At 30.5% G+C, this 66,892-nt stretch overlaps 1 protein-coding gene across 1 annotated transcript; it reads left to right on the top strand.

Annotated features, from left to right (window-relative positions):
- The first annotated feature begins 25,827 nt into the window (after nucleotides 1–25,827).
- LOC129984691 (transcription factor elt-1-like) lies at nucleotides 25,828–52,058 on the top strand. Its single transcript, XM_056094629.1, has 5 exons — nucleotides 25,828–25,987; nucleotides 40,674–41,054; nucleotides 45,443–45,537; nucleotides 49,911–50,001; nucleotides 51,724–52,058. The coding sequence occupies exons 2-5, from the start codon at nucleotides 40,705–40,707 to the stop codon at nucleotides 51,839–51,841; spliced, it is 654 nt and encodes a 217-aa protein (XP_055950604.1). The 5' UTR covers nucleotides 25,828–25,987; nucleotides 40,674–40,704; the 3' UTR covers nucleotides 51,842–52,058.
- Nucleotides 52,059–66,892: the final 14,834 nt, after the last annotated feature.

Below are 66,892 nucleotides of genomic sequence, written 5' to 3' on the forward strand. Positions count from 1 at the left end.
AATGATTTATGTAAAAAGTGAAAAATTAAGCCGGAAAGAGTTAATAGCATACTTAAAATAAATCCCAGGTCCTTTTTCCTCCGATTCAAATCCATCAACCGTGTGTTTTCGCAACCCACTAAGCAACAGATTGTTATTAGTAGTTTTATATCAACTTCAGAAACTCAGAGAAAGCTAGTTTTATTTGTCCGCTACAAATATAATATCATTTTTGAAATATTTTTCAGGGCAAGATGACATTATTACCCCTGAAGAAAGGAGAAAAAATAGAATTATCAGAGCCTTTTAGAGTCAAACTCTCGAAGGAAGAGAGGCACAGGATAGTGAGTCTTTTCTTTATCAATTTAATTCAATAACTCAATAGTGTACTATTTTTTCAAGAATTCCATTTTCGAGTAAATTTACTTTAGTTCTAGAGGTATTGTTTTTTCTTCTTCGTCTGTTTTTAGCAGTAGAATGTTATGGATACTTATTGTTGATAAATAATTGATTCCTTAGTCATGTTTTGACTTATTGCTTCATAAATGCTTGATAAATAATTGATTCCTACTCATGTTTTTTTAAATTGCTTAATAAATATTTGATAATTATTATTATTGATGGTTTTACTTGATAAACAATTGATTTCTTACTCACGTTTTTAGTTAATGCTTGATAAATATTTGATTATTGTTATTACTGAGAGTTTAACTTGATAAATAATTGCTTCCCTACTCATGTTTTTTTCAATTGCTTAATAAATATTTGATAATTATTATTATTGATGGTTTTACTTGATAAACAATTGATTTCTTACTCACGTTTTTAGTTAATGCTTGATAAATATTTGATTATTGTTATTACTGAGAGTTTAACTTGATAAATAATTGCTTCCCTACTCATGTTTTTTTCAATTGCTTAATAAATATTTGATAATTATTATTATTGATGGTTTTACTTGATAAACAATTGATTTCTTACTCACGTTTTTAGTTAATGCTTGATAAATATTTGATTATTGTTATTACTGAGAGTTTAACTTGATAAATAATTGATTCCTACTCATGTTTTTTTCAATTGCTTAATAAATATTTGATAATTATTATTATTGATGGTTTTACTTGATAAACAATTGATTTCTTACTCACGTTTTTAGTTAATGCTTAATAAATATTTGATTATTGTTATTACTGAGAGTTTAACTTGATAAATAATTGATTCCTACTCATGTTTTTTTCAATTGCTTAATAAATATTTGATAATTATTATTATTGATGGTTTTACTTGATAAACAATTGATTTCTTACTCACGTTTTTAGTTAATGCTTAATAAATATTTGATTATTGTTATTACTGAGAGTTTAACTTGATAAATAATTGATTCCTACTCATGTTTTTTTCAATTGCTTAATAAATATTTGATAATTATTATTATTAATGGTTTTACTTGATAAACAATTGATTTCTTACTCACGTTTTTAGTTAATGCTTAATAAATATTTGATTATTGTTATTACTGAGAGTTTAACTTGATAAATAATTGATTCCTACTCATGTTTTTTTCAATTGCTTAATAAATATTTGATAATTATTATTATTGATGGTTTTACTTGATAAACAATTGATTTCTTACTCACGTTTTTAGTTAATGCTTAATAAATATTTGATTATTGTTATTACTGAGAGTTTAACTTGATAAATAATTGATTCCTACTCATGTTTTTTTCAATTGCTTAATAAATATTTGATAATTATTATTATTGATGGTTTTACTTGATAAACAATTGATTTCTTACTCACGTTTTTAGTTAATGCTTAATAAATATTTGATTATTGTTATTACTGAGAGTTTAACTTGATAAATAATTGATTCCTACTCATGTTTTTTTCAATTGCTTAATAAATATTTGATAATTATTATTATTAATGGTTTTACTTGATAAACAATTGATTTCTTACTCACGTTTTTAGTTAATGCTTAATAAATATTTGATTATTGTTATTACTGAGAGTTTAACTTGATAAATAATTGATTCCTACTCATGTTTTTTTCAATTGCTTAATAAATATTTGATAATTATTATTATTGATGGTTTTACTTGATAAACAATTGATTTCTTACTCACGTTTTTAGTTAATGCTTGATAAATATTTGATTATTGTTATTACTGAGAGTTTAACTTGATAAATAATTGATTCCTACTCATGTTTTTTTCAATTGCTTAATAAATATTTGATAATTATTATTATTGATGGTTTTACTTGATAAACAATTGATTTCTTACTCACGTTTTTAGTTAATGCTTGATAAATATTTGATTATTGTTATTACTGAGAGTTTAACTTGATAAATAATTGATTCCTACTCATGTTTTTTTCAATTGCTTAATAAATATTTGATAATTATTATTATTGATGGTTTTACTTGATAAACAATTGATTTCTTACTCACGTTTTTAGTTAATGCTTGATAAATATTTGATTATTGTTATTACTGAGAGTTTAACTTGATAAATAATTGATTCCCTACTCATGTTTTTAGTTACTGCTTGATAAATACATGATTATTATTAATAATTTTACTTGATAAAGTTATTCTTTACTCATGTTTTTTACCTCCTGCATAATAAATACTTGATAAGTATTATCATCTATCATTTTGCTTGGTAAAAAATGATTTTCTATTCGTTTTTTTACTACTGCTATTTGCTGCCATTTGAGTTTTTTATCAACTTGCATCTGATTCATATTCATATCATCACAACGGAACAAATCTTTTTCAGAATATGCAACAGCTTTTTTCAGAATATAATCGTAATCTTAATTTATGTAATTTTGCAATCTCTATCTAAACCCATCGACAAATTAATAAAATTCTTCTGCACCTCATTCTGTAACATTTTTTTTCATAAAGAGGAAACTTCCAAACAATACCGATTTCTACCATTGCGCATGCGCATAAACAAAGAGCATTCCCTCTCCTGCACAGTTTGTAAAAGTAAGATACTGATGAAAAAAATAGATCAATTTCTGCCACTGCTTACACCATAATAGATGCAATCTTTATGTCCCATAGTTTATGTAAGTAGAAAGGTACTGTTTCTCGTAAAGCTCCTCTTTCGCTTTCAGAGACTAGAAGTGGGATAAAAATGGTTTTCCGCATAATATTTTTGAACGGGTCTTAAACAAACGGTTCTTCTGACACAGCATGTGACAGAGGAGGGTCAAGGATATTTTTGCACGGGTCTGAAACAGACGGTTCTTCTGACACAGCATATGACAGAGAAGGATCGGGGATATTTTTGCACGGGTCTGAAATAGACGGTTCTTCTGACACAACATGTGACAGAGGAGGATCGGGGATATTTTTGCACGGGTCTAAAACAGACGGTTCTTCTGACACAACATGTGACAGAGGAGGATCGGGGATATTTTTGCACGGGTCTGAAACAGACGGTTCTTCTGACACAACATGTGACAGAGGAGGATCAGGGATATTTTTTGTTTTCTCAGACAAAACAACTTCCAACGATAAAGTCCAAACTGGCAAGATTGCCTCTAAATTCACAAGTGAACTTGTCTCTATCAAAGAATCTTTGACCATGTACCTTGGGTAGGCAACGCAGATTCCTTCAGATGGGACCGTGGTCTTCTCAGATTGCAAATCCGCTTTAGAAACTATTCAGGGTGGAATGACAGGGCTTTCCCAGAATATTAATGCTCTTCTGTTCTCTGCCGTGGCAATGAAGAAGTCGTGCACCTTGCAATGGATCCCAGATCACGTGGGCATTGAGAGAAATGAGTAGACGACCTTCTTGCCAAGGAGGCCAGAGCAGTGGATCCCACCCCTCTATCTACTACTCCTCTGGATGCTAATACCGTGGCAAGACAGAGGCTCTGTACAAATCGAAAGAAATCCGCCCGACAAATCTAAATTATAAAAGAGACATCCCAACCACAATTGCAAGACTCAGAACAAGGTACCATAGGGGCATGAGGATCATTCCTGATGATTCCAGATACTATGAAGAATGCAGACACCGTCTAGACGTGGAGCTGGATCCTGAGCATACTTTTAGCTGTTATTCTATTATTTCAGCCCTCTTCAAGATAGACATTGACTGCACCAGGGATATTGTTTATTCTGATAAAGCTGAAGATGAGGCCAGGGCAGTTCTGCATGCTTTCGGCCCAATCTAATTATCCCCCCCCCCTCTCTCCCTTTTTTTTCTTATTTTTTATTGCACTTGTCACAAAACAACAACAACAACGGGTCTGAAACTTGAATTTAAATTTTTTAAAAACTAAAAATAATTATTGATAAAAAAATTCATTAAAAAAACATTGTGCTGTCATATTTTGCACAAATAAGAACGAAAGTAACATCTATACGTAAATATTTATTTTAAATTTAAAATTTAATAATTATTTGTTGTTCGATCGCGTTTGAGAAAGTCTTTATTCGCAAGAATGCAACAAAAAATAATGGCATACATTAATTTAAAATTTTTATTTTTAGTAAAAAGTAATTAAAAATAAGTAATTTCTTACTTAAAACTAGCCTGCATTAAATCAAATATTCCATTATTTTTATTGAAAAATAATTAAATTATTTAGAAAATTATTTATTAAAAAAATTTTTATGTTTTGACTAAAGTCATTAACTCTCTTGACTTAACGCTGAAAAATGTAATGAGTTAAATTCACACATTTTTCTCATATCTTTATCAAATCTTACAAAACTTCTCGGAACAATAACCTAATATGAAAAATATATTCTCTTTTATTGTAGGTTTTCGACACATTGCGTTTAATTGGAGAAATAATGACAGTCTCCATCATGATAGGATTTGACTGGATCTTTTATGAATTCCTTATGCTCATTCAAAGACACTCTAATGTTACCTACTCCCAAACAGGTTAGTCAATACCTTTGTGTGGGCCAAACCTCAGTTTAAATCAAAATCAAGAGTAGCCGAATAATCAAAATCCAAGTGCTCAATTTGTATCAATTAATACCTCTTCCCCTACCAAATTAGATGGTGTTTTACTTTCTTGTATACGTAGTATAGAGTAAGTATTAATATCATCAAAAACTTCAAGCTCTAGATTTTGACTAATCTTCAGGTTTTAGACCTCCCTAAGTCCGAAAAACACATTTCGGAGAAAATGTCCGTCCGTCCGTCCGTCTGTCTGTCTGTCTGTCTGTGACAAAGATAACTCAAAAACGATTTAAAGTAGAGGGACAAAATTTGGTATTCGATTTTCAGGACAAATTTGCAGATTTCTGTCAAATTTTGAACAAGATGCGTTCAGAGGAAGTCTGTCTGTCTGTCCGGCTTCACGAATAAAATTTAACACGATAATTACAAAACGAAGTGAGTTAGACAAATAAAATTTGGTACATGGATTTAACATTTAACTAAGGGTTTACCCTGTTTCGATCTAAGTTTTAAGATATATGTAAGGGCCGGGATAGCCTGGTTAGTAGAGCGTTGGATTCCCGTCTCTAGGATTGCGAGTTCGAACCCCGCCGGCCGAAGACACTTTGTGTGTGTGTGTGTGTGTGTGTGTGTGTGTGTGTGTGGCTGGCTCGCGTATAAATCTGTCTTGGTCACAAAGTCCTCCATGTCGAAAGTAATACCACTGGGGTTAATGGATCAGAGGTGATCATTCTCTGATTCAGGTCTAAATTACGATTTGTGGGCGAGTGAACGAAATGCAAGAATGAGGTCCGCCCCGTAAAAAAGGGTTGTGACATGTGTAGTTAAGTCGTACCCTTGGCCCTAGATGGCGCTACTAAAAAAACAAAAGACGCACCTTTGGCTTAAAATCACCGACTTTTAAAGTCAGTGGGCTTTTCTATGACAAGTGCCATTAGAAACAACAACAACAGATATATGTAAACACGATAACTCAAAAACACAATGACTTAAATATACGAAATGTGATTTTGTGGCTACAAGTGTAGCACTGTGTAACATTTTTGTTTGAATCAGTTGAGAAAAACGTTTCTAAAGCACAAATTTGATTTTCGGATACAATTAATCTCATACCAGGGAGTAAGCGCCAAAATAACAAGCCAAGGATTACAAGACAGATTCAGTAAAAATGCTAAATTCACTCTAAAAAGTATTTCATTGTTATTGTACGCCAATCCCAAGCAAGGCGTTCTCTGGGGTAATTCCTTTGTTAGGATGCATGCGAGAAAGTTATAAGGAGACATAAGTTCTGGTAAAAAATTTTAGAAAGACAGAAACTTAGATGCTTCAGTTCTTTATATCACACAAAATGATGTGTCTTGATTTGTTACTTAATTATTAATTAACCAAATTAATTAATGAATCAAATTAAATTGATGTAAAAAGCTAAATGAATCCCTTTTCTTATTCTAATTTCAAGCCTAAAAATATTTTAACATAATATGACTAGAAAAAAAAAGCCCTTTAAAGGGTTGTTACAATTAAAAGACAAAGAATAGAGTTATTTATTCAAATGCATGAGCAGAATTACGATAAAGAGTCAAGACTGCGAACATGATAGACGGCATGTGTAAAACTCATTTTTTTTTAATTGCATGATGATAAGTTCAAATTGATGTTAAAGCTCCTTCTCTCTTTTTACCAGGTGTTCACCACATCAAAATGACAATCTACGGAGATGGATTTATAGGCAATTTGGTGCGAAGTATTTTGAAAGGTTTCGATAAAAAACATACAACAGACGAAGTGACATCCACAGCTAGTAAGTGACTGGTTATAATGCTTCTGGTATACCAATCTTATAAACCGATAATCAAATTCTTTAACTGAAACTCTTCGCATGAAAGACAATGGATTCTTTTTTAAGTAATTCGTAAAAAAAAGAGTTGCATCGAAACATATTTATTTTTTACTAGCTGGTACCCTGTGCGTTGCTACAGCAGAAGAAATAGTTTTGGAAATATCGTTTCAAATTTAAAACAGCTAGGAATGAGAGGAAGAATTATGTTCATTTTCTTATCGGCAATGAATACATTCATTGAAATTGAATGTTATATAAAAAAGAAGTACAAATAATATTTATTCTATTTTTTTTTACAATAATATTCAAATATACTTTAGGGTAGACAATATTTTTTTTGTTTGTTTTTTGTTTTTCCGTTTTCAGCAAACACAAATAAATTTCTTCGCTGCCCGACTTGTAAGCATCCAGCATACAATTGGCCAAGGGAAAAACATGGATTTTCTAGGTTCAATCCGCACACTTGAAATGCTCCTTCTTGATGGTCATCGAGAATGCAAGTCGAAAGAGAAACTTCAGTCGTTTGAAATCAAAAGGCATGTATGTGGGAATAATGGGAATGCGTGGAATGAGTACATCTTCTCCAATCGACTTTCGGTTAAGAATAATTGCACGTATTGGTCTTTTGATTTTGATGTGCGTGATCAGGTAGCATATAAACATTGTCTTTCGATTCTTGCCGCATGTTAATCTTGTGGTTCTAAAGCACGTGAATTTGCAATTCGTAAACGCTCTGCTTTATTGCTTGCTTGTCGTTCCTCGTTAGTTTGAGAAGCTCGAATTGTCTTATTTCTACGTGCTGCGCTGGTAGATCTATTAAGTGACGAACGTTTGGGGACATAATTTTTGTCAAATCAATTAACACGATATACGCTTGTATAACCAAAATAACGTTTGTGGATTAAGTGAATAAATAGAAAAATTACTGCTCGCTTTGGAAATTTTCCATTATATATAACTTAGCTTGATCGGCATCGATTATAATAATTCTGTTTTGTATGTGTGAGATAAAGTCTGAGTAATATGTGCGGTTTGCTGCAGACAAAATATTGCACACTTTGAATGACAACATCCTATGTAGATGACTATTCATTAATGAGAAGGAAATAATTAACTCTTGCACCAAATATTTTCGATTTCATTTCAATCACATTGATTGGCATCAATCATAATCATTTTATTTTGTTTGATATATGTGCAATTAACTCCGAATGACATGTACCGTTTACCGTTTAATGTTTGTCTTTTGTCAATTTTAAAATATAGCCTTAACGCAAATTCAAGCAATAAGTTTGTAAAGTTTCATCGTAATCGGTTGAACGGGACGGTAGGTACGTACAAACAAAAATTCATTTTATATAGTAGATAAATAATGCCAATTTCAAAAATATTTTTTAAATATGGTTTTTTTATTGTCATACTAAAAATATAATATTCTTTTCATTAAAAATCTGAAGGGCAAAGCAAAATCGTAAAAATATTATACACTGATTTTAATCGCATTAATATTTTTTTAGGTTTTAATAATCGTTCGAAACTTTCTTTTTGATAAAATTCATTGGGGTTTTATTTCCTTATAATGTTACTTTCTGCGGTTCCGAATTTTGTGATTATTTTTACCAGCAGAATTTGGATGAAAAGGATTATTTTCTACTTTTTAATACATTAATATAAACGTAATTTTTTTAAAAAAATATATCAGTTTATTAAGAATTATTTTCTATTTTTTAGTTTTTAGCATAATATATAATCGATTATTTTAAATATTATGAAATTTCGCCATCAATATTTTTCATGTCCTGTACCAGATCTTATTGTTAGCTTTATTTTAGAATTACAATGAAATCGAATTTAAGAAATTAAAGTATAACTGATCTTTTAAAATATTGTAGTATAGCATTATTATCAAAAATAAACATCGATCAGAATTTCAGAGTTCTAGCACATGAGAAAGTAAGAAAAAAACTGAGTTCATAAAAGTCTTTTGTTGCAAACATGAAACTTGTAAACATAAAAGCGCATAAAAATATTACTGAACAATTTCGTGAGGAATTATTCATGAAAAAGTCTAAAAAAAATCATTAATTTAGAGTTGAAGAACCTATCTATTTCATTCTAGCAAGGAATACTAAATTCTTTACATTTCTGTTTAGTTAAAACATTATAATAATTTATTCATTCCATAAATGTAATAAAATTAAAATTTACTATTTATTTAAATATATTAACGTTGGGTGGAATTGTGTTCGTATTTACCCCGTAATTTTGAACCGTGGTCAAATAACAAGGACGACATCTAGATAATCCTTCTCTGAAGACTTCCACCCAGAACTAGCTCCTCCGGGTTTTAAGTAATTCCAATAATATGCTCCAACTCCGTTTTTAAACAGGGTTTTTTGATAGAACAGAGTTTCGGACTTGAAATCTACCAACCTGGAGTCCAAAATCTGAGATCTTACCTCAGATCATCATGGCCTAGATGAAATGTGGATGATTTTGTTAGAAACCAATTAAAGCACAAATCCCACTACCGATAACGTTCTTTTCATATTCGCATCGCAATTCATCTTGATCCCGATTCTTATTTCTTATACCTTTGTAGCGTTGTGTTAGGATAGAACCTGGGACCTTGGGGTTCGCAGCCGAGTAACATGACCACAATACAAAAGCAATTGCTCGTGTAACGTAATTGTCAACTGGCTTATAAGCCTTCACCACAGACTCTCCCTCCAGTGAATCGGAGGTGAAATGAACGATATGGTTTTTGAGTGGTGATGTATTAACTGTTGATTCTAATGCGCCTGTACCCATCCGAGTAGCGCCAAGCGTTATAGCGAGCGTGTGTGGGTGAGTGGTTGCTGATGCTGTTGCTGCGTCAAGTGAGTCTGACGACTTTGGTTTTCTGCGGGAAGATGGCGCCACAACAGCTGTACGAAGGTTGAAGATTCATCGTCCGAGGTCACCAATCTAACGGATTGATATAAGCGAGGATAGAATCTGGAACCTTGGGTTCGCAGCCGAGTAACATGGCCACAATACAAAAGCAATTGCTCGTGGAGCGTAGCTGTTAACTGGCTTATAAACTTTCACAACACCTTCATGTAGATAGTATCTAGCACCTAATATCTTTCTTCCAAAAAAATTATCTAATATATCTAAGAAAATTACCACTTTGTCAAATTTCATTAAATGTGCTCATTAGCTCTTAAAATATTGACATTGTTAATTCTTATGATTTTGACTCCAGAGAATATTAAAATTTCACTATTCCAGTTTGTCTGCCACAACCTACGAAATTAGAGCTTCGATCTATACTCATCATCTATGGCACGCTTCTACTCCTCTTTGCCCTGACATTATTCCAAGCTTACGTGATGAGAATGCGAAGAGCTATTTGCAGCTTCTTTTATCCAAAAGTAAGCAAAAGAATTCTATTTATGCAAATCGACAAAAACGAAAAAAATGAGCAGGAAGAACTGAGAATGATGTTTCAGCAGGTGGAACAAAAAAAATATCATGATTCTGTTTTTCAGCAAAACTTTAATTACTATACAAATACGAAAAATAATTTTATTAAAACCGGGTTTTATGTTCTAATTAAGATCTTTTTAATTTGAATGGGCTAATGGTTTAGGGTTTTACAAGGGGGTTATACCCCTGCTTGTCCGGGTCACCAACCTCCAGAAGTCACGTAATGACCCCAACTCGCTTCGTTCTTTCATCATGTAGTTATACATTTTTGCTAGTAATAAGAAATTATAAATACATTCATTATTAAAAGTAAATTTAAATTACTTCAAGTTTGTATGAAATGCTAATATTAATTTTTTATCCATTAGTATTACGTTGATGATGTACTGAAAATTAAATCATCAATTTTTAAAATTAAGATTTTCTGGTCGCAGAGAGATTTACATTTAAAAATGTTGGAAGACAAAAATATATAATTCTAAGATGTTTAAAAATCGAAATTGCTTTTATTTCCTTTTCCCAACTTTAAAAAAGATTAATTCATCAAAATTAATTATCATGGTTGGCATAATTTTAATAACATTGAAATAATCGCCAAAAGTAGCGAGTTTTAATAAAAAGGAATACAATCGCGCCAATCAATTTTGATAAATTACATCTTATCATAAAAATTATCACTATATTATTTTAAAGATAGCATCTTATTTTTTCACATTATTTTAAATAATAATGTGAGGATTAATAATGACATAGACATAATGAGGAATAATGACATAGAATTTTGCGAGTTGAACTATACTTCAAATTGGAGAAATTAATTGGCGATACTGCAATGCAAAAGTATTTCTCTATATTATACTTAATACTCCACATTCTTGTTTTTTCAAATTCTAAACAGCAGCAGTGACACTGTCAGTTTTCTTGACAAGAATCCACATATTTTTACCCCTCTGCCTTTCATTCTTTATAATTCATATAATTTTGCACTTATTTTTGAACAATCTTTTGTGCTTTTTTTATGGGCTTTTGTTTTTTATTATTGCTTTGCCAACTATAACAAACGCAATTAAACTTTGAACCATTTTAATTTTAAACTGTATTTCTTTTAAACTTTGATAGAAATTAAAAACTTGTTTGCTACAGTATAGCCTTATATATCTCCTTCTGCGTCAAAAAACCACGAACCTTCACGCTGTCTTATATGAAAATTTGTAGCGTGAGAATTATCTTGCTTTCTTCATATATTATATAAGTGTGCATATTGCCTAAAATCATACTCACAGTAGTAGTTAATTTTCTCAATTTCACAAGTAGATGGCGCCTTAATGACTAGATAACATTTTTACTGCAATTTTTTCAAAATCTTTTTAAACAAGTAAAGAGTATAGGCTCTAAATAAAACAAATTTCTTATGTTTTTTTTGTTTTTTTTTAATTTTTTGTATTCGCAGTATAAAGCAAGTATAGTAACTGTCAAAAAAATTAAACTCGAGATTTTGACGAATCTCTACGTTTCTGTCCCTGAGTTCGAAAAACACATTTTTTGAAAATGTTCGTCTGTATGTGACAAAGATAACTCAAAAACACTTTAATCTAGATGGCTGAAATTTGATATAAGGTAAGATAACAAATTTGAAGATTTCTACCAAATTTTGAATAAAATCTGTACAGGGAAATTCCATCTGTCCAGCCTTTCGAATATAAATTAACATAATAACTATAAAGCGAAAAGATCTAGATACATAAGATTCGGTGCAAAGATTTAACATCTATAGTGTAGAGAAATGTCAAGTTTTGAGTCGAATCCAACTAAGGGTTGATTATCGGTTGGTCTGTACTTTGAGAAACAAGTAAACCCGATTATTCAAAAACGCATTGACTTTAATATATCAAATTTGGTATGGGATTTTAAGACTGCAAGTGCAGTTTTGTGTCAAATCTTTATTTTAATCTATTGAGAAAAGCGTGTCTAAAGCACAAATTTGATTTTCGGATATTATTAATGCATGCCAGGGATTAATAGCCAAATAACTCGCCAAGAGAGAGTGAAAGTGCTAAATTCATGCCAAAATTTAATATTTTATAATTATTGCAAGCCAATGTCGTGCAAGGTGTTCTCTGTCTTGACAAGTTTATTAAAAAATATGCGAGAAAGTTTTTGGAAGACTACTACCACTGGTTTCAAAGTACTTTTAATTCAAAGGTTGGATATGGTGGTCAAATAGCTCCAAACAAGCTACTTTTACTAAGAACTATTTAAAGGTTAATGAGATATACATGTCCCGTTAGTAGTTAAAGAATTAATAGGATTGAATTAATTTAAAAGGGTTAATTAGATCATTAATTTCTGAAATTATTATAATTTTTTTTGACATCGCAGTTAGAAATTAAAGTAAAAAATTGATTACAAAGCGCCATTTTTATAAACATGCAAAGAAAAGTTAATTGAAAGTGTGTAAACATAGAATAAAAATTGCTAAAATATTAATTTTTAAAAACCATGTACATTTCTCATTCAGCGAGAGAAGAAACGAATCCTTTTCCTCTACAACGACCGACTGAAGAAAAGAAAGTCGTATCTAAAATACATGAGGCACCGCATCCGAAGAATGGCAAGACAGCAAGCAATCGCAGTAAGTTGGAAAGGAACTCTCTTATCAAAACTGTAATCAATTGCAATCATTCGTATTAATTGATGAGGGAAAAAGCAGAGCAAATTATAAGAGTTATTAGTGCACATTCAAAACAAATATTTTGCAATTACCCAGCAGGATTGACCTCCGGGGGGGGGGCACCTTGAAAGGAGCATGAGATACTTATAATATGGTGGTTGTATCTCGCCACCCTGGAGGGTACACAAAAAGATGGGGGATCTGGCTCCTCCCATCGATGACGGGACGTACTTCCTACGGGAAGGGTTGTACCGTGGCCGGTGATGGCCTTTAAATCTCAACCACATTTACCGCCAGTGTTGCTGTTGCGGCGGTAAGATCATTCTGTATATTTTTTATCCGAGTGCCTTCGGGCGGGGCGGGGATTCAGTGATATGACTTACCCAGCAGGACTGAAAGCATATCATTAACTTTATATTGTATTTTATATATTATTTAGGATGTTCTGAAAAAAATCTTTATAAATAAGTATGAGGAATACTAGATAAATAGTTAAAAGTTAATTTTGAATCATTATAATTAAAATAATTAATTAAATGCCATTAACTGCTTGAATAAAATTTGTTAATTGAAAACTTCCCATTTCAACTCTTAATTTTTATCGAAAATTTATTTTATTCCCCAATTGATAAATCATTTGAAATTAAATAACCAACACGAGTTCATCAGAAGACTTTGAAATATGCGGCAATATTTATATTTGGTTCTATTGTGTAGTGAAGACAATCGAGAATGCGTTTTGACAAGATAAACCATTGGTGCATATTGGATTTTAATGCAAAGGCCCCACGTCAAATTTCATTTGCCTAGCTATCATGTGTTTCTAAGTTATCGAATTTATAATCAAAGAATAGACCGGATGACAAACAGGCAACCCTTTTATGGATTTGATCCAAGTGCAAATCTTATGCCGAATTTCTTCTATTTATAGTTTTGAATTAAAACGTTAGCATGCACACAAGCAGACATGAGATATCATGTGAAGGCATCATAGAATGCAGCTTTATGAACTGAACTCCGGTAATCTATGCCCAAATAAAACTATAATGACCATCATTTTCCCTTTCAGCAGTATCAATACAGAACAGTCATTTCCAGGACAATAGTTTCACATTTTCTAACAGGCAAATCACCTCAACAGCCTTAATGTTTTATTTTCGATCCCGCGAAATGTAAGGGTAATTTAAATTGCAGTTGTTGTTGTATGGATTACCACTATGATGAAAAAGTTCATCCTGCAAAATGGCAACTGAAATAGGGTCACTTAATAATTAAAAAATTCAGGGTTAAATACTTATTTGGGGACAATACCACTGCTTTTTTGTCCATGGAACTGACTTAATCTGATTTTTTTTGTTTGTTTCTTTAATTTTTAAATCAATTCATTTATATTTCAAATAACAATTGTAAACATAAAAAGAAAAAAAAATGTTGCCATTGCTGGTAAAGATTTCGGTGGAGGAGGAGGTCTGGGTGGCTCTTGCTGTGGTGGCTGGTCTGATGCTCAGGATGACTGGACTCCTATGGGTTTTTGAGATGAAGGGGTTTGGTGATGGTCTTAGCGGAGGGAAGTGATTATGTTGTGGGACCATATAAATCAATGCTCCGTACAGTGTATTGCGATATTTGAAATGATATGGATTCCCATCTCTTTAAGTTAGCCCCACCTTTTTTTTTGGGGGGGGGAGGAGGGGGAAATACTCATCTACTTATACATATTTGTTTAAAATAAGGAATAGCCAATCATATCAAAAATACATCAGTCAATTGAGAACACTTAAAAAATTTTTTGATTGAAACCAAATGATTAAAATGAATCATTCCATCGCCATTTTCTTTACATCACTATTTAGATGCAACATTTATAAAAGTTTATGCGCTACCCTACCTCCCACTATATATATATCCCTCCCTCAGGGAGCATCTTAAAACTGGAGACCGAAAATTTCCAATATGGTGGTTGGTTCTTGCCGTCTTGGTGGGTTCAGAAGTGGTGGGAGATTGGTGACTCCCTATTGATGACGGGACATGCATCCTATGGAAGCTTCGGAAGGGTTGTACCGTCGCCGGTGACAGTCTTTACGACTCAACCATAGTTCAGTGTTGTTCCCTATGTTTCTGTTATTTATTTTTATCCATTATTATTATTATTTTGCCTTCTGGCAAAGTAGGGTAGACTTTTGTGGTTACTCGACATTGAATTGAATTATAATTTTATGCTTCAATTTTGAAAAATAAACACATTATTTTTCTAAAATAGCGAGTTAAGCACTTGGAGGGTTAAAATATGATTAATCAGAACGATAGGGAGGGAAAAACATTCATATGAATATCAGTTTTCTGTGGTATGCATTTCAAAATATTCAGAAGCGTATCTCAAGAAAAATTTCTAAACATAAGCAACATCTCATGATGAGCTATTTACTCGTCATAAAAATACATTCAGATTGGCGAAGCGTAACTCAATCAGATATAATGCATATCAAATATGGTGAGGTAAAATATTCTAAATGGTCGTTGGATGGTAGTAGTCGTTGTGATGGTAAAGGATTTCATATACCACGTTTGTTATTTACAAGAAATTGTCCTGTGTTTATCTGGTAAATTACTTCCACTAAATGCCTTTTTTTGTAATATTAGTTTTTTCTTATTTGAAATCTACATTCTATGAATTCTGGAATTCTGGAAAAAGTTATTTTAACTTCATATTTATGAACTATTCTTTTTAATAATAATATTTTTATGCAGCTAGAAACGGGGGTCCTTTTCTCCTTGCGACACATGTACCCAAAGTACTTCGGATGGCTGGGGAAGATTGGATTAGGAAAAAGAAAATGCCTCATCTGCGGAGAAGTAGAATCCAAGAAAGTGTCCTTCATAATTTGCTCGGAAGACTGTCCTTTCTGCTATTGCCCAGAATGCTGGGCTGACATGAAGGTAAGAGACAAGCCCTTGAACAAGAATTTAGAGATGTATAATTCACGGTTTAGCATCAGTTAATAAAGTAGTGTTAATGCCATGAGAAAATATGAATAAATGCTGCAATTCTTTGAACAAGAATACTCTCTCTTAGATTTCGTTTTTTGTTTAGCTTCGTAGAATAAGTGAAAGGATAAAATTTATATTTTGCAGCTCTTTTTTAAAATATTGGGATGAAACTTTTACCATATCTGTCTTAATTTTAAGACTGTATACCAAATTTCCCATTATCTACATCGTTGCTTTTCATTTATCTTAATAATATAGGGTGTTCATTAATTATTGTCGGGGTTTCCGTACCTCATAACTTTCGAATAAAAAATATTACGCAAAAATCGATTACGTATTCGTAAATTACAACTCAAAGAATTTTATTAATGATATTAAAGTGTAAAGCTTGCACAATTTGCACCTAGTAGACATTCATCTGAAAGCGATTATGTATTCGTAAATTACAACTCAAAGAATTTTATTAATGATATTAAAAAGATTAATTAATTTGCATATGGCTGCCCTTCGTGGCTCGTAACACATCGAGACGAACTTCGATTTCCCTCCAAGTGTTCTCCAGCATTTGTGGGGTAACATTTTGGATCGCAGTAACAATTCTGCTCTACAGTTCATCAAAAGAGGGTACAGGGGTCTTGTACACAATGTTCTTGACAAACCCCCATGGAAAAAAGTCCAGCGGTGTTATATCTGGTGATCTCGGAGGCCATGGGATTGGTCCACTTCTTCGCATTGTTGCCACGTAAAATTCTTTGAGTTGTAATTTACGAATACATAATCGCCTTCAGATGAAGTGCAAGCTTTACACTTTAATATCATTAATAAAATTCTTTGAGTTGGAATTTACGAATACGTAATCGGTTTTTGCGTAATATTTTTTATTCGAAAGTTATGAGGTACGGAAACCCCGACAATAATTAATGAACACCCTGTATAGATACGAATTAAAAAACAAAGAAGGAATTCATTTACCTAATGAGAATTCTTATCCAAAATTAAACACAGATTTTGATACAAAGGTCATGTGCTAAGATTCCCCTATCTAGCTTGTTGCGGTTTCGATGCGTCATTTACGCTCTCCTGATCAGGCAAACCCATAGATAACTAATAACGTGATGGATTTAATTCAAAATTTAATACCGTTCTAAAATTCGTACACCATATTTCATCCCTCTAGATTATGTTTTCGAGTTGTTGTTTTCACAAACAGACATAGTTCCAAAAAATTTCCCGACTCAAAAAAAAAAATTGATGACAGAATTTTAATGTCAATTTTTTTATAACAGTAGTATTTTTTCTGGTTGTACTTTGTGTATGGGGAAATAAGCAACCGATATGTCATTACTTTGTTATAAATCAAAAAAAAAAAAAAATCTTCTTTGCAAAGTAGAAGAGAAAGGTCGATTCCTTTTCATCTAAGTTATTGTTTTCAAATTTCTTTAACTCCTTAGATAAAAAAAAAAGATATTTATTACATTTTGAAACAACTATAGGTAATAAATTTATTGAAATCGCACAATTCAGTATTTATTGCAAAATGAATAATATTAATTAAGGTAATAAATATAATAAAAATATATCTAGGTACAGCAGATTTGGTACATAGTTTTATTTGTTAAAAAGGCTTAACATTTTTAAGCAAATGCTAGAAGTGTGTATCAGTTAGTAAGAACTGAAATTTTATATCGACATTTTAAACAAATTTAAAGAAATTATCTATCGTTTGTACCGTTTATAATAGAAAATACGAATGTATCGTACCATTATAATCGTCAGTTTTATAATGAGGGGTGTTTTTTATTAGATGGCAAAATATGAATTAAATTTTTCAGCATTTAAGTGCATTTAAAATAGAAATCTGCAATCCAATAAACAAACACTTGACAAATTTCAAATGAATCCCTAAAAGTTGAGGAGATCCCGTAATGAATGGATTCGTGAGAGACTTTCCTCTTTTCTGTATAATCTCACGATGAAAATACAATTTTAAAGATTAATTTGATTTATTTTAAATGGAGAAATAAATGACCATACAGGAGAATCGGCAATATGCTGGCGCATGGTGTCAAGTTGTGCTTTTTTTAAATGATGTCACCAAATGTGTTGATCTTGTTTTCTTAATTTCTTATTCTATTAGCTAGTTTCACGAATTTTGATAGATTTGGCCAGAATTTTTTCCGCTTTGATGGGAAAGCTGGTACATGATTCTCCTGTTTTACTGGAGAAATAAAATAAACAAACTCACACTCTCGCTTCAAGGAAAAGATATAATAAAATATATTCAAAAGAGCTAAAAAAATACACAGCTTCGGAAAATCTTTAAACTGAACATTTTTACATAAAATTGAGATTAAATCTTTCTCCTTTATTTTAATTTAATTAGTTTTATTAAAGCTTTTCATCTTTAGTCCACGTGCATTTAAACAATTTTATCTCACTTTTTTAACTGTCCACAGGAATTGTTGATGTAAGAGCTCGAAATTCACTTTTTAGCCCCTTAATTTCTAAATAATTGCAGCCATATAAAAACTTTAAATACAGAAGTTGATCGTCTTAATGAGGCATTAATTCGGCTAGTTTGATTTATTTTTCTACATTCAATATTAAGGAAGTTATAAGGAAATGAAAATTTCGACTCCATCAACGCCATTTGCACTTAGAGCTAGCTGCCTCTCTTCGAACTCATCAAAAGTTTTAACGTCTGACAACATATTTCAAAAGGGTTAAATTACGAACAAAATTATGCCGCGTTTACACTCGGCAAGTTATGAGACTTCCAGTAGGCAGCGCATGCGTAGAAAGTGATTGATTTGTGTTTGCCATAATTTTATAAAATAGATTCAAGCATTCCATGCTTGGCTATAAATTGCCGTTTTGACGTCCCTGACTTTTTCTTTTTCACTGCATATCGTATTAAAACGATGTATATTTACACAAAAAAGCATGTTAAAAAAACGGTCAACATACCTAAATTTTGAAAATTATATAAAAGAAATGACAAATAAAATAATAAAAAAACACAACCTCACATCAGAAAGAGCAACAAAAAAAAAACATGTCGTAATTAATCTATGATAAGTGATCAAATTTTTCATGCCAAAAATACCCGCCAAGTTATACTAACGCATACGCAGAAAGAAAAAATCCGATACAGTTGCATGTTGTAGTCCCGTCGGGTCAATTACTTGCCATCGACCGAACAGCATTTTTCAGCCTTTCTAAGCATGCACTGCCTACAGGCCGTCTTATAACTGGCCGAGTGTAAACCCGGCATTACTCTAGTAATCTTGTAAACAAGAAAACATAGGCAAAGTTACATATATATATATATATATATATATATATATATATATATATATATATATATATATATATATATATATATATATATATATATATATATATATATATATATATATATATATATATATATATATATATATATATATATATAACTTTTGAACGAAAAGTGGTTTGGGTTTCTAGATACCATAATTGATGAATATCTGCAGAAATTTCCCGAAACTTGGATCATGAGAACCATTGCAATAAGTAGTCTTCCTATAAAGAGTCTACTTAAAATGATTCAATTAGTCATGGTACCTTTAGAGCTTAGAGTTCTACTCAAAAATAATTACTTTCTATTGGTAAAATTAGAATTAAAAAAATTAAAATGAAATCGCAAATTTCAAGTTATGACTTGAGAACATTATTATTTTTAAGTCATTATTTATCTTATTTAATTTAAGTTATTAACAATTTAAACCGGTTTGAAACAATCACTAGACTTTTCTATCGGTCTCTAACATTATATATATATATATATATATATATATATATATATATATATATATATATATATATATATATATATATATATATATATATATATATATAATTTTTTTAAACTTTCATTTTCAATTTTTCTAGCTGGCAAACAAAGTTCTGGAGCTCGCCCGATTCTGAGATGAAATAACAGCTATGATGTCATAGCTCTACGTCAACCTTTTAAAAACGCATCTTCTGTCAAAGAAGCATGCGTAATAATAAAGCAATACGGGTAAAAGCAGGTCATCGTTTCAAAAACGCATCTACTTTCAAACAAGCATACATAATAATAATGCAATACTGATAAAAGCAGGTAAAAAAATATATGCGATTAAAAGATGAAAATTGCCATATATGCTTTATTCATTGCCTATGCGATTACGATTTTCAATATTCATTGCCTAAGTGATTTCGAGCTTCAAAACACCCTACCCTAACCAAAAAAAAAGCATGTTCTCACATGATAATGATTAGTGAATGCTTTAATAATTGTACTTTGATTTCAGGGAAAATGTTACGTATGCTTGCCCGATGACGGCGACGCTTCACCTCTTTCTGAAGATGAATTCGAAGACGATGAAGATTAAAATGTCAGAAAAGATCACATTATTATTTAATGCTACTATGCAATTACTATATGGAAGCAAAATCATCATCGGTAATTTCGATTCGATCTAATCATTTGATTCAAATGCCTATATGCAGCATAATGGAATAAATTTGATTATTTGTTTTCATCAATATGTGTATAAGTGTACTTTTCAGAATAAAAATAAAAGGCAGATTTTACTGTATTTTATTTATAAAAAGTTAACACAGTGCTTATTTTATACAATTCTATTACATACTATTCTATCAGATAGAATCATTCTTAGTTTGAATTCTATTAAATAGAATTTTGTAATCGATTTTTCATTTATTTTCTGATATGAAGGAATGAATGATTGAAGGAATTTCTGATATGAATTTGTGAATTCTCGATGAAAATACAATACTTTAATATATTCAGAGCTTAATTATTATTTGATTGATTAATCTGACTAAATTCCGATTCCAGAGATATGTGCTACATAGTCCCGAATTTGAAAAAAATTATTTTCACAATTTTATTAAACCTATAATAATGAATAATAAATTAAAAGATTATAAAATTGAAAATTTTTTTTAAAAATTACCATTTCTTTGTACATTTACAAAAATGTTTTTTTCAAAACTATTTTTCCAAAATTGTATTTGATTTATTTCATGTTTGTAAAGATTAAATACTGTAGGTGATTCTTCACTCGCATATCGATGTTCTAAAGTTTTGAAATTTTGTATAATTATAGTTTCTGGATGAAAAAATTATCAATTTTTAATTAATTCAATTAGATATCTAATTTTATACAATTGGCACTTCTTAGTAGAGAATTTAGAAAAAAAACTGATTTCAAATATCCTTAATTAAAAAATATTTATAAATCAAAACTCAAAGCATAAGAAATAATAAAAATATTTAAAAACTCAGAGTTTTTGTACACTTGTAATAGTTTATTTTATAATCTTTTTTCAGAAAATGTGTAAGGTTATAAAAATGATTGAATAAATAAAAGAAAAATTAATGCAAAATGAAATTATTTTATTTATTAATTTATTCATTTCGTGTCGCAGCCACATGATAAATATAAACTTTTAGAATCTAATGCAAAGCAGGACAAAAATCCCTCCACTTCTTTACTTTCTATTTTTAATTGTTGGAATTACGTAAAACCATTGATTTAATTATTATTTAGCAATGAGCTACAACTATTAAACAAGTCATGCAGTGAATGCAGTTTTCATAATAGGAAAATCAGGGTTCGATTGCCACTTTCATCTCCAGTATTACTACAGGGAAAAAACTTTTTTCTATAAGGCTTCAAGAGCTGGAATAGGTACTATCCATGATGTATTAAAAACCGCGATGGTAATAAGGTCTCACTACTTTAAGGGTCTTACCACTATGTGCTTTGTACATCGGGTTGCTTTCCTTTTCTTGAAAAATGCACATGTACAAGCTCTATGTTAATGCTCCGTAAACGTCAATAAAACAAGATTGGTAGGTTGATGCGTTAACACGTTGAATACTGTGACAGCAAAAGTTGTCATTCATTGCAGAATTTTGTACGAGTAGAGCAGGCATGTTTCGTTTATATCTCTTTGTTTTAATATGTTGTTCATCATGTGAAACGTCTATGATTCATACTTACTATCTAATTAGATATTCTCTTCATTACTGCAATTATGGAAAGAAGTAAGCATCTTATTAGATGGTAGTCCGAATCAAAGGCATGAATTATGGTAGTGAAAATGGTAACAATGCAATCGAAAGATTTCTTTTCTCTTCAGACAGATCTGTATACACACAGATGCTTTTTTTTCTATCTATCTTGGTTTCAAATTGAAATTAAAAATGTATCTTCAGAGACACCAAAGCTTATTACTGGTTTCTTTAATTTTAACCCTGCAAATATGTTTTTTTTTTTAATCTATAGTCTAATTAAATGATATTATCCATTTTATCATATTGTTACAGATTATAGTTCTTAGAAGACGTAAAATGTTTGTGCATTATATATATATATATATATATATATATATATATATATATATATATATATATATATATATATATATATATATATATATATATATATATATATATATATATAATGTAAAACACATATTTATGAGTAGTTTCGTGGCCGAAGAGAGAAGACACTTCTGTCATTTTAAAACTTAGCTTTATTCTATCCCAAGAGGCATTTTATTTATATAAAAGAAGAGCAGACGAGAGCGAAAAGAGACAGAAATATTTGTTCCCAATGATTATATACTATGGGATTCTGATAGGGATTTCTTTACACGTGTCGGTTCAAATAAGGGGAATATAGGTATCTTTTAAAAGAATTATCTTAGCTTGACAGATTTTTTTGTCTCTTCACTTGGAGCTTGATAACCGCTGATTTAAGTCCTTTTTGCAGAGATTCTGTAGCATTAAGTTCTATGAATTATTTAATTTTAGCATATATGTTTAAAAATATACTAATTCGATGCATGAGTGACTCTTGATATTCAGTATTAATTGGGTAAACATCAAATTAAAAATATATAAGTAAATCACCTTATATAATATAAGTAATAAAATACTTTTAATAAATAATTATTTTTATATAAGTAATAAAAACATTCTATAAAACTTCATCGGGTGAATGAAAATCATCAAGCACAAAAACAATGCCCATTTTAAATATTTTCAAAATCATATAGAGCCGTTTTAACTGTTTAAAATATATAATTTTATTAAAGTACATTATCTAAACAGTTTTCTACTTCAATCGAAACCTTATTCGCAATAACGTGACATTAAATATTACATAAAATTCTTCAAGTATCTGCAGCGAAAGGATAAGAGTAAAAATATAGCTTCTGAAAAGCACTGGAGCAAAAATAACTGAAAAGAAAGAATGAAGGAAAAAAATGAAACCTTTTAGAGGAGTAAATCTTGTAAATTGCAAAGAATGGAAGAGCTGACACGGCAAAAATGCAAATTATTCAGAGCTTAAGAGCATCAAGAGCTCTTCTCTGATGCTTTTAAACAACATTTAAAAGGCAGTGCCTTTTATGAAAATTCGCTTTTCTTGCGTGGAGTTATTGCCTTTTTCAATGAAAATTATGTTTACAGATTATTCTGGAAGATGCATCGCTAAGGCTTGAACATTTTCTATGAAAAATGAATTGAAAATTTTTTTGATAATTTCAATTTTAATTTCAGTTAGATTATCGCTCCGTTTTGGTGATGCATAAAAAGAAATGCAGGACAGATCTTGTATTTTTGAGCCGTGTGTAAATATTCTGATTTGAGTTGACTTCTTATTTTCCAGATTCACCCACTAAATCAGCATAAACAAAATTTTCTTAGTCTTTTTTTTATCCTTATCAAGGAGATCGGAAGTATATTTACCTTCCCCCCTCCCTAATTCATAAATTTTCAATTGCTTATGGTCTTTCTGATAATCGTTTTCCTTTAATTAGTTCTGAAATTACGAATTGTATTAATAAATATTTTGACTATACAACAATCGGATTAATTATTAATTAAAAAATGTTGTGATTTTTAGATAGTAATATGACAAAATCTAATACTGAAAAGAAAAAGTTTTCCAAGAAAAACAAACCTAGAAGTTTCCATTTCTTATCTCAAACGATAAATAAATTGTCTTGATTTGTTAATTGATTATCAATCTACCATATTGATAAATCAAATTAATTTTATCTAAATAAGTCCATAGATTTTTCTTTCCTAAATCAATATCGATTTCAAAAATATTTGAATATTTCTTTACTAAGAAAATGCCCGTTTATAGTATCGTCCGAGATAATATTTTTAAAAACCGCTTAACATAGGCATAATTTTAAATTTTAAATATACCAGTTAAGTAACAAAGGTCTATTAAAAATTAGAAAATTTGACTTTTTTGTTTAAAATAAGGTATAAAGCAAAAATCTTTTAGTTTAAAAGTTTATAAAGTATTTAAAACTTTGCACATAGATTAAGAAATATATTATCTAGTTCCTGAAATAGAAAATAAGCTGTATGCTTTAAATATTGCGCTTCGTCTGATAAATAACAGGAAATTTTCAATTTTTTCAACATTGTGAAGATTAAAGCAACTATGTAAAATCTAGTCTAAATTACTGTAGCTATATCAAAATTATTTCTTTATTTCTTTTCTAGTTCAGGAACTGAAAAAGTATCGAGAAGTTATTATATCGAATTTGAACAAAAAAAATATGCATTAGATTTTAATTTATGAGGTTTTTAGTAAGAAAATTCTATCAAAGACTAGAATTTGAGAAAATAGCATATAAAGGTGTAAAATAACATTAAATAAATGTAAAGGTAAATATAAAAATCAGGGTAACTTCCGAAAAAATAGATAAAAATCAAACTGTTTGACAAAGAAACCTGTTCTAACATTCAGTATATTAACTAAAAAAATCATAACTTCGCAAAAAAAAAAAAAAAAAAAATTAACGTAATCACTCAGTTAACATTAAGGCTTTTTAATCTCACACTGCACATTATTTTTGTTGCTTCAGTTAAATAATATAAATTAATTTAAAGAATATAGCATTTTTTAATTCTGAATTCGAATTAATTTAATCTTAAATGTTAATGAAAATTGTTCAAATCAAAGTAAAATGTTAATCAGAATTTCTTAAATAAAATAACTTTCCTATTTTAAATCTGTTGTTTCTTATGGCACTTGCCATGGACAAACCCGCTGTTCAAAGACAGCCGATTTAAGCCTGAGAGGGAGCGTTTGTTTCTATAGTAGCGCCATCTAGGGCCAAGAAAACGGCTTTAGCTACGCAAAGGTCACAACCCCTTTTACTGGGCGGACTTCATTCACTCATCCACAGATCGTAAGTTAGACCAGAATCAGAGAACGATCACCCCTGATCCAGTACCCCCAGTGGTATTACTCTCGACATGGAGGCTTTGTGACCGCGACAGATTTATACGCGCGTCAGCCACCAAGCACGTGGGGAATCTTCAACCGGCGGGATTCGAACTCGCAACCTAGGGACGCGAATCCCACGCTCTACCAACCAGACTATCCCGGCCTAATTTTAAATCTGAAATGTAATAATGAAATTATTTTAGAAATTAGCTAAATTGATTATCAAATCTTCCTATAAAAAGTATTTTTATTCCGGTTAAAAATTTTAAAATCAGTGTCATATCATCATTAAACATTAGTTTCATTGCTTTGTTCTGACGTTAATGCTAAGTAATAATACTCTTTCATTGGATATTTTCACTTTAAATCTCTCTCTTTTGTAACTGGCGGCACTCTGATTTTGCAAAACGAACTACTCATAACAATATAGAATCTCTTTTAATAAATAATCCTTAAAATATTTCAATAAAATGTTGATATCTAATTAGTTATTTGAATCTAATCTTTTATAAATGTTAAATATAACCAACATTTAAGGTATGCGCAACTGATCTAATTGGCATGTTTCTCATATATCAATAAGTGCAGCCATTAAAAATCAAACTAACATGTCTGTATAAGTGGCTTCAAATATTGTCTCCAACTGAAGGTTAAAAACAACGCAGTTGATGCATTGTGCCAGAATCGGAAAAGTATACTTAGTTGTTTTGAAGACTCATTGATCGAAGATCAATGACTTATTTATGGACATGACAGTTTTTACCTTGCATTTATGATAAAAGTGAGTAAATATGGTTTCTTAATTTTTGTTCATGAAATTCATTTTAAAATATGCATAGCAAAAATTGTGATTTCCTTATAATGATTCTAAATATGAAGATAAAGAAAAATTAATTAAAAAATTGATTGAAACTATGATTGAAAGTGTAGTATATATATATGTTACAATCTATAATAGAAATTCTATTCGAAAATCAAATATGCAATGGGAAACTGAGCGTAAAATTGTTTTTACGTAACCAAATGTTTAGGATTATTTTATTGATCAGATTTATAAAATCCTTAAACATTATCAGAAAAAGAATATGTAAGTTGACTTGTATAAAAATGTCATCGCGTGTCAATTTGATGACATTGACTTGCCGAATGTCATCAAAGAAACTAAATATAACAGAAAAGGTTAACTTATTATTTGATGCGATTACTGCTGAATCAAAGGTTTTAAATTTGTTTGCTTATATGTTCGTATTTATTATAGAAGCAAGAAAAAATTATTTCTTTACATATTTGGGTTGGTTATTAAATTTTTGTTCAGTCAATCTATTTTGTACTTTTCAATGCAAATAATAAATTTTATTTTCGGGATAGTGAGTTTAGGAAAGTTCGTGGATTCTTTATAGAAAATCAGATATTAATTTACATTTTTCTTCGTTATTTCTATATTTATTGAAATCTGACGAATTCATCTTATAAATCAAATTTATGTTGCTGAAACTGTCGAAACTTCAGAAAGAGATATTGTTCTAAAAATTCTAAACCAGTGTTTACTGTAGACTTGCCTTAACTTTGATGTTACAAATTGATAAAAAGTCAAGGCTAAATTTAGTATTCGCAGGCAAAAAGAGTCGATATTGGTACAAATACAAAAATATATTTCCACGGGAAATATTTTTAAATTATAAAAATGAAAAGTTTAATTCATAGTTATTCATTTAGTTAAAAACAGAATTTTTTTTTCATAACTCAGGGAAATTTATAGCTATTCCAACAAACCAGCTTCGAAGAATTAGTTTTACAAAACACGAAAAATCTTTTAACCTTTTGCATTCGGATGGTTACTATTGGTCACCATTCAAGACGAGGCATCATTTTTTACATTTTTATCTAATTTTTTAATTTTAAATTGTCTACAGAATAGTAAAAAGATGTAGATTCCTTTTTCAGGGGAACTCAAAACAATTGTATGTATTTATTTTTTGGAGTAATAAACAAATCCACGTATTAAGAGAATAATTATGCATCGAATTACTTTTTCGAGTGGAAAGGGTTAAATTTTGAAATTCTTCTCTGCTAATCCCAATTTATCTGCTAACCCTAAATTAACATAAATAATTTTATTTTTATTGCATTCTACAATTTCCATAGATTAGCGAAATTAATTTATACTTTTACAGCTTTCAGTTGTATTACAATTATCCAAACGTTAAATGAAATTAGATGAAATTTAAGAATTCGAATTTCTTCTTCACAAAAGGACGCCAAGTAGCCAAAGCAAGATGGCAACTAATGTTAGAACTGATTTGAAGCAATCACAATTAAAAATTAACTGCTTAAAGTTAAATCTAAATTTCAATGTAACTTAGCTATTAGTAATATTCTTTCCTAATTTGAATGATTCGTTAAAAAATTTCCACTTACCTTTCATTTATTTTTCAAAGAATAAAGAACATTTTGCTAACCCGATAATGACTGAAGACAAACTAATGAAATAAAGCTAAGCAACTTGGAAAAAGTTCCAGCAAACGATTTTCATTTAATGACGAAACAAATCAAAAATTTTCATTTACAGAAATAAATAAATCGAAAATCAGTTTAGAAATTACACTTAATTGATTGCATTGTTTGAAATAAGGTCATAAAAATATTTTATACTTTTAAATTGTTATGAGATAAATATTTTCAGTTTTCTCAAAATCCGTGTAGTACGTTATATAATTTAAAAGCGAAAAATACATACTAGCAATTAAGTCAAAGGGTTGCTAGAAAAACTGTTTAATTGTTCGAGTTCCCATATTGGCTGCGAAATTGGAGATCTTGTATAGTAGATCTCAAATTGTCTGACTGTGATGGTCATCCAAATTTAAATATTATAATGGTTAATATTATAATGTTTTGACACTCTTGCATGTTGTTATTTTAGTTAGGTTTGTTATATATGAACTTATTCGTATGTGCTGCATCTAAATAGCCATTAAAACTTTTGCAAATAGAATGTTAAAGAAATTGAAAACTCACAGTTTTTGAACTAAAATATAAAATTTTATAATTTTCATATTATAATTACCAATAATTAAATTACTATGGAAACATATATTACAGTTTCTGTTGAATATGGTAACTAGCGCTAAAGCCATGAGCCAAGGATACATAATAAAAGGAAAATGTGACAGATTTCCTTCTTTGAGAACTTTCAAAGGGAACTAACCCACATTTTGCTTATGAATTGGAAGGAAATTTCAAAAATGAACCCAAACGGCAGCGAACAATTCGTTTTTTAAACAAACATCGGTCTATATATCTTTTGCTTAATGCTTTCTAGTAGATCATTGGTAAGAGAGCCCGTGAGTTTCTTTCATTCGAATTCCTCAACTATGCGATACCATACCCAGAAGACAGTTGATGAGTTGGAAGAGTTATTGGATGAGTTATATAATCAAATACGAGGTTTTTAATTTAGTTAATTAAATAGTGGAACAAAATTTCTTTTTAATTTTATGTTTTGCCGATCAGCAACTTAATGTGCAAGAATATTGAAAATTTTTTACACCTTCTAAACAATTAATGTAAATAATTTTCGAGAATGTTTATTAAATATTCGGCTTCTAAGGAGAGAGGATTCATATTAAGTACAAAATCTAAAACCTTTGTTTTTAAATCCTGTAGAGCAAATGCGTAGTAGTATCTGCTTAGTAAGTTAAACTTCTTCTAAAGTCAAACATTGCTCTTAATATTTTTTTTTTCTCATACAACATTCAAAATGAATAGACTGAAGTTTTACCTTTTTTACTTTCTCATATAAGTAGTATAGAAAAAATACTGTAATAGTAAAAAATTCGAAGTCTAGATTTTGATGAATGTCCATGTTTTAGAACCTCTTAGCTCATTTTTTTTTTTTTGGAAAGTGTCCGTCTCTCTGTCTGTGATAAATATAACTCAAAAATGCTTTGAGATCGCTTCGCTTCCGTCAGTTCGAATGTAAGTTAACACAAAAATTACAAAACAAGGAGATCTATATAAATAAAATTCGGTACAGAGATTTAACATCTATAATGTGATCTGTGAAATTTCGAGCCAAAACTAACTATGGGTTGACTGTCTGTCGGTCTGCACCTTCAGAAACATGTGAACGCGACAACTCAAAAACTCACTGACTTAAATATATCAAATTTGGTATGAGATATTGTAACTACAAGAATAGTTTTGTGCCAAATTTTTGATTCAGTAGTTTGGGGAAAAAAGTGCCTAAAATACAAACTCGTTTTTCGAATACTTTTAACTGCATGCCAGGGATTGATCGCCAAAACCACTAACCATGGATGGTGAATAGATTCAGAGAAAATGTTAGACTTACGCCAAAGGTTAATATTTCGCAGCTATTGTACGGCAATGCCATTCAAGGCGTTCTCTGTGTAAACAGTTTTATTATGCAGGGTTTACATTCGACCTGTTATAAGACGGAATGCTGTTCGGTCGATGGCAAGTAATTGTCCCGACGGGACAACAACATTCTGCTCCACTGTAATTTTTTCTTACTGCGCATGCGTTTGTTGAATTTGGCGGTTTCTTTGGTGTGGGAAAATTGATCACTTATAGATTAATACCGACATTTTTTGCTCTTTGTTCTTTCTAATGGAAGGTTGAGTTTTTTTTTTTTTTTTTTTTTCATTTCTTTTCTATAGTTTTCCAAATTTAGGTATATTGACCATATTTTTTTACTATGCTTCTTTGTGTATATATACATCTTTTTTTAATGATATGCAGTGAAAAAAAAAGTCAGGGACACCAAAACGGCAGTTCATAGCCAAGCATGGAACGCGTGAATCTATCTTATGAAATTATAATGACAAACATAAGTCACTCTTTCTGCACATATGCTGCCTATCGGCTGCCTTATAAATGACCAAGTGTAAACATGGCATTAAGGAGTAAGCGAAAACGTTTTAGGGGGATCACTTCCGTTAGCTTTAACATTCTAATGTCTACAGCATGGATAAAGATGTTTCTGTGACCTTAGAAACCAATTAAAATCAAAATTTATCAGTATGAAAAATTATATAATAACTTTGGTAAGACCTGTTCATTTCTATGGGAGCTGATTACTGGATTGAATGCTAAGAGATACAGGAAGAGATAAGGGAATACAATATTGTTTTTCGAAAGGAAAATCTTAAGGTGTACGTACACACTTGAAGATTTTCTTAAAAATTTTAACTTCAAAAATCCAGTTTTTTCACAGTAGGTTATTAATTTGTTTAAACTCATTTCAGTGAGAAAAAACCACATTACACTAATTATTAATTAAATAATATTTAATGAGCTAATGAGCCTATTTTTTGAAACATGATATCTGAAATTCTAATTTGTACAGACACACAATTCTAGTTGGAAATGATGCCTAATATGAGTCTTCATGTTGTCTGCCTCAGACAAGTTATAAAAATGTATAGTTTTTTTTAAACAATTTTTTCATCAACAATGAATAGAAAAAGCGAGATTTTTTCTGTAATTTTAAATTTTAATCAGCTATTAAAAATTTATTTCTATACATATAACTTTGATTGAGGCAAAAAACATCCACTATTTCATACAGATTATTTTAATATATAAATAACTGTCTTTGGTTCATTTCTTGTTGAGTTACGATTGTTTGAATGAAGCAACAAAGTGGAAAAATATCATTCTTCATAAAATGAGTTTTAAAAACACCGTAACTAGAGTTTTTAATGAAAGCACCTCAAGAAAAACAATTATAACTCCAGAAATATTTCGAATATTGACAACATCTTGGTATCGTTTGAAAGTTAAAGGATCAGAGAACATTATTAAGCAATAAAAAAAATATTCGATATTTTGAGCGATTTTTGAAATTTTAAGTGTGTACATACACCTTAAGGAAGACCTTTGGATTTTAAAAGAAAATAATAAGAAGAATGTCTGGAGATTTGTGCATAATCATGAAGTTTATAAACAAAAAAATGGTGTACTCGATACTGCCAAAATAATAAAGTCTTATTACACAAAAGCTCTACATTTTCCACATCTATAAAACTACTCTTAAATACATGGACATTTTCTCGGGAGCTAAAAGCCAAATTAAAACCACCTGGCTTGTTCCACAAATACGAATAATCTTCCGGGGGGGGGGGTCCTGACTGTAGTAGACTACTCTTACTCTCTTTCTCAGTGGACTCTTTAGCACTATGAAATATTCTGAGGGTTCTAAGCGCTTTGAAGTCTACCTCAAGTGTTTCACGGAAGAGGTTTCACCTGATCACATTCTTATTCCACTGGGCCTTTCCAGGAAGGATTTTGCTGGCAATCCATTGTTATTATTGGACTTCTTCAGGGTGCACAATTTCATGGACTTGATTTAGTTCTGCTGTTCTTGCAGATGAGAAACAACAATAAAATAATAAAAGCATCTCGTAATAGATGGTTAGATTATATATCTAAATAGGATGGTGCGTTCCAACTAAAAATGTCGTTTTCTCTCTATTCTTCAACTTTTTGAAGAATACAGAGAAAGCAACGAGATAATCAAATTTTTAAAACTTTTAAACACTATTCAGTTTTAAACGAAACTTTTAAACACTATCCAAATGGCTGGATGGGGCTTAAAAGTATCTGAAACAGAAAAGAACGAACCGATTGGAGATTTTTGTCAGATGAGGTTATATATGAAGGGTATTTTAGTCGGTTATTATATAATAATCTCGGAGACACAGTCTTGACTTGTAACAGGTTTTAGTGCTTGAGAAGAAAACGAACTTTAACGGACTGAATACTTCCTGTAAATTGGGCAGTCTTGGTATTTATCTCTGGTTGTAATTGCTTACTAAGAGCTTTTCAAAACTGTAAATAAATTTTAATTATATAAAAATCAATAAAAAGTTTTAATATATAATTTTATAGAGTCTTGTTCTTTAATTATTGTGAATTTTTTAAATGTCTGTAAATATATTTTACAATAATGCTTTTGATTCCTTTGGTTACAACATTTATACTTATGCGCGTAACAAAGATATTAAATAATCATTTGTGCCTATGTTATGAATTCTAAATTATTAAAAGTATATTTTAAAATAAAATAATTCGAATTTTCTTTTTCCTTTCCTGTATTCGAAATACACATAGAGAAAGTATATGAACTCGAAATTTTGATGTAATTCCACGTTTCAGATCTTCTTGAATCCGACATATACATTTTTGGAATTAGGTCTGATTGCTTGTGAATAAGATAACTGAAAAATGGTTTTAAGTAAACAGACGATAGGAATTTGATACATAATCTTTACTCAATTTATAAACTTCTATCAAATTGTGAACAAAATTAATTCAAAGAAAGTTTGTATGTCCTGCTGTTCGAATACCAATCAACACGATAGACACAAATTGAAGAGATCTAGATCTAGGTGGATCAAATTTTTATATGCTGTGTATAATGTAGAAATCGGGATTCTTCGTCGCAGTACAAGAGGTCGGGATTCTTCGTCGCAGTACAAGAGGTCGGGATTCTTCGTCGCAGTACAAGAGGTCGGGATTCTTCGTCGCAGTACAAGAGGTCGGGATTCTTCGTCGCAGTACAAGAGGTCGGGATTCTTCGCCGCAGTACAAGAGGTCGGGATTCTTCGCCGCAGTACAAGAGGTCGGGATTCTTCGCCGCAGTACAAGAGGTCGGGATTCTTCGCCGCAGTACAAGAGGTCGGGATTCTTCGTCGCAGTACAAGAGGTCGGGATTCTTCGCCGCAGTACAAGAGGTCGGGATTCTTCGCCGCAGTACAAGAGGTCGGGATTCTTCGCCGCAGTACAAGAGGTCGGGATTCTTCGCCGCAGTACAAGAGGTCGGGATTCTTCGCCGCAGTACAAGAGGTCGGGATTCTTCGCCGCAGTACAAGAGGTCGGGATTCTTCGCCGCAGTACAAGAGGTCGGGATTCTTCGCCGCAGTACAAGAGGTCGGGATTCTTCGCCGCAGTACCAGAGGTCGGGATTCTTCGCCGCAGTACCAGAGGTCGGGATTCTTCGCCGCAGTACCAGAGGTCGGGATTCTTCGCCGCAGTACCAGAGGTCGGGATTCTTCGCCGCAGTACCAGAGGTCGGGATTCTTCGCCGCAGTACCAGAGGTCGAGGCTCTTCGCCGCAGTACCAGAGGTCGAGGCTCTTCGCCGCAGTACCAGAGGTCGAGGCTCTTCGCCGCAGTACCAGAGGTCGAGGCTCTTCGCCGCAGTACCAGAGGTCGAGGCTCTTCGCCGCAGTACCAGAGGTCGAGGCTCTTCGCCGCAGTACCAGAGGTCGAGGCTCTTCGCCGCAGTACCAGAGGTCGAGGCTCTTCGCCGCATTCTTCGTCGAAGTTTCTCATCGTGACACAATGAGTCGGGGTTCCTCGCTATGGTACGAAGAGTAGGGTTGATTTTCATTGTTGTGCAATGAGTCAGTTTCTTGTTTATTCATTCATTCAACAGCTAAGAGAGGCAGTTCAACCCTTTGGTATTAAAGCATTAAGAAATCCATCGGAAAGAGGGTATTCATCATCGTAGAGCAAGGATTCGGGTTTCTTGTTCACCATAAAGCAGGGAATAGGGTTGCCAATATTCCATATAATATTTAAATTTCAGGAAATTTTTAGCACTTCTTTAATTTGCTACTGAAATTGCTAATTTTATAAAATTTTAAAATTAAAAAAGGAATTGGAGTTGTCTACCGTAGTATTCCGTATCATATTTAAATTTCAAGAACTTTTTAACGCGTTTTTAATTTTTTGTGTTAAAATTATTATTTTTATAAAATTTTCAAAGTATTTCATCTGAAAAAAAAATTTTGAAATTATTTAATACTGATTTATGAATTGAAATTCTCTTTCAAGACAAATTTAATAAATATTTAAAATATGAAAATTTATATGAAAACAAAATATTTCTTTTAGGTTCTTAATAGATTTCTCATATAGATAGATTTTCCTTTAATAAATATCGCTTCCTTACTTTTGAACATGAAATTGAGTTTTTAGTAGAATTTTAAATTTGATTTTTAAAAACTCAATTTCGAACAATAAAAAAAATTCTAAGTTTCATTGAGACAGATTACTTTACCAAACATTAAAAAAAAATCACTGTATACAGCTTTTTTGTATATTTTGTTAGTTTAAATTTAAACATTTTTCTTTTCTTTTAATGCAGCACATTTAAATAAATTATTATATGCTCTTGCTGTCTGTATATGGAATTTATTGCTTCTTAAATATGTGGTTATCATTATGACTGCTTAATTTTATGAATCCTAAGAAGCAATATATTGCTCAAAATTTCTTTTTCTTATTTAAACAAAGGTAAATAAATATTAATTTCGTTTCTTTAATATAAAATATATCCTGAAATAAAGAAAAAATAATTTTGAATACATTTTAGCTTTTTTGTTATTTTCAATAAACTGCATGGGCAGATACAATCTTATTTTCTATGAAATGATTATATAACGTTCTGTTTTATTACATCCAGATTTATTTCGTCATAATAATTTTTTAAGCAAATGTATAATTTATTTAACCTCACGAAATACAAAAATTTTCTATTCTACATTTTTCGATAATTTACGCATCTGTCTTTTATTTTTAAACCATAGTTAGCTACATTAATAACGTATAATAAAATATTAAAAAATATATTTAAGTAGTTTCAGTTTTATGATATCTATTAAAAATGACCTAAAGTAAAGTAAATGCTAACGGATTTAGCCCACCGAATTCGTCAGAATTAAAAGCAATATATATTGTTCCGCCATGAAATATTATGTTTTACAATAGAGCGCTTTCATATGCATTAAGCTATTATGTACATTTTAAACTGTTCAATCATATGACAATTTTTTATGCACTGTATCTTAACTTTTTCCTTAGCACACTAGTGGCCTTTTGCATAATGTAACTGAAATAGGAAAGCATTTTAAGTATAACAATACAGTAATATCTACTAAATAACATAAAAGGCTATTAAGTATAATTTATATTATAGATGAATTTTTTCAAATAATAAAATTTATTAATGGTAAATTTCTATAATACATATCCAAGTAAGGATTGTAAGAATGACACTGTCAGTTTTTATTTAAAAAAAAAATATTAAGCAAAGACACTTCAATTTCCTTTCTTTTATTTTTTAAAATAATTTCTTCTGCCTTATTTCTGGAAATCTTCACAATATAATATCTTATTCTTTACATGAGTCATCAAACTTAAAAAATCAACTCCAGTTTTAAGGTTTTGTAACCTTCAATATCATTGGTTAGACATTTTTCTTTGTGCCCATCACATTTGTTACCTTCCTCACCCCTGTTTAAAAATGGGAAAAACCGTCCCAACGGTCATTTAAATCATCACGATGTCAGTCATATTTTTCTGTGAAAATTACTTTTTTTTTTTTTTCAGTCTTTCGTGTCGTTCAATAAGTAAGTCTATCCTTTTGTTCAAGTCCCTCCTCCAATTACAAAATACATTTTCTGATTGGGTGGTGAAATTATAGGTTTTTTATATCCAGACTGATATTTTTTAAAACTTTTTTTAACCAAAAATTTTGTTTTTGAACCCTTGAATGAATGAAAACATGACGAGTGCATCAAATTTGTGTGCACATTGATCTTGCTTCCAAATAGCATAATAAAACTATAATAATGCATCAAAAAGTAATTAAATAATGGAAATTAAATTATTTTAATAAAGCACATTAAAGCTACAAATGGTATAAAAAATTTTTAAATTGTTTAAAACGCAAATCAAAATTTTTTGAAGTATTTCACTACATTGAGTAAGTAGAGTTTTACTTTCAATTTCTTTTAATTTCCTTCCTATTTCTGTATTATACAATAAAAATATTATATTTGGTTCGTAAATTGTCATTTATTCTCTTTTTTATAATAATTTCCTGTAAAATTTGGAAATTTTTAGAACAGAGTTCAGGATTTTAAATTCTCTTTAAATCATCGTATTAAATGTTTTTTCCCTACATTGATTGTATATTGGCACGTAAACTTACTTACTGGGTGTACAATTTCATGATTCCCTTAAAAAAACTTCAAAATTCATTAATCCCCGTTCTTTAGATTTTTAATTTTTGGATCATTATTTTATATGAATCGTATTTTACATTCAATTTAGAAATGGATTTCAAAAATATTTGTATTGAAAATCGAAATTAGGATCATACAAATGCAGTTATCTTTTAAACGAAATCGAAAGTGTAAAGACTATTTTAAAACTTTTGCAATGTCATATCAAGGATTATATTATTTCTCATAACTCTTTATCAATACCTTTTATAACATGATTTCATATAACATCTTTTGGAGATAAAAATGCAACAATCTCTCGATTGTCCGTGAGAAGATTATCTTCTATCGTAAATTCCAAAATGTTTGTAAAAAAAATTTCAATCAAAAATAAAATGGAGTTTTACCAACAAAAAAATTCAACTTGCCTTTTTTTTTTTTTTCGTAGAAAAGTAAACCAAAATGCTTTCAGAAGTAAAATCTACTATTAATTAAATAATAATTGTACATGAAACTACTTACTACATCTTACTACAAATGATAATTTTTAAAAGGCACTTTTGTATTGATTTGTGTTCTTTATTGGCCATTTTGGGAATTATTCGCGGAATTTGCTTGTCAGGATTGATGTGTCATCCAATTCCACGAATAATCGGAAACTTACTATGATAATGATTACATAGTATATATTCAATAAAGATTTTTTTCAAAAAATATTTCTGATTAATGCATATGCATTTTTAACAGTTTTAGTATTTTCAATTTAATAATTTCATAAAAATAAATTTATTTATGTTCAAAAAGCACTAACTTTATTTTTAATTTTTTTTTTTTTTAAGTAACGATTCAAGTAAAATCGTTTTTAATTATTTTAAGTACAAATAATCAACACGATGTTGATTTAACACATATATACACACAATTGTTCTCGTATCCATTCTGTAGTAATAATTTTCCAGAAGTATTTTAGGTCAAAATTATTCGAAAAAACATTTAATTGGCAGAAGAACAGAAGGTAATATTTTTTTGTGCAGATTGCAAAAAAAAAAAAAAAAAAAAAAAAAAAAAAAAGCTTTTTCTTCCTTTTGATGCATCTAATGTGCAGACGAAACATTAAATGTTACAGCACTATTTCTTTATTCATCTATAGTTTTGTTCTTTCCTGCGTTATTTTTTTTTTTCAAAATTAATTAATTTAAAAATTGTTTGCATTATTTTTAAAAATACATTAGTTTCAATAAAATGAAAACTATTTCAATATTTATGATTTTCATTAAAAGATTTTTTCAATAATAAAATAAATCACTTTAATATAAGATAAAGGAATGATACATGATAAAATTGCTTCGATTTCGATTAATTAGAGTTCAACAATAATTATGTTTTATCTCAATTTACAGAGACAGGATATACGAACAGATAAGTGTTATTCACAAGTCCATCAAACGCCTTTTAAAACAGACCGTCGACCAAAAAAGTCGAACGATTAAGGACAAAATTTGATCCGGAATTACAACAAGACCACATACAAAATTTCATTTATATAAGTTGTTGTGTTTTTGAATCACTACTGCGTTTGTATACATGAGAATGGACAGGCTGACAGATTATGAATCTTTTGACAAACTTGATTTAAAATTTGATAAAACCACACGTTAAAAGTTAAATCGGTATACTAAATTTTGTTTTTAATGTTTTTGCACTTTGTATTCGGACAGCCAGATAATGTGTGTGTATTTCCTTCAAAATTTGTTTGAAATCTACAAATTTCATGTAGAGAATCACTTAATTAAATTTCATTTTTACTTTTCTACTACTCATCCATTTTCACAAAAAGACACACAGGCTTAATTCCAAAAATGTGCTTTTCTGTCCAAAACGCGGAGATTCGTCAAAATCTGTCATTCGAATTTTTATTTTTGTGTGTACTTTTTCTTATATGTAAAAATAAAATTGCAGTATTCCGCCATTAATTACTACATTCAGATCCTTAGAAACTTGTATTTTTTGTAATTATCCACAACTGAACCAAAATTTGGGTTTTTCTTTTTATTTACTTGTTCCGTGTATTTCCAAACTTTCTAAAATATTTTAAAATAAACCGAAAGGCAATTCTGTTTTTCCAGATAAATGAGAAATTTAAACTCAAGTACATGTAACCTTTAATTACATTCATTAGAAAAATTTTGCCACTAAATATTTATTTCAATTTTTTTAAATTATCGTGAGAAGAAAACATTTCACGTTTATCATTATGTTTAACAGAGTTTGCAATCTTTCATTCAGTAAAAATTATTCATAAATAAAATGAATATAATTAAAGAATCTTCTCTATTCATATAAAGCATTTTCATTAAAAGTTGACAGCAAAATTTTAAAGTGTTTTCATTTATCAATAACTGAACTTACATATGCATTTCGAACCATGCATTCGATCTCACTGTTTCGAATTATGCTTAAAATTGTGCAATGTTTGTAATTTATTATGACCTGAAGTTAGTCCTGCAAAATTACGCTAAAATCTAGTTCAATTTTGCAATTTTGGAAAAAATCCAGACATTATTTTTTTTCCTGCTATATGAAATATCCTCAGAAAAAAACAAAATTAGCAACAAGTATTATAGCAGGACTTTGATGAATCTCGGAATCCAATAAACAAATTTTTTTTATTCTGTCTGTCTATCTATGTGTGCACGGGAAAACAATAACTTAAAGGTGGGGCAAGCTTTCGATATATGGTCTTTGCATTCAAATTGCAGATATGTAACAATTTAAAAAAAAAACAATCATTTGTAAAAAGAATGCTTGCTATTTTTTTTATTTATCTGTTCCTTAGTACAGTACATGAAAGCAGAAAATGCAATGATTTACATAAATGACTTCAGGAATGAGATATAACCTCCAAATTGTATCAAATTTTTGTCCTGATCATTCAAAAGAATTCTGATCGCGAACTTAATCATTCGCTTAACTTGCGATATCCGATTTTATCAACATGCAGTGAAACATATAAAGGATAACAATTTTGGGATATACCGCGTCTTAATAAAACTATTTATATAAATGAAATGCATTTTGTATTCTAAATGAAGTTTTGGCGCCAAACAGAAGCCTTGGCAACGTTCATGGCGATTCGGTGATAGTTTTGGCGGTATATTTGGCGACTTGACGTCACTAATTTTTTTTTTCTTTTTACAGAAAGTTAGGTAATTTTTCGATAGTGTATAAAATCATTTAATATAATCACCAATTAATCAGTTCATGTGCTTTATTTCAGTAATTGTGACATACGATTAACGGTGTTTTCTGATCAAGATAAAACTGTCGAATTTGTTCAAGAATTTAAGCCCTTTTGCGGCGTAGCGTTTCGAATTTTTCCATCTCTATGTGAATTAACTAGTTTGAAATATAGCAATTTAATGAAAACTGCATTGCTTTTGCTGTCATCAACCGTAAATACTTTTTAAACAATTATAAATAAATTTCTGTTAGAATCCACAAACTTATCCGAACCTTAGCAATTTTTAGTAACAAATAATATTTAGTTACATTTCTTTTGACTTCTTATCTAAAATTTATTAACGCAACAAGATAGTTCTTGTATATTACGAGGCGATTGTGACCGACATGGTCTCAGATAAAAATTTACTGTCAATCACTGGTGACATAACAAAAAGTATACAGTAAATCAACAGTGACTAAGATGCCAAATCAAAAAGAAATATTGTCAATCATCTGCAATTGATTGGATTAAAACAGAAGCTAAAAAATCTGCATTCACATGTGATCAATATGGCGCTTAACATATTAATCCTAATGGACGTCCATTCATTTTAATCCGCGATATCTTATTTCATCGATTATTTGGCTTTATTTGGATCTCTATAAGGTTGTAATGTAATAAGAATCTATTTCTGCTGTTATATAGTATTATAATCTGTACTTATATTCACCTAAAAATGTTTTCCGTTTGAACTGTTGTCTGTGGTTTGTGCTTCAAAAATACTCAATGATATATTTTAAAAATATATATAATTAATTAATATTTAGTTAGTTTTTATGATCTCTAAATTATTTAAATTTTATTAATAAATGAATATAAGTATTTCATAGTATATGATTACTTAACAATGAATGGAGCAGTCTGAACAAAACGTATATGTCAGTCATCGGAGACTAACGCTGTCTGGACGAAAAATAATTTCCATCACCGATGATTAACATGGTCCAAAAAGGCAATGTAAAGTCAATCACAGGTGACTAGTGTAACCTGAATGAAAAGTATACTATCAGTCATCAGTGTCTGATGTGATTCAAACGGAAAACATAGTGTCAGTCACCAGTATTTAACATTCAGCTTAATGTGTTTCAGCTTTTAAATTCTCTTTCAGACTACCCAGATAATTTACCAATTGAAATTTTCTTATTTCAGGATACTTTCGAATGAGCTTTCTGTCTCCAGAATGAACTGCATAAGTGCTCTTTTGAAATATGCAGATATCAGTTCATCCGAACAGGTTTCGAATCCCAGTGACGCATTAAGGACGTCATTGTACAATTTCACAAATGAAGAAAACGGCGAATCACAATCCGGATCGTCCCTCAATGATTCGGGCATTGATTTATCCTATGATTCTTTAAACTCGTCACTCAACGAGGGTGAGAAGAATGTGACTGGATGCAGGAAAAGGAAAAATTTTGTTCCATGTCGCTCATCCCCTCTGAATGATCCGAATTTCCGTGGTGTTACGATTACGATGCATAATCGATTAGTTAATTCGGAATGGAAACTCATCATACGTTCTAAATTCACGTAAGTAGAGCATATTAAATGACTTTGTACCTATTTTTCCCTTTTCTTATACGAAGTATACTAAGAAAAATTTTGATGATTCAGACCTTTGTGGTGAATAGCTTATAAGCCAGTTAACAACTACGCTACACGAGCAATTGCTTTTGTATCCTGGTTATGTTACTGGACTGCGAACCATAAGGTCCCAGGTTCTATCCTCGCGCATCTCAATTCGCTACACCTTCCTTGAGTCTAAAATCACTTAGCTGAAATACATAACTGTTTCAATTTATTAATCACAAGAAATAACAGGCCGTAACTACAATCTGAATCGAATGGCATCATTACCTCAGATTATAAAGCTTATCTAGAATTTTATATTCATGGATTATATAAGAAGAATAATGATCAGTGTTTCACAGCCATCAAACTGACCATTTTTTATGCTTTTTTTTGGAAAATTGCCCTCTTCCCCTTTTTATAGAATGCGCAGTGGATTTCAGACTTAAATTGAATCCAAAAATTTAGCACATATCATGTGGACTTGAATGGATTTCATTGAGATCACGGTTTCAAATAGGTTTTCGGGCATTTGAAATTTTAATACAGAGTTAAAAATTTAATTGGGGTCTAATAGTTTGTTTCTAAATCTTTATAGATATATATATAATTTCAATCGGGAAAAATGCTCTAAATGCCATGATGAATAATATTTTATGTCGTTGGTATAAATAAATGGATTTTTGGAAAAATTATAACATTCTATAATTTTTTTATCCTTGATCCTATTTATATTATTCTAATATTTAAACAAAAAAAGATCACCCCTTCATCATTTGATCGAATCTTAAAACTTTGAATAGTAATATTTTAGATTATGTTTAAACCACTTTGTCGTAGAAGTGGCTTTAAATAGACTATGATGTCATTGAATATGATACCCCATGAGGATGATCATCAATTAAAATCCAACGCTTCATCGAGGCTGGGTAAAATAATGAAATTTATAATTTCATGCTCATTTATAATTGCTCCGGTTTGGCCCCAAAAGAGTAAACATTTTTTGTTTAAAATGTTATTGAATCACTTCATTTAGAGCATTTTACTAATTGGAAAATGCTCTAAACTTACCTCTAATAATTTAAAAATTAATTATTGGGCTACTATTAGAATGAATATCCTACATAAGCATTAAAAGTTAACAGCATTTTTTGTTGCTCTCAGTGCTAAATTTTAAAATTTCGTTACTGGCTTATGTAGTGTAGATCATTGTGTTTGTATTGCAGAAAGTCTATACAAAAAAAATTTAGAAATCACATTTTAATCCCTAATCTGCTGAAATGTTATTCAACAAAAGTTTTATAAATCTACAGTGGCTCCCAAAATTGAGTATACACCATGCTCTTTCTTCTTTCATTTTATTCTTTTTGATCTTAACATTCCTATTTATGGCTAATATTTATAAGAATGACAAAATATACATTAACAAAAGTATTAGGCTAAAAAACAAAACGGAGGAATCAATAAAATTTTTATTACAGTCATTTTTATGTCAAAGTTACAAATTCCAAAGTTGAGTATACATCTAGCAAAATCTGTCAACAAAAAGAGGAAAAGATAAATTAATAGTTTGTTGCATATCCTTTTGCATTTAGAACAGCTTGGAAATGGTGTGGCATTAAGTTGACTAGAGTTTGAGTTGTTTCGCCGGATATTTTCAACCATTCTTCTTGTAATACTCTTTTTAAGTGCTCCTTGCTCCTAATATCATGTTTTTGAACTGATTTTCCTAATTGTGCCCACAAATTTTCAATCACATTGAGATCTGTAAATTGAGGAGGGGCGTGGAATTGCATTTTACAATTATACAACAACCATAACTATTTTAGCTGTATGTTTCGAATCATTATTTTGTTGAAACAGAAAACTTGACCCTAAACCCAAACTCTGGGCACTTTGTTTTAAATTGTTCTTCAACATATCCAAATATTTAATTTTGTCCATGATTCCATCAATGAAAACTAAATTTCCCACTCCTTTTGCAGACATACAACCCCATGCAAGAAGTGAACCACCTCCATGCTTGACAGAAGGATCGGTGTTTTTAGGAAGAAGTTCAGAATTGGGCTTTCTCCAAACATAACATCAAATAACTACCAAAAACATTGAACTTACTTTCGTCACTGAATATTACTTGATATTAGAAGTCAGGAGGCTTTGAAATATGACTTTTAGCAAATTAAATTCTTTTCTCTCAATTTATTTGGAAATGAATGGTTTTGTTCTGGCTACGCGATATAAATTGCTACATTATAATTTGCTTTTCGAATTACTCTTCGGATAGTTTTTGCAATTACTTCCCAATTGTTTTTGAAGTAGATGTAGCAATTTTTGTAGCACTCACCTTAGAATTGCTTGCTACCTCTCGAATAACTCTTCTCTTGGTCGTGGCACTGAGGATTTCGTTTCTTTCTCTTCCAAATTTATTCGCAATTTGTCCATACATTTTATACTTTTGGATAATTTTTTGAACGCATCCGCGCCTGCGTTGAATTTCCCTTGCAATTTCTTGCAGCGATTTCCATCTTCAGACAATCGAATAACAAGTTTCCGAATTTCAACATTTGTTTCATTTCTGGAGCTATTTATGATAACTAAAACATTTGTTTTCGCTTGGATATCAATGATTGCCAATTAAAGTAACAAAACTATTTTACTTATTCGTTTGGAAATAAATAATGGTAGTAAGTCGCATATTTTGTAAGGTGTATACTCAGGTGTATACTTTTTGTTGACAGATTTTGCTAGATGTATGCTCAATTTTGTGACTTTGGAATTTGTAACTTTGACATAAAAATGACTATAATAAAAATATTATTGATTCCTCCGTTTTGTTTTTTAGCCTAATACTTTTGTTAATGTATATTTTGTCGTTCTTATAAATATTAGCCATAAATAGGAATATTAAGATAAAAAAGAATAAAATTAAAGAAGAAAGAGTATAGCGTATACTCAATTTTGGGAGCCACTGTATATAAATCACGATAAGAAATAGTATTAATTTTCAGATTATGTTTATAACTGAAGTAATATCACTATCTATCTATCTATATATATATATATATATATATATATATATATATATATATATATATATATATATATATATATATATATATATATATATATATAGTACTATCCATAGAAAAAGGCAGCCCAGATCCTAGAAAGGTTGGATTTCTGCCTGTTGGTCCACGGAAGGTATTTTATTTCCCTTCTATCAGCCAAAGGAAAATCCAATGGGAGCACTCCCTAATCCGTCGCCTGGGGAATCACTATAAGGGCATGAAAACTTATCCGGATAAAACAAGATCATTCATTTATCGTAAAAACTGCGCCAAAGTTCTGCTTGCATAATAACATATCTTAGAATGTTCGACTTTCGCCGTAAATATTTTAAAACTCAGAAGTTACCATTCATAGACCCACTGCGGGAAATCCTTAAAGACTAACCCTGATATATCCTTATATCGCTCTAATGCACCGGACTTGGCGGCCGTAGTTGTTCGAACCTTTGGGGTAGTCCGATGCTGAAATTGTGTTTTAAATTTTTCTTATGTATATTTTACAATTTTAAAATATTGAATGCTTTTAAGGTTTCCATGTATTGTATAGAATAATATATTTAAAAGTGTATTGGATATTTTAAATTATTTCTATCTATTTTTACTATTTTTTTTTTTTTTTTTGTTTTGCTGCTAATTTATGGACACAAGAACGAAAATTGATACAATAAAAATAATTGAGATTGAAGTTTCTGTAATAAAAAAGCTTTTTCTGACTTGTTAAAACTTTATAGGTAAACAGTTTTAATAATTTAATAAATTATGCAAAATAATTTGAAACCAACTCAAGTGTTCTGCCTTAAATTTCGTTATATACATAAGGTTTCTTGTATATGCAAGGTCCGTTTTGTGTTTAGGTTCGTAATAGAGAGAAGAATATACATTTTGGTTTTTCAAAAATTTAATGCATATTTAAGCTGTTAGTGCGAAGATCAAACTTGTCTTCTCAAATTATAATGCTCACAGATAGATGGTTAGACAGATAGGCATTGTAAAAAGGACTTTTTTTAGACCTGAGAAGGACTAAAGACATGGAGATTCAGCAAAATTGAATGGTAATTTTCAAAATATTGCAATTTTCTACGACTGCAACATTTTTTCTTCATAGGTACAGTAAGAAGACGAAAATGGTAGTAATATAAATAAAAATTGAGATCTTTATAAAAAGTTAAAATAAGAAGCTACATTAGACAAAAAAAATGTAATTTTTAAGAATTTGCTTGGTTTATTTTATTCAAATGAAATTATTAAAACAGCTAATATGCTATTGGCATATTTTTTTAGATTATCGCCAAGAAAAAAGAGAAAAATTAGGAATTACGCGGAAAGTTCAGATGAAGAAGACGTAAGCAATTCCAGTTATTCAACTGTAATCGAAGGTATGTTGATTCACTCCTAGCCTATGATTGAAGCATTATCTGGGGGAAATTTTTCTCTAAACTTTCAGTAATTGAACTTCTTTAAAATCATTTAAAGATTTTAAAAATTTATTTTCTATATCAAATCTGATAGATTTGCCTCATAAAATCTTAAAATTCTAATAAAATAACAAGCGTTATGTTACATTATATTATACAATGTTATACTGTACATAAATGTTATAACAATAAAGTAATAAGTTAATAACATTTATAAATCTTAAATGTTTTTATTTTCTCCAAAATCTAAGTAAAAATCGAAAATTTTATCTACTATCACAAATTAGATTACAATTTTATTACTGCACTACACTACGAAACATATTAGTTGTGTCCAAACGACTGAACAAGTAGACGCACAGACATATTTTTCACATTTTTATTTTCTGATCTCGGCTTGGTTTTTATAAAAAGACAAGGCACAAATCACTTAATTACGAGTATTTACATTGCAAAATAAAATATATTTTGGTATGAATTTAATCGAATTTCATAAAATTCTCGATCAAACTCAGTCAATTATAATATCTTTGTGATGTTCTATAAACACAGAAAAATGAAAAACAACTGGTGTTTATTTTAAGTTTAAATTAGCATAATATTGTTCTTTTATTACCGTATTCTATTTATTACCGTTGTTCTTTTGTGACCGTATTTTTATCATGTCATTATAAATACCAAGAATGTGACCTGTTATTTTTTTTTTCGCTACTGTTATCCTTTGGCAACCAACAGTTTTACAGAAAATGTTAATTATATTTAAAACTCTTATTCAATATTTGATATCCCTTATTGCTTCAAAAAACTATTTTTAAATCTCAAACAGTGCTAAACATTTAACCCTCTCTAGGGCCGTGGGAAGTATGCTTCCCAAAAAATTTATCAATCTTTGTATGAAATTATGTAGGTTGGCATAAGTTCTGACACATTTTTTTAGAAAGACAGAAACTTAGATGCTTCAGTTCTTTATCTTACACATAATGATGTGTCTTGATTTGTTACTTAATAATTAATTAACCAAATTAATTAATGAATCAAATTAAATTTATCTAATAATCTAAATGAATCCCTTTTCTTATTCTAATTTCAAGCCTAAAAATATTTTAACATAATATGACTAGAAAAAATGGTCCTTTAAAGGGTTAAACCATATTACTTTCTTAACATTGTACTTGTGCATTGTGTGAATGAATGTTCGTAATGGAATTGATTCTCATGACGTCGAAGTGCCGTCAAAAACATAACTACCCGAGGTATCTATCTTTTAACTTTATTTTTGCTGTATTATGACATCACCACTAATAGCCTCAGCGAGCGTCAACATGGGTTTAGGGAAGGTAAATCTGTAGACACAGCCATCCATGAGCTGATAAACAAAATTCAAGCTGCAAAAAGAGAGGGCAAGCATGTCTTAGTGCTCTCTATTGATATAAAAGGAGCCTTTGACAACTTGCAACACAAAGAAATTCTCAAAAGTCTGGATGAAAGTCCCTGTCCTTTAAACATCAATCGCCTCTTTCACAGTCTTCTCCAAAACAGGAAAGTGACCCTAATGACTCCAGAAGGTAGGGCCATGAAAGATCAGAAACAAGGCTGCCCTCAAGGATCATGCAGTGGTCCCGCTCTCTGGAATCTCGTAGCTAACGAAATTCTCAAGCAGGTCTGGCCAGAAAATGTACACATCCAAGCCTTTGCAGATGATTTTGTACTGGTTATCGAAGCGGACACAAAAAATAGCCTGGAAAGAGAAACTGAACTTGCAATAGCCAAATTTAATTCCTGGTGCTCAAATAATAAACTTTCCATCTCCACGGAAAAAACAACCCATATTTTATTCAGCAAAATGGCGAGAGGCCCCAGAATCATGTGGAATGGAGACATCATTAAGAGAAATAAATCTATTAAATATCTAGGAGTCCACATTGATGACCAATTAAACTGGCTAGAACACATAGAAAAACAAGGAGAAAAGGCCATTAAAATGCACCAAAACCTCAAAAGAATCGCTGGAAGCACATGGGGAATCTCTCAGAAACACAAAAGAGTTCTTTACAAGACAGTAGTTGAGAGAATGCTCGCCCATGGTTCATCAGCGTGGTGTCTAAACCCAACATATAGAATGAAGAGGAAGCTCTCCACCATTCAGAGACCATTTCTTCTCTACATTTCAGGTGCTTACCGTACAACTCCAACAGCAGCGCTACAAACCATTCTCGGCATTCCGCCCCTGCACCTGCAATTACAGTTTGAAGCCAGACTAACGACAGTATATCGCCTAAGAATCCCTCTTCCTCATAATATAACAGAGATACAACCAGAAGATCTAGAGAAGAAAGCAACTGGTTGGTCTACTCACCCTTCACAGCATCTTAATCCCAACCAAATTTCATTGGAAGATGAAGGAATAAATTTATCTCAAATAAATAATATCAATATCTTCACAGATGGCTCAAAAACAGAACATGGATTGGAGCTGCGTTTTGTGTTCTATTCAATGATTCCTGGTCCTACCACTGGTCTGCCAAATTGAATGACAATAATACCGTTTTCCAAGCTGAACTCACTGCACTTCATGAAGCAGTAAAATATACATCTCAGTTTTCAAACAACAATACTTTTAAAATACATGTTGACAATAGAGCTAGTATCATGGCATCTTCAAATCCAAAGAGCACAAACCAAAAAGCAAGAGACATTTTTGGTGTCCTGCTTTCAAAACCAACAATAAAAATTTCATGGGTTAAAGCACACGCGGGCAATATAGGCAACGAAAAAGCAGATCAACTGGCAAAGGACGCAACGCAAAATGGGCAATTCTACATGCAAACAAAGATACCAAAACCACATATAAAAGCCCTCCTCAGGAAAAACATGCTTGAGGAATGGCAAGGATATTGGAGCAATGGTGTCACAGGCAGAAAAATTTTTAATATCTTACCTTCAGTCAACCTTAATCCCACTAACTGGATCAGAGAGGATATTATTTTCTTCTCAGAACACGGCCCTTTTCCTGCCTACCTCAAAAGGTTCAATCTGTCTGAGAGTGACCAGTGCAGTTGTGGTTGGACAGGCACCGCACTTCATTATGCTATTGAATGTATCCTTACAATCTCCTGGCATATGAAAAAACCATCACCAAGCCATGAACAGGAATGGCTGAAAAGAGTCGCCAACAACTTCCTTTCCAGACAAAAAATCCACAGTATAATTAAATTTATAAGTGGAAATAGAGACCTATTCTCGCCTCCATAGCACTCAACATCAAGTCTCATACCAAAAAAGACTAAGGGAAAAAACAAGCACTGCAGTCTCTTGTCACACATTTCAATCAAACAGAGATTGTCTTCATTTCCATTTCTCAAATCATTTTCCATCTGATTTTTTTTAACTGCATCCTGATCTACTATAACATAAAAAATGTGAACACAGATTATATGTATATTTTTACAAATTTTATCTCTCAATCTGCATTATATTTCTAAGCTAATTACTACAAATTATATTTCTAAGTTGAAAAATTATGTAAACGGTCTCATCATAATATAATTTCTTATATAATTGTAAATTTTGTAAATAGTTATTTTTGTTTCGTTTTCCTACTGTAAATATTTTGTTAATTAAATAAAATTCCCGTAACATGCCCACCAAACCGTTCAGTGACCAGAATGGTCACGTATACGGGGGTATGAGACGGCGTTCTGTTCTGTATTATGACATCATTTTTTTTATTCTTCATGCACATAGAATATAAAATGTTTCTTCCTTAGCTTTCAGTAATAAAAGAATACCAATGGTTTAAATATTGATGAAACAACTCGAGCGATTTTAATTTATGCGCAACAATGAAAGTATTGTAGAAAGAATGAAAAGTGTTTTTTTTTCAAAATTCAGAAAGAAATAATCAGAAAAATATTTTTTCGAAATTCATAAAATATGCAAGAATTATTTTTGCATGAAGTTGCAAATATCATTTTCGGATTTATTTCGGAGCAAAGCTGAAATTTCTCTTGGTTTTTAATTAACTAAAATTATAATTAAAATTTTAAAAACATTGCTTTGAAGTATTATTCTAGTTCTCAAAAGCATATTTGTGCTGAATTCGATAGCTCTAGATCTATCGCTCTAATCTGTGGAGCGAAAATCACTACACACCTTCTACTTATTAGCATCTTTATTAGCAGAGATACCTAGTTTGAAAGCATTAATATTTCATATATTGTTTCAGTTAAAAATAACAGCTTTTCTATCATCTATTTTATAATTTTATGATTGAATTTCACTGCGTTTTAATATTATTTAATTTAAAAAAATATTATAATATTATTAATTTTTAGAGAAACATTGCGCCTCTTGCAGCGCTAAGAAAACGCCACTGTGGAGGGACGCAGAAGATGGTACACCACTTTGTAATGCATGTGGAATCAGGTAGGCGATTTTTTTCTGTTACTTCTTTGGAAACTCTTTACTTGTTTTTCTTTAATTTCATATGCAATTTCTAATTCATATAATTGTTTTCATTACCTAAAAATGATTTCTAAAACCTCCATTAAATACAGAATTTTAAATTATGAAAAAAAATTTCCATGAATAAATAAACTACAAAATCGAAAAATTATTTATATTATTTAATTTTTTGCTTTGACGAAGGAAATTTTTGTGAAGTATTTTTAATCAATCAATCAGTGCTTGAAGTTAATTAGAAATTAAGTTGTTGTTGCAGTTCAAAACTGTAGTTCAGATATACGATAAATACTATTAAAGTATTTTAATAATATAAATGCAAATGTAGTTCAAAACTAATTCGTTTAATATTTATCGCATTCTTTGCATATTTATATAAGTATTTTATATGCGAATTGATTCCATTATAGATTAGGCTTCCAGTAGTGCGCCTTTTTTAAAATCTTTAAGCAAAATGCCCTATTCAATGAATCCTACAATTTATTAAAGCATATTATAAAAGCATAATGAAATAAAAAAAAAGAAAATTCATCAATTAACCAATGAGAACAATCATTCTTTCCTACTGGTAAGATGATGTATTTGCAGTGATTCTAAAAACTGAGTAGTTTTTATATTTCTAAAAATAAAATTCAAAAAGAATACAAAAAAAATTTTAGAGGTTCATACTTTAAGCCCTTTAAAGGAGTGCAGGTGACCATTGATTGTGTATGCAGGCATCATGAAATTTCATATGAAATAAAAAAAAAATGATGAGATCGTCTCAGAGGATGTGGTTAGGAGACTCTTTCAAGGTTTTTCCCTGTTGAAAATTTACAATTAGGAAGTGTTTCTGAAATTTCTTTCAGAAATGGAGAGTGAAGTAATATAGAAAGACATGTATGGTATATCTTTGGATAATAAATTTTCATATAAAATAAAAATAGGTGAAATCGGTTCAATGATTAAAGCTGGAGGATTGGTTCCATGTTTCTAATAATTTTAAATACATAATTTGCTTCACTTGTCATAAAAAGGAATAGCTTCTCTGTCTTAATTAATAATTATATTTTTCACCTCATTCAGTCCATATAAAATTATCTTTATAGTAATTTGTTTCCCGGGCCATGTGAAATGAACTTTTTTTTTCCTTTTTACTTTCTTGTATTGATTACTATTTTTCTTCAATGTATCAAATTTATTTCTGTTGTTGACATCATTTGATGTCACGATTAAAAACACATGTAATTCAAATCCTCGTTTTTTTTCTAACACCAACAAAATTAATAAAATATATATTTCCAATAGTTATTAATTTGAAATGATTGTGATAAATATTCTTTTATTTTCTTGATTTTGATCAACTTTTTTAAGGAATTTTATTTAAAATAGTAATTGGTGTCAATTTTAGAATTAACCACTAGTTTAAAAGAAAGATGAAAGGAAATCAGAACTATTGGCGAACAAAGTGATCGCCAAAATAGGCTATTAACTAATAAATTGGAACTTCTTATTTAGAAAAAAAGTCAATCTATACTCCAAAAATACTTCAGTAGTTTTTTAAATCTCATTAGAAATCTCTGAATTCTATTAAAATCGTGGATTTGATTATTCTAATGTTAACTTTTACGCCAAAAAAAAAAAAAGAGAAAAAGTTCTTTTTATTCAATATAATCACATTTTAATTTTTCTAAATGTCTTTTTCAGATACAAAAAATACAAATTGCGATGTGGGACATGTTGGCATATACCTAAGAAGGATGAATTCCATCCCACCTGCCAGTACTGTGGATCCTTTTACGAATATGTGTATCCAAGACGTTAAACGGATTTTGAATCAAACTAGAATGAATTATTACAAGAAAAATCGAAACTAATGCATCTATTTTTGGATCAAGAATAAGAGCTGGGCGTTCAAAAGACGTTATTTTGTGATAAGTTTGTTCTTGTTAAATTTTATTTCAAAAATATGTTCAAAAGGAATGTAATTCGGGTTGAAATATTATTTGTAAATTTTATTTCGAGCTCAAGAGCTACGATGTTTTTGTTTGTGAATCATTCTTTGTTGCATGATTGCTAATAAATATTTATTGATCTATTCGTGGTAAATGTATTATTTCAAAATAAACTAAAATGAAGTGATCTTACCGAAACTTTTTAGAAAACTCCATAATAAAGATGTAATATCCTGAAATAATTTTATACCTTGGGCAATGTCGTTGACTGCACGAGTGCTCAGACGTTTTATTTTCTACCTGCACATGAGCGCTTTGTTCTTCATAGTATAGTAAAGAAAATCGGTTATGCCTTTTCAACAATTTATATATACATATTTCAGATTCCTTGAATCAGAATGAGGTACAGAGAAAAGGACAATTTTATTAACAAGACCACACATTAAATTTCAAAGATCTAAGTCCCTGCACTTTTGAGCTACCTCATTTACTTGCATGCGAAAGCACAGACCGACAGACAGTCAATTTGTTAACAAATTTAGTTTAAAATTTTATAAAAATTAACATTTCAGTGATTTTTGAGATGATGAGATTCTGATAGAGATTTTTTTGCCACGTGACGATTTAGTCAAGGAAATCATGTATCCTATTTTAAAAAAAATGTTAGTGTTAAGGATTTTTATCTCGTTAGAATTAGTTAAATAAAAAAGTAGGAATGGGATCAGGAAATAAGAGAACATTTTAGAATGAAGTTAACATGGGCTAATTTAAGATAAAAATTAGGAAATTATTTAGGTCAAATTAAGAGATATCATTACACATGTGCCTATAATGCTCTGGCCATGTTATCTTATAAACATAATAACTGGAGTAATTTCGATTGAAATTTAACCTTCCTGGGATATGTTGCCAGGTGTGTAAAAATCTTTGATAAGTTTATAGAAGAGTTATCTTGCTCAAAGAGAGTGTAATTGGAGGTGGAATGCTAAAATTTCCATTTCCCCTTCGATTGAAGGTAAAAAAAATAAATCAAATTAGAAGCTTTGGAGTCGCATTAACATGAACAAATAATGTGTAAAAGATTTTTATTAGCTGCAATTTCTTAGAAGTTAGGGATAGAAAAAGGGATTTTCAGCCCTTTCTCTTAATTTGATATTGTTTAAAAATACGTGAATTAAAGTTTTATAATTAAAAAACAATTAAATGAAGTGGAGAAATACTTATTAACAAAATTATGTTAAAATGGTCAGCTTTAGAAAATTTCAAAATCTTTGCACTCATTAATTCTTTTGAATGTATTCTTGATTATAATTATGTATTTATTTATGTGGCAATGCAGATCGTTTTGAATATTTATTTTTTGATAAATGCTGAGTTACAGGATATCAATAAAATCTTTATCTATGTCAGTTCAATATATAATATTTCATTGTTTTTGCCTAAGATGGAAAGAAATTCGAAAGATTAACTTAGATGATCTACTTCTGCCTCCCAGTTTGTTGAGTTTTTTTTTTTTTTTTTCGCACATTTAATTTTGACTCAATATGAAAAGGCTATCGATAATAATTTTGCAAAAAGTTGATTACACGATTCCATAATAATTATAATGGTTAACATTAAACCTACCGTGAGCGGTCAAATAACCATTTTCCAATGAAGCGGTGAACTGCTTATACGTTTGATGTTAATTATGACCGAAAATATTTTTTTAGAAAGACGCTTTTATAAATGCACTAAACCATAAGGAAAAAAAATTTCAGAAAAAGAAAATAAATATCTATTATTTTTTCCGATCTTTAATGAAAAATCATTAGAGTGAACTAAGGCGAAATAAAATATAACTGTAACAGATAATTAAAAAAAGAAAATTTTAAATCTTTATTAAAAATTGAAATGTATGATGAATGTGATTCATATTTGAAATTATTTAAGATAATTTTATCAGGGATTCGCCTTTTTACAGTATTATTTTGACACAAAAATCGTTTATAAAAAGTCCTTTATGCTCTCTTTTTAGTACACTAATAAAAGTGACTTTTTTAAAAATATTATTCTTACAATTTTATCAACGAATCAAATTTTTGCTTAAAAATTTTGCAGAAAATAATTTGATGTGTATGTCTCGACTTTTTTAAATACATCTCAATCTTGAAATCAATCATGAGTACTACAAATTTTAAAATAACTAAACTAAATAATTAACTAACTAAAAATAATTTTATACTGGTTGCAATGCTCCTTTTCAAACAATTTTTTTAAAACTTTCTCGTATATGGCATATATCGAATTCTTGATATATGCCGTTTTTTACCTCCATGAGTACTAAAAACGCATTTAAGGAATTACATACACCTGACTATTTGTCTGTTTGTCTGTCTGTCTGTGAACGCAATAACTCAAAATGCTTTCGGCAAGACTCATGAAATTTGGCATAGGGTTTTTACAGCAAATTATAGATTTCTAAAAAAATTTGAACGAAATCCAGTCAGATGAAATCTATCTTTGTCATTAAGTTCCGTTTATCTCATTTACTTGCAGCGCAGATCAAATATGATCAGCCTGTAAGCGTATTTCATTCAAGATTTATTGCAAATCTATTATGCCGATAAAACTGCGTATCAAATTGGATCCAACTAGCTCTTAATGTTTTATAGTTAGTGTATTCATTCGCACTCACACAGTCAAACATACAAACTTCCTGTGAATAGATTTTAATCAAAATTTGATAGAAACTACAAATTTCTTATTAAGATCACATTTCAGATTTTATCTGTCTAGCTTTTTGAACTTATATGTTTTCAGACAGAAAAGCCTTATTCCATCCATCAGTGGTAGTCTCCCTGAAACTTTCTCGCATACTTTCTTTCTTTCTCTCTAGTAAATTTACAGGTACTTTTCCGTTAACCGGGCGCAAATGTCACCAGTTGTGAACCAAACGCGAATTTGGCGGAATTCTACATTATTTGGCGATTTTTCGCTTGCGCCCGACTTACAGAAAAGTACCAATTTACTAATGTATTATTAAATTTATGCCATTAGAGAACAATAGTTACAAATGAGCTAATTAGAGTGCAAACTTTCTGATTCTTTATGGATATTTTTCCTTGGGATTCAGTCAACACACAAGTATCAGAACACCGGTTTGAATTTTGAATACCTTTTTCTGAAAGATTAAAACCAAAATTTGACATAGAACTACAATTGAAGTCACAAAATCACATATCAAATTCCAAATATTTAAGTCATTTCGTGTTTGAGTTATCCCTTGACGCAGCGTTTCTCAACCTTTCAGTATTCGTGACCCAGTTTTCAATCATAATTTTCATCGCGCCCCCCACACTCGCTTACAATAAAATGTATACAACAATAATGTATATTGAGTATTCTGGATTCTGTTTTTAAATTATTTTTAACTAACTGTCAAAACAAGAGTAAAAGCAAGCCACGTTGGCGAGAAACCATATCTTTCATTTTGGACAAGCGGGCGGTGAACAGATGAAGCGAATGAAAGCGGAGAAAATTTAAATATTATATTTGAAATGAAAGCCAAACAGGGAGATAACGTAAAAGAATATGAAAGTAGGAAAATTCGTAAATGAAAGTTAACTTAGACGGGGTGAGCTAAATTTAGAAAATGAAAATGCATTTTTTCGAACAATAAAAGAAATAAAACCGGAGCATGACAAAACAAAAGTGAAAAAAATAAGCAATATTTGTGGAAGGGAATCCACACGACCGATGCCGTCTCGAGCATGCGCGGAGCAAATGTTTTTTCATAGAAAGAAGGAAAATGTTCGATAACGCAAGTTTCAATTCCAGCCAGTCTCATTCGAGTCAATCCTTTTATCGCTATCGAATCTATCGTGAATGTGTATGTTATATATGTTTTCGTGTTAATTGCAATTCACCATATTAAATATTCACGGCAGCAGATTTATGCAGACTCATGAATAAATTTTTTAGCGGAAGTAAGCAAGCATTAGACGATAGTCAAGCATCAACAAGTACACAGACGAACGTGGTTCCGAAAATAAAATCAAGGAAATATTCTCAAGAATACTTAAATTTTGGGTTTACCAGTACTGAAGTAAATGAAGAAGAAAGGCCCCTGTGTATAATTTGCTCAAAAATGTTAGCTGCAGATAGCATGAAACTAATAAACTTGGAAACGCTTCATAGTGAGTACGTCAACAAACCCAGAGAATTCTTCGAATTAAAATTAAAATCATATAAAAAGCAAAAATTATTTTTTAAAGAAACTTTGAGATTAAAAAAGCTTTAATGGCATCTTCATATAAAATATCCAGATGTATAAAACCTCACACCATTGGTGAAGAGCTTATTTTGCCAGCAGCAATTCAGATTGTAGAAACTATGTTTGGAGATAATTTTTCAAAACAATTGCAGTCCATACTTCTTTCAAATGATACTGTTGCTCTTCGAATTGGTGATATAGCTGAAGATGTACAGTGTCAGCTTTTCTCGAAGTTTCGTGACAAATTGTTTTCAATACAGGTTAACGAAGCAACATATAGTAATATAGATGCTCACTTAATTCCTATGTTCGAATTTGTGATTATATGTCAGTAGTAGAAGAACTACTTTTCTGCAAATCAATAGAACGCAAAACATCAGCACTCGCATTTAAATCTGCTATTTTAAATGATTTTATGACCGAGGCAAACATAAAATGAAAAAATTGTGTCGGAATATGCACAGATGGTGCTCGTTCAATGTCCGGAAGATTCCAAGGCATACAATCACTTGTAAAACAAAAATCGCCTTAGTGCACACATTGCATGATCCACAGAGAAGCTTTAGCTTCGTAAAAAAGAAGTCCTGGTTTGAATATTGTGTTAATTGCGGTTCTAATCGTAGTAAATTATATAAAAATGAGACCCCTGAAACTGATAATCTTTTCCGCACTTTGTGAAGACATGGGTTCAGTACATTCAGCTTTATTATTTGATTGCGAGGCAAGATGGTCATCAAGTGGGACATTTTTGCAACGTGTTTATGAATTTGTTAAAAGAAGAAATTGCCTTTTTCCTAGAAAAAGAAAACAGACAGGAGGCCGAGAACTTTCGCGATGGTTTATTTGTGATGAAATTGAGGTACTTGGTCGACATATTCGAGAAATTAAATAACTTGAATCTTCAACTCCAAGGAGCAAGTACACATATGATTAATACGAGTGATAAAGTTAATGCTTTTTGTAGAAAACTGAAATTGTGGAGCAGAAATTTAAAGCAAAAAACCTAACGGTGTTTGCAAATGTGGATGATTGTACTAAAACTTATAAGGCTAAAGAAGAACATGTAAAAGTTGTTTTGTAACCATTGAAAATCATTTGGCCATGCTGGCAAAAAATTTTAAGAAGTATTTTCATGCTGACGACAGACTGATAGCAAGTTACTAGTGGATTCATAAGACTTCCGAAGGACTCTCAATTGATGAGGAAGAAAAATTCATAGACTTCACGACAGGGGGCGAAAATAAAAGACAATTTAGTAATAGATCACTATTAGAATTTTGGGCAGGAGTAAGGATGATTTTTCTGCACCAAAAACAAGGCCATTTCACATTCTATTACCATTCAACATCCTACCTTTGTGAAACTGGATTTTCTGCTGTGGCGTCTTTGAAGACAAAATATAGAAACAGAATTGAGAGTGGCTATTTCTAATATTAAGCCTTCCTTCGAAAAACTTTGCTCTGCAAGACAGGCTCATCGACAGGCTGTGATCAAGGAAGTCACTAATAATTATTAAGTTTGTTTTTAATTTAGTATGTTTTGATTAAATAAGTTACGATTTAGTAAGTTGTTTTACTTTAATAATTTATTAAATATGTCGAAATGTATTTTGTTTTCTATGTGTACGTGTACTTTCCTTTCAATCAGTTAATTAATTTTTTAAAATAATATTATCTCTTGGATATTCTCGCGCCCCCCTTCTAGTGTACGCCCGCCCCCCATGGGGGCACGCCTCACAGGTTGAGAATCGCTGCCTTGACGAAACTGTTTCCAAACTTGATGTTAAAGTAGGGTGAAATTCTATCCCTCTTACTCTCTTCGCTTTGTAGTTTTCGTGTTAACTTTTATTCGGACAGCCGAATAGATAAACTTCCTCTGACTGTATTTCGGTCAAAATCTATACTTATATAAAGCTCAATGTGTGTGTGTGTGTTGGCGCTCTACAGGCCAGACTGTTTGACCTACAGCTACCAAATTCGGTATATGTATACCTTGGAGGTCGGGAATGTGCACCTGGGGTCCTTTTTTTTAATTTTAATTATTAATTAAAAACTAGCTCTCAATCAAAAAAAATCTTTTTATTTTCCCCACCACCAAATGAGTAAGGCTTCAGTTTTTTTTCCCCAACAGTAATGAGGCTAGGCTTAACATTTTTCGGTCGATTATTTCAAACGATTCTGTTTATTTTCTTAATGTTTGATGCATTTAAAATTAAACATTGTTAATGAATCGATCTTTCGGATTCATTCTGAAGTACTTTTGAATTAAAATAAAACAGAATAAAGGAAATGTATAATCTGCATAGCGTTACCCCAACTGGTGTAGAAAAACTCACGCATTTGCGTTACCGTTAACTGGCGTTGAAAATTCACGCATGCGCTTTGTGTTCTGATTGTTGGCAACTATTATCAACGGATGCGGACTGGATTTAAATTATTTTTAGGTTAGTTGCATGCTTTTGTAATTAAAGTGTATTTATGTTAGTTATATATTTTTTATATATACTTATAGTTTTAAGTCCACCGTTTTTAAGTATTTTTTAACCTGTTTCCGACAGATTATTTTAAACGATTCTGTTTATTTTCTTAGTGTTTGATGCATTTAAAATTAAACATTGTTAATGAATCGATCTGTTCATGATGAATCTGAGAAAATTTTGTTGACAAATTCTTGAGATATTACATAAATTAAGAAAGGTATTCTTTAGTGCCCATAAAGTTTAAATGCTCAATGACTGTTTTCAGTAATCATATTACAAAAAAAAATACTTTGTTTCAGTAATATATATATATATATATATATATATATATATATTATATTTATTGCAGTTTAATCATTTCCACTTGAATTTAAAGCATAAATTCTACGGGAGCTAACAGAAAATTAGAGAGACAAATTACGTTATGACTGGAGGCCTTTATAATATTATGAATGAATGATATGACTATCAAAATTTGAAGTTTTAAAATATTTTGATGAAGAAGCTATTAAAGTAGGAATTGCATAAAATATTTCATTATTAAAATTTTAACGAACATTAAGATTGGCAAACCAGCTGGTCACCAAAGGCGGCTAGTTTGAAATAAAACTACAGATTTGGGGTAGTGACCATATACCATCCTTCATCAATCGAGATCAAAATGGTTTTTTAATTAATCTATTTGTTTACAGGTAATCAGACACAATTCCAAAAATGTGATTTGCGGATTCTCTGAAACATGATATATTCGTCAAAATCTTCGATTCGAATTTTCTTAATATTACAATATTTTCTCTTTGTGTCTTTTTCTCTATTTTCTCTTTAACGAGAAAGTAAGAATTTCAATGGCAACTTTTTTGACAATTACAATACCGTCTTCTTGTGTACTTAACATATAAGAAAGTAAAAAAGTGAACTTCAACGCATATGTCTATGATATACCGATTAAACCTAAAATAATATCTAGTACAAAGAATTAAATTGCTTAGATTCAATTGTAAATGAAACAATAAATAGCAAGTTGAACCATTAAAGTAAAGCTAAAGTATAGCTATCATAATTAAAAGTATAGTCATCATCGTTTTTCATTCAGACACATAACCGAATGTTGGATTCGATACAAAATTCTTGGCATAAGAAACATTTATCGGATAAAAAATGGAAAAATATTGCAAAATTTTGATGAAGGGATATATCTAAGCAAACTTTATAAAAAAATCAATTTAATACCATGAAGGAGTATGAGAAAATTTGAAAACTTTACTAAAGAAACCCTATTTTCCTAAAGGATTTATGGCTGTAGACAGTTTTGCATATATAGTAGAACACCATTAATACGACTTTTGAGAGACTAACGCAAAACGACGTATAAATAAAAAGACTATATAACTGAAAATTTTAATAAAATCTTTCCTCATTATAAATTTAAAGCTATTAATGCAATACTATTTAAATAATTATTGAAAACTTTCTTATAAAATTGTACTAGAATATTTAATACAATAATTAAATTTAAAAATTAACGTTTATCATAAAAATATAAAAAATCATATTCTTATTGCTTGGTTATAATAAATTAACCGACTTCACTATTTGTCACTATTTTACATTAAAATATATTTTGTACTTTGAGAGAATCATGGGCATCAAGTTATGTTTCAGAGATTTAACTGAAACTAACTTAAAGCACAATTAATATTACCGGCCAACCAGTTGATCGCTAAAGGCGGCCTGTCTTTTTATATTCTTTTCGTTATTTGTAAAACTTAAGTAATAGGAATAACAGAAAAGACAAATAAACTTAAGGCTAAAAATTTTTAATTAGTAATTAAGACTGAAAATACAAAGTAAATCAAACTAAGCGGGAAGTGTTTAGGCACCTCCTATGATAAACACTATTGACTGAATCAAAGCCATATTTTGCACACATACACTCCTCACCACGCACTTTCTATTTCTGCAGTGGAGAAAGAAGAAAATTCATACTTTTCCCAATAGAATGAAAAATGGTGCCGGCGTGCAAATACTTTTTTAGAAGAAGTACTTGCAATAACTTATGCTTCACGAGAAAATGAATAGATATTAAACTGCATAGCATGAGCTTCGTTGGTGTAACACGTGCTGTGCTCTCTACATACATTAGTGCATTATTGCTTATTCAATCACTATCGTAATTTCGTCCTTCAACTCTTTTGATTTGCAGAGCCGTCCAAGTTTCAATGCATCTCATTCTTTCAAGCTATAAAATAATAATACGGTTTGTAATAGCAAAAGGGCCTCGGTGCAAGCTGTTTACTTCTCGAGACACCTAGAGGATGGAGTCCCAAACTGTGAGGGGCGAGTCACTTTTCAATGGATTCTTGATGAGATCTTAAATGAGTTACTTTTTATAGTTACAAAAATGTGATGTGGACTTAATCAAACCATATGTTAGCAAAATATATACGGGTACATATACGACAAAAAAAGAGCGATATGCAAACAAGCGACTCGTGTCGAATGATAAGAACGAAGAAATCGATCAAATGTCTCTTTAGGTGTGGATGACATGTATTAAAAAGAGCCTTTCACACTGACATCATTGCGTCGCTTTTTATGTGGTTTCGCTTAAAGTTACATTCTCTGTGCAGCATCTCAAATCCCGCCCATCTCAACATAAACTCATTTTCATTATAAACGCTTTATTCAGTCTGTACAGGCATCAATTTTCAAATGGATTATTATTATATATGCTTTTGGTTCGTTATCATTTTTGTTAACATTTACTAGTTATAACTCTCCTAATAATAAAGGCACGCACATGTGTGTGTGTGTGTGCGCGCACGTGTGTTGTCGCTCTTCAGCTCAAACTATTTTACCTAAAACTACATCACTTAGCACAGAGATACACTTTTTATGTCAAGTCTGTGCACCTCAAAGTGATTTTTTTCAATTTTTTTAATTAATTTTAATTTTTTTTAATATTCAATCATTACTTTCTTTGTTAATTTGTGTACGACCCCTAAAACATGAACATCCGACATGATTTTCTCTCTTTGCGAACTCATATCCAGCCATAGAAAAGTGGTTTAAGTCAACATTTCTGTAATTTCATATCTACAAAGTTTAATCCTCTGAAAACTTTAATTGATTTCATAGCAATCTGCACCTTTTTTTACGCAACATTGTAATTTTGTAATTTACAGTATATGTCTACTATCAGGCGTAAAAGTAATATTTCAGGAATAAAAGCAGCGGTCAAGGTTTTCGAGACACCCTGTATATATATATATATATATATATATATATATATATATATATATATATATATATATATATATATATATATATATATATATATATATATATAAGCTTATTTTGTTTGAAGCAGAATGCAGGTTTGAAGACATAGAAGATACTTTGTATTTTTAATTTCGTTTTATTCTCTCCCGCAGCTTGGCACCAAAGCAGAAATAAAGAAGAAAGGAACGAAACAAATGATCACTAGTCTTATATATCATGAGATTTTCGGCCACGCGCTAATTCAATACACAAGGTGACCTTTGACACTGAAAGGATCACTTTCACTTGATACGTAGATTAATTGCGCAGTAATTTTTACACGGCTTCATACGTGGAATGAGATCAGGAAATAAGAGAATATTTTACTACGGGCTAAATTAAGATAAAGTTTTGGAAATTAATTTGGTTAGATTAAGAGTTTAAAATATCATTACAATTTTCCCCTCACCGCGATACGTGGAAGTGCGTCGGGGCCCTTTGACACACAACCATACCTTACAGTGGTGTCAGAGTAAGTTTAATTTAAAAGTATATTGAAAGTGACACCTCAATTTCCCTTACCTTCACATTATACAAACATTAATACAGAAATCTCCTTCATCATTTTATATTAGAAGTACAAAAAGATTAAAAATTATATTTATGAAAAATATTATATAAAAACCTTAATAATCAACAGTAATAACCAAATATTAAAATTTAAATGATATAGAGCACAAAGTTATTTTGACCATTTTTCTGTAAAAATTCAATTGATGAACTTAATTTAATGAAGGCAGTCTATGGCATATTTGCCTATATTATTCTTGAATCTTAAGAAGTATGACTCAACAAGATTATTAAATTAGAAATGAAATATTAAATTATTAACTATAATATAAATATTGCTATGATTTCACCCAAATGAAATATCAGTATAGTTATGATTTTAAATAAAGTATTTTAGCTGTAAATAAAAACACAAGATTCAAAACTTCAGGTAAAAAACTTGGATATGAAAATAATACTTGCAAAATTGAAATATTTCATGTTAAACACTTGGAACTGAAACCATAAATTTTTTTGGAAATACATAATATTTCTTGGAAATTATAATAATACTTGCAGAATTGAAATATTTCATATAAAACTTTTGGAAATGTAAATAAATGTAAGATTCCTGTAATTCCTTCAAATAAATAATTTGAAAATGATAATAACAATTGCAAAATTTAAAAATATCAAATGAAAAAGTTGGAATTAAAAGTAATAAATGCAAAATTTAAAGACTTCAAACAAAACACTTGTGAATGAATGTAACAAGCACAAGATTCAAAATACTCTTACAGTAAATATTTGTGAAATAAAATATATAATATAAAAAATATTTGGTAAATGTAATATAAAAAACATTTGCATTTTGTAAAAAACAAGTATTTGGACACAGTGATAATAGAGGGTAGCTTAATAACTATCAGAGGTGTAAAAATCTCCCTTGGGGTATTTACTACCTTATTCTAACTATCATGTGCCATTAATTATTAAGTATATAAGAAGCTTGGCATGTTACTTTTTTCGTTCACAAGGTCTGTATGCATAATTTTTAAATAATAATTTTGAAAAAATTTCAAAAACTCAATATTTTAAATTAAAACTCCTGATATTTTGAATAATAATATTAAAAGATAATTTGCAATTATATTTTAATAGAAAAATGCAATTTAAAATCAAATCAAAAGTACAGAATATAAATCTTGATTTTCATCCGTTGAGTCAAGAAACACGAATCACTTTTTTAAGAAATCACAAAAGGAAATTTTGAGCACTAACTCATTGGAACTTCTCTATGATGACAAGGAGCACAAAAACACAAGGGTATTCAGCCGGAGTGTCGGATGAGGGTGCAGATTACGGCAGGAGCCATCATTCGAAGAATTTCAGCGACGAGTTGGATCTGAAGACGCTATGCCACGGGAGGTAACCCGGCAGGGACGGCAAGCAAGCAGCCGAGCCAGCACGGAACCATTTTCAGAGTAACGATGAATCAAGGAGCCGTACCATAACATCAAATTGCCTCTCATCCCGGGGATTTAATTCTTCTAAAAAATTTTCACATGAAGCTATCCTTGTCGACTAAATAATATGTAAGCATATTTCTGAAAAGTAGAAGGCAAGTTTGATGACACTGATGAGACAATTTATATTTTTAAATTAATTTTAATATTCATTCCGGGAAAGCAATTTATTTACAAGCAGGCGCGGTCAAGGCACGTAAAAGCAAACTGAAATAAAAGTAGAAGTAAAAAAAAAAGAACGAAACAAATGATCACTAGTCTTATATAACATGGGATTTTCGGCCACGCGCCAATTGAATAGACGTGGTGACCTTTGACAAGAGCACCGAAGGGATCACTTTCACTTGATACGCAGATTGATTGCGCAGTAATTTTTACATGGCTTCATATGTGGAATGAGGTCAGGAAATAAGAGAATATTTTACTATGGGCTGAATTAAGATAAAGTTTTGGAAATTAATTTGGTTAAATTAAGAGCCTAAAATATCATATATATATATATATATATATATATATATATATATATATATATATATATCATTCATATTAAGCGTACATCTGTAATAAGAAAAATTATCTTAATAAAAGAAAGAATTATATTTTAAATCATTTGAATCAATAAATCTGATGAAATTTAAAATTTTAATATTTTAAAATTTGTATACAGGCCTTCAGTCCTGTAAATTATGTTTAATAAAATATTCTTGAGACACTAACATTTTAAATAAAAAATCTCTTTTGTAACTAAAATTGACTGGTGAAAATTTGAATATCACTAATCTAGAAAAATGCGCAATTTTAGTTCACTCCAGTGACCATCTGGAAGAAGATAAATCAATCAAAACCACGAATTTTTCCGAGGTCACTTGTCTAAAATGAAGAAATTTTTGATTGCCCTAAAATAATGATATTTGGAGCTTCATAACTCGGTCAAATTTGATCCTAGAAGATTATTATTTTTTTTAAGTTACAATGTCAGAAATATGATTTATAAAACCAAAGGAATGTATGAATTCAAATATCATCTTTTTTTATATACAGAGTGTTTCATAAATGATGGGGGTAACTTTACGGGGTGATAGTACACATCAAGACGAGTAATAGTAAATAGGAAACCAAGTGTCACAAATGTCTTCCGAAGAAGATAGGCGCCATCAAAGTTTAGGGCCCTAAATTTCAAATGATTATAAAAAATGGAAAAATGGATCTATTCATTTGCGGTTTTCGTTAAAATCGTTCTTTAAATTAGTATTTTCTTAAAAAAAAAATTTTAAAGACAAAGTTTAAAAAATGCCGATAGAGGGCGCTCTAGACTTTGGAGACAGAACGGTTGCTGTGGAAGAAAAAATTCTGGATATGGTGGCTGATCATCCAAATACAAGCACGCGAGCAGTGGCTAGTCAAATTGAAGTATCACCCTCCACGACATGGCGAGTACTAAAGGATGAAAGTATGCATCCTTTTCATGTCCAACGAGTCCAGGAACTGACTCAAAAGGATTTTCCTCGTCGAATGGATTTTGCTGGCTGGTATCTGCAGAAGAACACCCTAAATCCCGATTTTGGTGCAACTGTGCTTTTTACAGATGAATGTACATTTACACGTGAGGGTACATTTAACACCCACAATTCTCACCAATGGGCAGATGTAAATCCACATGCATCTTCTACACATGCATATCAGCGACGATTTTCCATAAATGTTTGGGCAGGAATAATTGGTGACCATCTACTTGGACCTGATCTTCTGCCAGAACGCCTGGATGGAAAAAAATATCTTACCTTTCTGCAACAGTTACTGCCAGAAAGGATGACAGATGTTCCCCCTCGTATCCGGTGAGTAATGTGGTTCCAGCAGGATGGAGCACCAGCTCATTATGCGCCAGAGATGCGAAATTATCTAAACGCAACCTTTCCAAATCAATGGATTGGGCGAGGTGGTCCTGTCCCTTGGCCAACGCGATCGCCCGATCTTTCATGCCTGGATTTCTTTTTGTGGGGGCACCTGAAGAGTCTTATGTATGAGACTCCTATCGAATCTGCAGAAGAACTCGTCGTCAGACTTTCGGCCGCTGCAGGGGAGGTGCGCGATACTCCTGGCGTGTTTCAGAGGGTTCGTGAATCCCTTCTTCACCGTTGTACCGCATGCATCGCCTCTAATGATCAGTGTTTCGAACAGCTATTATAATCATTTATAATTAAACTTTTTTTTATAACGTAAATGTTCTTTGTTTTCTTTTTTATCTCTTAAAACGAAATCTTTTTCAGCGACCTCTATCACCTTCGGGTTAAAATTACGACGATGATTTCTTTGATGAATGTTGTTTGTTTTGGGGTCTTACTATCACCTATTAAAGTTTGCTTCATCATTTATTATTTTGCTCATTAGATACAAGCGTTTAAACTTTAACTCCCTGAACGCGGTTAAATTTGCGCCACTTAACCGCTCCCGATGGTTTCAATTTTGAGCTCAAAATTTAAGTTAAAGTCTAAGCTTTAGTAAACATTTAACAAAATAAAAAAATACTAGTAAAAAGTAGTTGTTCGGTCTAGAGCTCCCTCTATCGCCATTTTTTAAACTTTGTATTTAAAAATTTTTTTTAAGAAAATACTAATTTAAAGAATGATTTTAGCTAAAACCGCAAATGAATCGATCCATTTTTCTATTTTTTATCATCATTTGAAATTTAGGGCCCTAAACTTTGATGGCGCCTATCTCCTTCGGAAGACGTTTGGAACACTTGGTTTCCTATTTACTATTACTCGTCTTGATGTGTACTATCACCCCTTAAAGTTACTCCCATCATTTATGAAACACCCTATATATATTTATAGAGGTACATTTATTGACT

Source organism: Argiope bruennichi, chromosome 9 (genome assembly GCF_947563725.1).
Source record: "Argiope bruennichi chromosome 9, qqArgBrue1.1, whole genome shotgun sequence".
Lineage (NCBI taxonomy): Eukaryota > Metazoa > Arthropoda > Arachnida > Araneae > Araneidae > Argiope > Argiope bruennichi.

Excerpts from the sequence above, each read along its gene's own strand:
- LOC129984691 (XM_056094629.1), top strand. The coding sequence starts at position 40,705 with ATGAACTGCATAAGTGCTCTTTTGAAATATGCAGATATCAGTTCATCC. Across the intron at positions 41,055-45,442 it reads ATCATACGTTCTAAATTCAC|ATTATCGCCAAGAAAAAAGA; the intron begins GTAAGTAGAGCA and ends ATATTTTTTTAG. Across the intron at positions 45,538-49,910 it reads TTATTCAACTGTAATCGAAG|AGAAACATTGCGCCTCTTGC; the intron begins GTATGTTGATTC and ends ATTAATTTTTAG.